This window comes from Xyrauchen texanus, chromosome 45 (genome assembly GCF_025860055.1).
Source record: "Xyrauchen texanus isolate HMW12.3.18 chromosome 45, RBS_HiC_50CHRs, whole genome shotgun sequence".
NCBI classification, from domain to species: Eukaryota; Metazoa; Chordata; class Actinopteri; order Cypriniformes; family Catostomidae; genus Xyrauchen; species Xyrauchen texanus.
In genome coordinates, this window is record NC_068320.1 from 19607970 (window position 1) to 19673201 (window position 65232).

Consider the following 65232-nt stretch of genomic DNA (forward strand, 5'->3'; position numbering starts at 1 on the left):
AAATTCCTTTTATACGTGAATGCGGCAAATTCTTGTTAATGCGACTAAAGTAAAATAAAAGAATTCTCAGAGGCTAACATAGGCTACTATACAAACGTTTACACTGAACAACATTCAAATGTCTTGAAAATCTCAAAAGTCTTACGTGGTTGTCAGAGGCATCGAGCAACCGGGTCTTGTTTTCTTTGAAGTTTTGCTTCATATCGTCATAGCTCCTGTTCCGCTTAATGTTGTGTAATGATGATGACGACGGTACTGAAATAACAGCGCAACTTCTGAAAGTGCTTATACGCACTTTAGAGCTCCAACGATCCCTATCAGGTTTCTGAAAGCTTTGACACATTACAATATTCCGTTCATTGGAAATATTAAAGTCTGAGCTGCATGTACGCAGTCCCATTTAGGTTATACGGTTGCTGTGACATCCTACAGCAACTGCGCACTTATAGGGGGCGTGATGTTCTTCTTTAACAGAAGTGCACTGTTATTGCCAGGGGTTTTATAATAAGACATCCGCATGTCACATTTAATGCAGGACTATGGGTTTATATTTCCCCACCTTTCACCCCACAATTTTGGATTTTAATCTGCGCAACATACCCCGAATGCGGACGTTGGCAAGGGTTGGCAGAGTGAAAGAACCTTACATGTGGCACATCACCAAATACCTCCTCTTAGCAACAGAAATCTTTTGCTTTATTCCAAAACACACACAAACATTACAATAGCCTAAAGCATTATTCTACACACTTACTTCGGAGTTGTTGTTCATAACGAGCCTCGGGAGCAGCACATATCATCCGTTCTCATCTGCGCGCGAGGAGTTTGCGGTAACTGTGATATTTTTCGCAAATAACTTCATTTTCGATGCGCACGCCAAGACTGAGATGCGTCCTCATGCAATCTTCGCGTGCATTTATATAGAGTGCACATTATGCGTGGCAGCAGGTGCAATCCGCTCCGCGCAGCGACACCCATCACTGGATGATGTTGGAAATACTGCTGCTCCAATAGCTCCAACTCAGATGGGCGGAAATGGGACGTTTACTGGACGATTGCGTTGCTTACAGTCTTATTTTGTAGTCATGGACACACACGCACGCACACTTACTTTTCTGATCGCTGCTGATTCATTATATCATGTCCATCATGTGACAGCGCGGCCTCCCTCATTGGAAACTTAAAGGGACCTCCTATTATGGCTGCTGGATCCTATTCACAGTCCGTCCCGAGTGGGACATTCTTAGGTGTTTAACAGTTTGTTATGGGCCAGGCTGTTGATATTTGTTAACAGGATGCCTAACGTTTTAGATTTCTATACATTATATAAATATATATTTTATTTAATAAATATATTATAATTATGTATATATTATATAATGTGTATATAGCCTATTTATTACACATTTTCTATAAAATATTGTTTTTGTAATTTATCATATATCTTGTATTCACCTAATTCATCCACAACTTTTAAGTTATCATATAATAAACCAAATACTTTTTAAGATTTTATGTGTGTTTTTTATTTGTATTTTTTTTTATATATATATAATTTCAAGATTTTACTCAAGGAAGATATTAATCTATAATATAATTTCAATTCTAAAGAAAATTATTATTAAAAGATTAAAGTTTCTCTACTCAGGGATGTTAAAAGAATATTCCAGGTCCCATACAATTTAAGCTCAAACAACAGTATTGGAGGCATGATGTTATTAGGCCTACCATAAAAAAATTATTTGACTCGTCCCTCCTTTTCTTAAAAATAAATAAATAAAAAAGCAAATCGAGGTTACAGTGAGGCACTTATAATAGAAGTGAATGGGGCCAATAATTGGAGGGTTTAAATACAGAAATGTGAAAGGGATAGTTCACACAAAAATGAAAACTCTCTGAAAATTTTCTCTCCCTCATGCCATCTTAGATGTGTATGACTGTCTTTCTTCTGCAAAACACTTTTAAAGATTTGTAAAAAAAATCCAGGCTCAGCAGGTCCTTAGAATGAGAGGGGATGGTGATTAGATTAGTCAGCATAAAAGTAATCCATCCTGTCTCCAGCAGTGACATTAATGTCTTCTAAAGCAAATCGATCACTTTGTATGTGAAAAATAATTTTATTTCACACACAATGGCACTTTTTAACTTTAAAAGATCGTTTCCAGTCAGGCGTTGAAGAATGGCCAAATTTACCAGTCAGTAGTCCTGTGACGCAAGCTTGAAGCTTATAATTTTATAAAAGCTCTTCATTAATTCTTCTTTTAAAATGTGTGTATTATTTGAGCTTTAAAGTTGTAAAATTGGCTAGAACTTTACACAGAAAGGGTTAGTAAGTGATTTTAGCACACTAATATCATGTTAATATGCATATTTTTTAACAGTAAAACAGTGAGTATTTTAACATTTCTGGATTGGCCCCCATTCACTTCCATTGTAGTCTTACAGTAACTCAGATTTGTGAAAAGGTGAGTAGAGTCAAAAATATATTTTTTTGGTTTTCAACATTATACCACAAATGCTGCCGATTGACTTAACTTGTATTAAACCAAGAATATTCCTTTAAAATATGCAATAAAGATGTAGCTGTATATTTCCCCCCACTATCCTCATACAAAATGTCCTTTACCTCATAGCACACAGGTTTAAACCAATTACGACACAAACTGTCCCCATACATTTACGGTAAATTAAAAGAGCTCTTGCCAAGATCTGGCCATGCACTTAGCAGAAATGACATTATCTCTCATTCCTTACATCAGCTTGTTTCCGGCAAAAGACAGCATGATTAACCGAAGGCAGAATACATTTGATCTGGAAGGTCATTGTGTTCTTCAGTGCTCTTGAATAATTAGCCTCACTAATAACACATTTTGACTTATAGGCACGTCCACAGTATTCCTTTAAATTATGTTCAGGACAGTCATAGAGTAATTTTATATTGAGGTCTTATTATCTGTCTATCTGTCTGACTGTCTGTCTGACTGTCTGTCTGTCTGTCTGTCTATCTGTCTGTCTGTCTATCTATCTATCTCTTTTTCTTATCTATCTGTCTATCTGTCTGCTCTCTCTCTCTCTCTCTCTCTCTCTCTCTCTGTCTGTCTGTCTGATAGAGAGGGCAATGAACGTAGGCATTGAATTAATGTTTTATTTATGTCCAAAACTTTACAACTTCTTTAAGGATCAACCCTGTCTAATCTTCTCTTTTGTATTTCCAGTATCGAAGAGCCCAGGAGATCGTGTGAAAGCAGAAGTCCACAGTTCTACAGCCAATAAAAGACCCCTGATGCATGGAATTAGAGAGGATTACTATTCACTCAAACAAAAAAGCACCACCGCCTCCTCATCCCTCGCTTTGCTCTCTGGCTATGAGCATGGGATCGCCCCTTGGGCTGTTCGTTTGGCTACATAGCCTGTTCTCATGCTTGGAGAGTAGCCACTAGTTCATTTGCTTATGTCAAGAATAGCCTACTTTTGGGCTTATCTGCAGTAAATTTGCTCAGAGCAATGTTGAAATGATTAATGATTCTTCCATAGCTGGATGATTCATTTATAGTACCAGTGTAATATAGGTCTAATGAAAATATTAGGTGATGGAGGAGTGGGAAAAGTTTTACTTTACAGCAGCCTAATGAGATGTATAGTTGAATGAATATTAAGTCTCTTAGGAATTCCTTCAAAGTTGTACTAGCATTATCTAGTTTACAAGTAAAAGACATGTCATTGTCTAATAATTAGTGTTTAATTGAAAACTTTTAAAAAAATATTCGCACAGTAACTCTGACCTTGACCCTCATTTCATATGGTAATCCACCATTTTGCATCAGTTGAGTTACCAGATGTATTACACATTATACTTTCAAAACAAAAATAACAAAACCAAGGTTTTAAGGAAAATACAATAATAAAAAACAAGTTTTTATAATACCAAAAACAAGATGGAAGCATTACATTCAGGAAGTTTCAGGAATAGTTCATCCAAAAATGAAAATGCTCTCATCATTTACTCACCCTCATGCCATCCCAGATGCTTTCATTCTTCTGCTGAACACGAATATGTTTAGAAGAGTATTTCAGCTCTGTTGGTCAATACAATGCAAGTGAATGGTGACCAAAATTTTGAAGCTCCAAAAGCACATAAAGGCAGCATAAAAGTAATCCAAACGACTCCAGTGGTTAAATCCATAGAAATACATACGTATATGCCTTATTTGGCTGGTTTGGATACGTCAACCACCGCGCCATCTTGGAATGGTCAATAAGGAGAGCTGTTTGAATGTAGGTGAATGAGAGATGCCTCAGACTGCTGCATAAACTGCTTTTCTGTGGAAACAGTTCAAGTAATGAACTGACAGGATGTTGATTTTCAGTATATTTGCCATGATATATTAATTTGAACAGCTGCTAATAAGGTATCATATAGGTTATGGTTAAATCCATATCTTCAGAAGCGATATGATAGGTGTGGATGATACTTTCACTCTCCACTTTCAATTTCACATTCCTATTTTTGGCGATTCACATTCTTCAAGCATAGCACCACCTTCTGGATAGAATTTGTAGTAAAAAAGGACTTAAACATTGATCTGTTTCTCATCCAAATGTATCACATTGCTTTTAAAAATTTAGATTTAAATGCATGAGTCTTATGGATTATTTTATGCTGCCTTTTTGTGCTTTTTGGAGCTTCACAATTTTGGTACCCATTCACTTGCACTGTGAGGACCTACAGAGCTGAAATATGTTTCTAAAAATCTGCTTTTATGCTTAGCAGATCTCATCTATGATGGCATGAGGGTGTTAAATGACAAGATCATTTTATTTTTGGGTGAACTATCCCTTTAAATAATCAACAATGAATAAATTACATAAATACAATTTGCTCCATTATAAATCTATTAGCAAGTAAAAAAAAAATGTATTATGATGATTTTTTTTATTATCATTATTTATAGTTATTATTAGTACCAAAGGGCAGCATAGTTTTTTTTTTTAAGGCTAGTACCACTTTTAAACTTTAGGTGCCAGCGCTGTGTGTGTGTGTGTGTGTGTGAATATGTATGATATACTGTATACTGTATACTGTGATTTTGTATGTGTGTGTTTTTTGCACATCAAGATGGCGGTGGCTCCTGACAGCAGAGTGCTCTCCTACAGTGTTTATAAATGGAGCTCGTACTCCTCTACATATTTACCCGAGTGAGTAACACACACTAAACATACATATTGTGTCATTATATGTTCAGTTTAACACAGACACAGTTCTAACTCTAATTCAAATCAAATATATAGCTTTATTTATCAAACGGGCCGGACTACAACAGGAGGGTATAGATGCATACATACATCAGCCGCAAATGTATAAAGAGGAAACTGTACAACAAGCTAATTCTCTAAATGTACACATATAGATGCACATGGATTCGGAAATGGCGCTAAATGAGGCAATATATGCGTGTAAACATGCTGATTTGACAGTGATGTTAGCATCATTCTCAGTTAGCTTATGCTAAGCTAGTATGGAAGCAGCTCATGTGATTTTATATAAATGAAAAGCCCGAAACACACCTAGTGTTTTATGTTACCTGTCCTTATAAAGTTTATGATACATCTTTAATAACAAGACAGTTGTCTTTCTGTACTAACATTTTCATTATTTGTTTTTAAACAAATATAAGGACCGGAGTGTTTTGCCAGTTAGCTTCATTGCTAGTTAGCTAATAAGCTGTAATATGAAGTAAATTAAACCGAAAATAGTTATGGAAAATTGTAAACATTTATATAGTCTCTACTTCTTTCTTTAAAGGCTTCTGGGCAAAAAGCAACTAATTTAGACTCAACTGTATGTATAAATGTACGAAGATGCTGTGGTGGCTAATGCTAAACTGTGGGAACCTAACACCCTCAGTCACACACTATTTTTATCCTTTATTTTTAATCTCCTGTTAGTGATACTACAGAGTTAGTCCACAAAATTATGTAACCATACTTCCACGGCGAAAGTTTTTTTTTTTTTTTTTTAACAAAGGGGCTTGCATAGTGAGTATATGCTGTAATTTATTGCTGGCTTGCAAGACAGAATGTGTTTCAAAACCTAGTGAGCTGCTTACCTAGACAGCATTTTTGGACATAATAGGCGGGGGGCCCAAAAATGATGTCTGGATAGGCAACTTACTTGGTTTTGAAACATATTAAATGTGCTTTGGATGTCTATTTTGATATAACATGTAAAATGTCTATAATGTGTGTTCTGTTTACCTTTGTGAAATAGCCTAAATCATCTGCTACAAGCTTTCTTTATTTCTAGTCTCTATTTTATGTCACAGCATATGCCAACATATGTTTCATAATTTCATTAATTACTCAAGGAGCGACATCTTGTAGCCAATTGCATTGTTGCAACACCTATGAATCCCTTGTCACTTCGTTGTTCTTGCAGATTTCCTCAAGCCTATAGTAATGTTTTTTTATGTATCTTTTATGTTCCTCTTTGTCTAGAAACCAGCAGTGTTAGATGGGTTTCAGACATGAAATAGCCATATAATCCAGTTACAAGAGAAACTGTGTAAAGTTGATTAAGTTAGAGTCACATTTGTGCATGCAATCATAATTTTTAAGTGGACATCATCATTGCATAGGCAGCAAAGTAGATCATGTTTTTTATGAGTTAAAGGTGCACTCAACGATTCCTGAGAAACACTGTTGATATTCGAACTCAACTGCCAAAACAAACACACCCCTCCCTTTCAGTGCTCCTTTGGAAGCTCCGCCCTCGATTTATCACAATCCTTTTTTTTTTTTTAGTTTATATTCATCTGACCTTTTACTCTTTGTCTGTTTCTCAGCCATTTGTCCTCCTTGGAGTTTATCAAGTTCACATCAGCCAGATTTGCTGTCGTTTTTCTAATGAATTTCCCTCTTGCTCTGCCCCCACCCCCATCCTGTGCACGCGCAATAAGATTAAGATTCAACTTTATTGTCATTGTGCAGAGTGCAGAGTACAGAGCCAATGAAATGCAGTTGTTTTCGCATATCCCAACTAAGCTGGGGTCAGAGCGCAGGGTCAGCCATGAAACAGCGCCCCTGGAGCAGATAGGGTCAAGGGCCTTGCTCAAGGGCCCAACAGTGGTATCTTGGTGGTGCTGGGGCTTGAACCACCGACCTTTCGGTCAGTAACCCAGAGCCTTAACCGCTGAGCCACCACTGGCCCAATAACCACCCCCTGTTGCTGATTGGCTGGAGTAGTTTTGTGTTGAACACTTGGAAGTCTGTTCCACTTTGTTTTTGTACCATTTACAGAGCCAGGGCTGTGTACAAATACTAGATGTTTTCCAGCACCCCCAGAATGGACAGCTAGCAGACAATGAGGAGATCAAAATACAATCATATATTTTTTGGACATAAAGTGTATTGGATTAGAATTTTATAATCTTGAAATGGATAGTACACACAGAAATGAAAATTCTCTCATAATTTACTCACTTTCATGCCATTCCAGATGTGTATGACTTTCTTCTGCTGAACACAAACAATGACTTATAGAAGAATATTTAGACTCTGTAGGTCCATGCAATGCAAGTGAATGGTGACCAGACATTTCAGGCTCCAAAGATCATATAAAAGCAGTCGGGGTGTAATGATCCATCAATCTGGATCGATGCATCAATCCATTAACCAACAATCCAATGTTATCCATAGTGTGCGCAGGGTCTGTGAAGCCAAATTGCACTCTGCTATCCGTGTGCTCGCGAGCTCCAGACCAGTGACCAGATCAGTGCATGCGCGTCAACAGGGCACTCCTTAAAATGTGAACACACAGAGCGGCTCACATGCTTGATTAATTCAGGCTCCCATCGATATTGTTGTGTATGCGACCCTTTTGAAATGTACATGAGATTTTGCTATTGAAAAGTACATGGAGCAGTTCAGCCATCATGTGAAAAGTCTTACATAAGTCTGAACAGCACTAACAAGGGAAAGAGATACACCTGCTCCGCTCCAGCATCAGTCATAAGACTCTACACATCGACTCCCTTACTAACATTTATCCCAGTTAACTGTAACAATTTTTTTTATTGTGGTAGTAGCAGCCAAGAAAACTGCGGATAGCACAGATAGTTGGAAACAAGTCATGGGTATGTAACTACTTTGAATTGGATTAAACAATCAAACGATTGATGATCACTTGTGTGTGACATTATTTTTTATATTATTATCTGTATAAACTTTTTCAACATCTGAAGTACCTTATTTTGTTGTAGATGTCCCAATGAGTATACTAAATTTGAACTTTTCAGAGAGCTCAATAGAATATTCAAACGTATTGTGATGAAATGCCCGATTTACACCCCTTAAAAGCAGCGTAAAATTAATCCATATGACTCCAGTGGTTTAATAAATGTCGTCTGAAGTGATGCAATCAGTTTGGGTGAGAAAAAGATCAATATTTAAGTCATTTTTTTACCATACATTTATGGTAAAATTGTATACTTTAATATTGATCTTTTTCTCACCCAATCCTATTATATCGCTTCTAAAGACTAATTTAACCACTGGAGTTATAAGGATTACTTTTATGCTGCCTTTATGTGATTTTTGGACCTTCAAAGGTCTGGTCACCATCTACTTGCATTGTATGGACCTACAGAGCTAAAATATTTTTCATTTTTGGTGAACTATCACTTTCAGTCAACACAAACATTGCAGGCTCATATTCTCACATTTTGACAACATAATAGAAGCACAGCTTTACTACCATGCATGCATGCAAGAAAGAAAGAATAAGAAAAACTCTAACCTGCTGTCTGATCTTTTCTTGCAGGAATATTTTAGTGGACAAACCTAATGATCAGTCTTCCAGGTGGTCATCTGAGAGCAACTACCCTCCACAGGTAAATTCACCACTTCAATACACATGTACTGGTTTGCTTTAGTTCATTTCCTGCCTCATTGCACAGTAAATGTCCACAAATGGTCTGATTAGTGGACTAGTTCTTGATTTTTAAAAAGGTCACTGTGTCAGTTTGGCTTCAAAGGTGTGTGTGATGCTCTGCACAGGCTATTTCAAGTCATTTTTATTTGAATAGTGCTTTTCACAACACACATCATTTCAAAGCATCTTTACAGAAAATTATGCTTTCACAGAAAAAGCTGAAATATAGTAATGACTTCCTAGTCATAATAGTGTGGTTTAATAAAAAACATGATTGTAAATTGCGCATTGAAATAAATAATAAAAAATACATAAATAATATTTATGTTTAGACCCCAGTTTTTGCTAATACATAAATTATATTTATAGTTTTAGACCCCAAGCAAAAGCTGACTGTGGCAAGGAACACAAAACTCCATAAGATGTTGGTTAATTGAGAAAAAGTACCTTGGGGGAAACCAGGCTCACTGTGGGGGCCAGATTCACTCTGGCTAAACAACATGAATTTAATGCAAATATTAGTTATTTATGTGCAGTGCAGGTCATTGTTTAAATGAGTAAACTAAGTGTTGGGGGCCTGTAAGATGAATTATTAAAATCTTAGAATTAACATGCTTAATTAACTGCGGAAGTGCACACAGATGCATTGTCCTTTGTTATTTGGCTGAAGAAGGCTGCAATTAATTTATTATCTATGTATTCCATTTTAAGAGTGTAGTCCATCCTTTGACCAAGGTGATGCAGACAGAGGTCTGTAAGGTGCACTGCTGTTTGTTTGTAAGCTTGTGGACTATTTATTACAATAGATTGATGAATCAATTACAGTGCTTGTATATTTTGGAATTTTTTGGTTTGAAATTTTCATTCATTGACTGTATGATGTGCTTTCATCTTTTTTTAAAGAGGAAGCCTCCACTCTCTGGCTGGCTCTGTGGCACAGACCATGTAGCGCAGGCAGACATGTGGTTTTGCAATAAAAGGAAATCGAAAGTGCGTGTTGGCGGTACATTAGCATGCATCCTCAACTTTTAACCTCCAGCCTAAACTCAAAGGCTTGTGTTTTCTCACTTGTGTCCTTCCACTCTTGTCCTTTCACTTAAAAAAGCAAAAGTACAGTCACCAACCCTACAGAGACCAGAATTTCCTGTCATTAGCTTGCAGTTTGTTCCCAGAATCCTTCCATATGACCTATTTACATGCTGTAAATCATAACAGAAAATTCAATCAATATATGAGCGATCGGATAGATGCTCTAAATGTTGTAAAACCAATTCTTTACCAAGCTGTTAGTGGACCCAGCCATCAGTGACGATGGATGGCGTATTGCAGTCACCTCCCTGTCTTCGATGACAGAAACACAGATTTTTTTTTGGCTGGTTTGTCATTGATGTCTAGTCAATTGAAATGTTTTAAAGAGGGTGCCATGAGTAATGGATTACCCTCCTCAACCCCTCCTGTTCACCTGAATTTGAAGAGGGTGTTGTCACTGAGTCCCCAGCCATTTTAAGTGTCTTCTTTCAGATCAGATTATTTCAATACGTTCAAGATCCATTCTGTGTAGTGTGGTCTGTGGACATTTTGCCAAACCAAGTAGCTTGTCCAAACATTCATTTGAAAGTGAAAGTCTCAGCTAAACTTTTTTCGGACTAAAAACAACTCGGAACACCTTACAAATAGACATCATGGCTGAAAATCTCTATACTGATGGCTATAACATAACTGATCTTAGGTCTTTTTCTGCTACCTCTAGTACTTAATCTTAAAACTTGAGAGACCAGCTATCGTTCTGAGCATCACCTATGGCAAATATGAAAAAACCCACGTGTGCAACCTGAAGAAGTTCAAGGTGTTTGGAGGCATGAGCGAAGAAAACATGACAGAACTCTTGTCCAGGTAAGTGGGGTCAGCGAATGATGATATGTGATTACAATCTTACAGAGCACTCTAGGCTAATCTTTATTATAAATCTGTTTAACAGAATCATTCCTTGTAGACTTTAGTCTTCAGAGAACAAAGCCAGGTGCTTCATTTATAATGACTTTCATAAAATTATCTTAAATGTGAACGTATTACAATTTCCTAAATGTTCCCACAAACTATTTATAAAATGTCTGTACACATGAAGAAATGTTCCTAAATGCATCCCACTTTATAAATCACAATTCATCTTAAAATCATGTAGATTAAAAGGGCATGCACAAGCTATTGTTTCTTTCATTTACAGTACATGTGGGGCTTCTTGTGCAGCTGGCATGGTTTTCTAAATAAGTGAGTGCAGCTACCGGTTTCTGCACATATGATGTAGCCTATTCAACAACAATGCATTAGTTATTCATTTTCATAATAAATAAGAAATGCATTTATTGACAGTGGTTACTGTAAATACACACCATTGTACAACTAATGTCTATATTCTTGCTAAACTTTAATGGGGTCATGAAATGGAGAATAAAATGATCCTTGATATTTAGATATATAGGAGGTAACTGTCCTATAAAAACATTTTAGAACTAAAAACTTCCTCAGTCAAAAAAAAAAAGCATTTATTGTTGCCACCATGCTGAAACATCTCGTTTTGAAATCTGTGCTGTCATGACACATTGCTCATTTGTATTTAAACATCCCACAACATGCGTCATTGCACGCTTGGCCCCTTCCACTGGTGTGCAGTTCAAGTCAAGATAGCAGGCCTTTTGTGGCTAACCATTTCTAACATAACACCAAAGGGGACCCATCTGGACTATTTTGAATTATTTTGTGTATGAACATAAACTACACAAACTACACGACTCTTTTACCGCTATCATGTTTCTCGCCACTTTTAAAAGATGCGGTGCCAAGTTTCAACTCTGAAAAGGAGAAGCAATTCTCTTTCATTCAGCTGCTGTCTGTGTTGCTTTGAGCCCAAACGAATTTTGAACACGTTCTTTTGCCCATCTGTACTATTTTAAATTGTTGGTGTATGTAAAATTAGGATGTCTTTGACGATGGACATCTTTGACTGATTCATAGTTTTTCTGGCGAATGCGCTGTGTGTGTGTGTGTGTGTGTGTGCGCGTGTGCGTGTGCGCACGCGTTTTCACAGTGCTTTGGACAATGATGTGTTCGCTTTTTTTTGGCTCATGTCTGTGTTGATTGTTTGTGAACCGTCATAATACGATTCCAGCTTTGCAAATGACTACTATTGAAGGATGGGGCAGTTCAAAACACTTACAAAATGTAAGTAAACTATTTCATTCATGAATATTTCAAATGTCATAACAGTTTGATAGTTTATGGTTAACAGTTGTGCTTGATATTGAAATATTCGGATGCAATGTGTTAGATGTACGTTGTATGTAAACTAGGGCTGCACGATTTGGACAAACTAATATTGCGATTATTTAGAAAAATATTGCGATTATGATGGTAATGTTTTACACATGTTCAACTGCAAAAAGTATACTGGGGTTTTCACATTTGAACCCTCTTAAAAAGAACCAAACTGAGACTTTTTTCAGTTCACCCACAAACATATAAATATATAAACAGTGAATCAAAGTCTTTTTCATATTCAAATGTTACCATCCTCCGTGTACCTGTTTTTGTCCATTTTGTGACAGGATCTCAGCCCACTAATCATCATCATCATTAGTTTTTGAAACAGAGTCAACTTGAATATTAGGGATGCTCAAATCAGGATTTTAACATCCGATACCGATCTCTGATGTTCTTTTCAGCTCATCAATCGATGCTGATCATTTAACGTTTTATCACCAGCTCTGTCAAAACTGGTTATATGTAAGCTTTCTGCTCAATGTCACTGTTAACTACATTTCCCTGTCAGTAAAACCATAGTCGTTACCTGGTTTTTGCTGTCAGTCAATAATTCAGTATACACAAAATATAATTTTAAAATATAATTTTATAATATAAATGTTACTCTTTATTCTAGGCCTTAAAAACTAGTAGCCTTATACAAACTATTCTTTACTGTATATAAGATAGTCCTAAAGAACGAGGCTTAATGTCAAACTGAAGTTGAACTGATAACGCATTGTTGTAATTCAATTTAAAGTGAAAATTTGTATTAGTTTGTCACCATTTAATTTATTATTTATTTATTTTTTTTATTCATTATTTTATATTTAATTTAGAAATGCATTATATTATAGTAACTACATTTTTGATATAGATATTATATGTAAGTTCCTTTTCATTTTGTTGGATGTTGGTAATATTAGTTCCGCTTTCACTTGTTTCCACGGGGAGTGTAATAAGGACGACATGATCTCTCGTGAGGTCAACAAATGACTGGAGAATGAAGAGATGTTTCTGGACTCTACAGGTGTTTCTGTTAATGCTGTTTGCCCTGCAATCATTTAATAAAGATGTTTGAAATATACACCATCTTGTATTCTGCGTTATTATTATAATACCTGTGCCTTGCGGAGACTGAGATGCTGCTAAAGCAGATAATAATAAAAAACGCTTCACGCAGGACGCGCCAGTTTAGTGTAAATGAAGCGTTTAGCGTACGTAAGCAAACTGAACCGAACTCAGAGCATTTCTTTAAGCATGAGAGGGAGTTGTGGAGCACAGAACCGCTCTGAAAACACTGTAACAATGCTCTGACTTAATATAGACTGGACGGAGCAGCGCAAATACACTTTGAAGGGAGCAGACTATTTATTTATTTAATTAAATCACAGCCCTTTGCAATTTAATAATCGCAGGTGGTCATATCGCGGTTTCGATTTTATTTCGATTAATTGTGCAGCCATAGTGTAAACACTGCAATTTTGTTTTGTTTTTTGTTTTGTTGAGGGCTTGTACATTCTGTTCCGATTGAGTTTGCTGAATTGGAGGGGCTGCATGATGTTAGCCAATCATAACAGTGGGCATTTATGTTGAAGTTTTAAGGAGGTGCTTAGGCCAAAACCGAGTGTTTCAGACAGAAGGCCAAAAACAGGGTGGAAAATGATCATATATTACTAAATTGTGACTGTTTTGGTGCAAAAATATCTTATTATCGTTGGACCTCAGGAAAGATAATCATTTTATAAAAAAATAGCACTTCATGACCCCTTTAATTCCAAAAAGATGTTTGCATGCACTTTTACCTTTTTAATAGAATACAGTACATGCATACATGGCAATAACGTTATGTATAAAATTCACTTTCTTTTCCTGCCATTCTCTTTTGCTTGCTCTTGGCCGAAGGATGAATTGATGAGGCAAATTTGAAATATGAGTAGTGCTTTCCAATCCAAAATAAAACATTTACATTAAACATAATATTCTAAATAAGACCACATTCTGACTCCTAATAGAATATTCTTGTTCACATAAAAGTGCTCACTCATTTGTTAATATATATATATATATATATATATATATATATATGTCATTCAATGACTCATATTGTAGCATGCACTGGCACACTTTGCACGTAAAATGTTCGTACGCATGCTTTTCAGTTGACGTATGCATAATAAAAATGTTACGTCAGTTTCTGCTTTTTATAAATCCCCATGTGTTCCTCACTTTTGATCTAAGATCAAATCCATAAAACTTAAGATCAAATCTAATCGTACATACATTTTTTAAATGAGGCCCCAGGTATCCTGCACATAGTGTTGAGTAGGGATGGGTCTTTCTTTCACCAATGGACTAGTTGATAGGTAGATTTAGTTATTCTCATTTTTGTTTTAGCTTCAATATTTTTAGTGGTGGTGCTTTTATAGGGGTTGAGTTTAGAGACACAACTTCTCAGAAAGGTTTTTAGCATGCTGACAGCTTGCTATGCCTAAGAGGGCTGTCCGAGAAGTTGCGTCTATAAATCCATCACCTTTAAATCACCACTGCAACAGCCATTAAAGCACTGCTTATGTAACAAATCCACCGTCTTCAACAATGCTTTTCAATGGTTACTTTTGGACTTAAGCCTATTAAACCTTTTATACATGAGGTCCTTAAAGGAATAGCTCACAGAAAAATGATTTATGACTTTCTTGCTTCTATGAAATGCACAAAGAGATGTAAATGTTAGTCAGCATTCACTTTCATTTAAATCTTTTTTTTTTTTATACAATGGAAGTGAATGGTGACTGAGGCTGTCAATTCTGCTCAATATCTCCCTTTGTGTTATATGGAAGAAAGTCTGTTTTTATGGGTTTGAAATGACGTAAAAGTGAGTAAGTGGTGACTATTTTCATCTCTTTAAAACAGACTAGTCATTTAGACCCCAACCCCCCCCCATTTCTGGGGAAATGGCTTTTTTGGAATGTAATGATGTCATTCACAATGTTCATCATCTAATCCTAGTGGCCTTAAGAATGACTTCAACAAGGAGACATTTACGCTAAAGCACAAGATCGATGAGCAGATGTTCCCCTGCAGGTTCATTAAAATAGGTGAGTGTTTACAAGCCAGTTAAAGACTGAGTGAACTCATGTGCTGACACATTTAGGTGAAAGATCAGTCATCACATGAGTTTAGAGGAAGACATTGAATTTGGTGAATGCATTTGAATGACACTTTGAAGTCTCGGAAGAAACAAACAAGTGCTTCTGTGAATGCTGAATGGGAAGAAACATTTATTTTTGGAAAATTCAGAGCAGATGCAGAGTTGTACTGATGACAATTAATCATACAGTCTGTTTTAAACATTGTAATCACTGATATTAGTTTGAGAAGGTGCAATCTGAGATCACAGTAATATAGATCAGGGGGTTTAATGGACCCCAAATTTGATGATCAACTTGTAAGGGATACCCTACCTTATAATTGAACGCAGCTATACATTTTCATTTCATTTGTATTTAAACCCATTTATACTGTGTGAGAAAAAATAGTAAGTGTGATTTTTATAAAGACAAAATTAAATAATTGGCTTTTATATTGTTATTGTATTAAAGCCAAAAGAAATTATTAAAATATTAAATGAAAGATATTTATATATATCTTTTTTTTCTACCCTCTATTAGAATAATGTTACATGTGTAAACCTGAAGAAAAATATTTGAAAGCAATTTAAAAATTTCTAAAGGTTTCCTTTTTATTTAACTTTTTCTGTGAAATTTTCCAGACCCCAATTTAAAAAACCTGATCTAGATCACTGAAATCTAGATTATGTTTTTTATTTTTTTTTTAACTGGTTAACTGCTGTGAACATACTGTTTGTCACCACATGTTTGAATGTCCCATCTTGATGTATTCTGTATGTGTTTGGTTGTATGCAGTGCCGCTGATGTCGTGGGGGCCCAGTTTTAACTTTAGCATCTGGTATATTGAGTTACATGGGATAGAGGATCCAGACATTGTCCAGCCCTGCCTTAACTGGTACAGTAAGGTAAGGTTTGTTGTAACAGTCCTTCATTAGAACTGTGGTTTGAGGGTGAATCACAAATAAATGATGTGGGTCATATTTCAACATTGTTCACCCTAAAAGCTAAATTATTATTATTATTATTTGCATGAAGAAAAAAAGCATATTTTTAAGACCAGCTGCATTGCGAAATTTTTTGCATTGTGATTATATGTAATTATCAGAATTAAACACATTTTCTCCCCAAATTCTCATTCATGTGAAAAGCGATTTACTGTTCATCCTCTGTTTATTTTATTAAATAAAATATTATATATATACATTGGCAGGTTTTGTAAGATTAACATCTCAATTTATTTAAAGGTTCACATTCTGCGTCACTAACCACTTTGAATTAAAATATGTGAAATGTGTCCAAGCAAGTTACATTGTGCTGGTTATAAAAGAGGAAGTGAAACATTGCTGTATTGTCAGGCAACTCAGATCAATCACGTTGTCATCATATTATATTTCCCTAACATCCAAGAAGAATATCTGCATGTTCATTAACAAAAAAAGAATCCCTGTAAATTTACTTAATAAAATATATGGCTTGCTTTCTTGTAAACGGTGTCATTTTCTGTGAACAACATAATTATTAACGGTTATTTCACATTGTTTTTAGTTTGCCAAACTGTTGCAGCATTGATAAATACAATCATGTTTTATAGCATCTGCAGACCATTTGCAAAATCAGTTTCATGCAGTATTAAACATGGATTGCAAATGACTTTCATTTTTGTCCGGACAGTACCGTGAACAGGAGGCTATCCGCCTGTGCCTGAAACACTTCCGGCAGCACAACTACACTGAAGCCTTCGAGTCCCTGCAGAAGAAAACGCGTATCGCCCTGGAGCACCCCATGCTGACACACCTCCATGAACGACTGGTCCTCAGAGGAGACTTTGATGCCTGTGAAGAGCTCATTGACAAAGCCGTGAGAGGTACCTCACTAAGTGTTTCATCACATGAATCTGTGCCAGGTTCTTTAAGTTGGGAATGTGGGCATGTTGATTCATTTTAAGGAGGAGGCTTTGTGATCTGGATTAAAAAAAAATGTTCACTGAAAAGTGTTTTTTGGACCAATTTTCAGTAGTTTTGATATCTAATTAACTTTAACAGATATATGCATCTAGCAGATGGGAAAATGGACCAAAAATATTAGATTTTTCTTGCACTCAGGTGCAAATAAACATTTTTGTCCTATGAAATGCTTTCTTGTGCCACCTGCCAGGTTAAGTGTGGGTCTAGCTGTTACCTGTATCCTAAAAGTTGTTTGTGAAAGCAGTTGTTACCTAACTATCATGTGTTTCTTTTAGTAGTTACAATGTAAATGCACTTTGTGCTGTTGGATTTTTTTCCCTCTCAGGGAGCATGCGTTGTTAAATTAAAACGCACCCATCACTCAATATCTTTTCTCTTCCAGATGGTTTGTTTAATCAGTATATCAGCCAGCAGGATTATAAGCCACGTTGGAGTCAGGTCATCCCTAAATGTAACAAAGGTACGATTGCAGCCTGCAGAATACACGAAGCATGCTGACAATAGACGATTGCTCTGAATCTAATACTATGTCCTTGCCACATGCAATGCGATAGTCCTCCAGGACGTTTTGCATATTGCTTGTTAGCCCTGCCCACTGTGAGATTGTTTTGGTTCAAAATCCAGCTCCTCATAACAGAACATTAAATGTAAAATATCTTGTGTCATGTCCCGCAGCAGTTTCGCATTCAGTGTGGAGAGACACATTTTTTGGTGCTGAAACTTTTCACATCGCACCTCTCTCCATTAACTTCCTGCGTTCTCTGTTTGATGTAGGTGATGGTGATGATAACAGGCCTGGCATGAGAGGAGGTCATCAAATGGTCATTGATGTTCAGACAGGTAAGTCTTGCATCAGACTGCTGATTCGTGAAGTTTCAGAGTGGGTGGTTTTCAACTCAACGCAGCATCATTTAGCCTGTTCTGGCATGCATGTAGTGGAATGCAAGCTAATAGTTGTGTTTTAACCAATGGTCGTGAGTTAAGGGCTGTTTAAAAATGTATGTGAATCTGTGAGCTTGTTGTTTTAGTGGGTTAGAGTAACAATCGATCTCACATATCCCCCTGTGCTCAAAATGACCTAGAGTAACCCCTTCTACAGCTGAGCGCCTCTCAAATGCTCAAACAACTGTCTCTGCTTATCACCATGGCGACATCGGCTTCTCAACCTTACGACAGAGTCTGTGGCTTTGTTGACCTGCTTTTGAAGAGTGATATGTTTTATAATTTGAAAATGCCATAATACTCTTTCTTTTTCCTTCGGTTTCGCATTCGGTGTCTCACCCACTCACCCTTTCTCTCTCTTTGTGTTTGCCTTTTTGTTTGGCAGAAACCGTGTATCTTTTTGGAGGCTGGGATGGAACGCAGGACTTGGCCGACTTCTGGGCCTACAGTGTGAAGGAGAACCAATGGGCCTGTATCTCCAGGGACACAGAGAAAGAGGTACAAGAGAAAGTGAAAGAAAAGAGTGGGGTTTTTTCTATTATGGCTTGCACAAAAAAATCCCCTAAACCTTTCCATCATGTCACTGAGTTTCACATTCTCCATCGCTCTTTGTGTGCAAGTGTATTGACAAAGTCTTTCATCTAGATTACTGAGATGGGGATTGTTGACTCATTGTTGCTATAGTTTACGGATGAGAACGAGAATGCGATGATTGTAATGACAAATATGTGCAGTGGTGGCCATAATGCTGACAGAGGATATGATGGAGGTCTTGCAGAGCTACACTTTTGACTATCGGCATACATAGTTGTACACTTTGCAGTTTATTCTGACCTAGAGCTGCTCACTTAGACATGAAGGGGCTTTCTGACTGACAAGTAAAGTGAATAACCACAGTTTGATTTATTTATGTGACATTTAAAGCTACGCTATGTAAGATGTTTTTTAGAAATGAACAAAATGTCATTAATGAGCAAGTACACCAACAGTACTTCTTCCTAACCATGTTTTTGCCTTACCCCGATTAACTACTGTAATCCTATAATAATAATTTATATTTTAGAGCTATTTGGATGGATTTGGTGAGAAATTGCATAATTCCGTCATTTGTCTGTGTGTAAAAGCTTGTAGCCACAACAAATGAGTGACACTGACCATGGATAATTCAAAAAGGTAACCCTATGGGGAATCACACAGTTTCAAAATAAAGAAACCGAGAAGAGTTTGGAAGCAAAAAAGAAAAGAGACAGAACCCGTAATCATTTTCAGACGTGGCGACAACTCGGAGATCAAAAAGGATTTAAAATCGTCCATGAAATAGTTTTTCTCACTAGGCAGGTAAGATATTTTTTTGGAACGATAGTGAGCCAGATAGCTCTCTTAGCACGGTAATGCGTTAGATAGTGTTAGCCACTCAAATGGGGCATTTTATTAGGTATTGTGATACTGCAGTTTTGAAGGAGAATGGAAAAATGAAACTTATTCTGGTAACAATGCCAATCTATAAACATGTTACTACCTTGGTCTTTTTGCCTGCTTGTTAATTTATAATAGTTTTCACCAGTTAATTTGATCTGATATGACTAGCATTTCTTATGTCTGATGTCATCGTTGCCTAACTTTTGTAACTCTTATTTATTTTAAAACTGTCAAAACTACAGCAGAATATATTCTACTTACCTGCTCATAAGGCATATTTTCGGATATTTGTCTCTCTCTCTCTTTTGTTATTTATTTATTCTTTGAGGGGAGTGGTGCGAGTTTTGTTGTCCTTAGTGGCATTCACTCTGATAAGATGATCACCTGTAGCACATGGTTACTTCTCTAACCATCAGATTCATCTGCGCAGAAGAGCGGAGGCAATGCTCAACTCACGTAATTTCCAAAGTAATGTTCCTCAGTAAGTAACCTGCAGATTTATGCTTCAGCCGCTAGAGAGACAACAGTTACATAGTGTAGCTTTAAGGGGTGGGTACATTTTAATTCAATGACCCCACAATAATAGACGCGCATCAAAGAAATACAATTTGTGTAGACTTTGTCATGAAGTATAGTTCTCTGCAGAACAATAATGGGTATTTCCTAATCTGTGGGCGTTTTCAAACCAGGATCCAGTAAAAGTAGGGAATCTCAATGTAGTCTAATTGGGGAAACACCCATTTTTTTCTTCCTCAGACACACAATTCTCTTATGTCTGTCCTAAAGTTATAAGTATAGATTTTTTTTCCCACAATAACACTCATGAAAAACTCAAAGTATATGCTTTTGTGGTTGTGAATTTTTTGTTAAGTTGCTACTAATTGCCTCTGACAAAATTTTTAGCTTCTTTCAATGAGTTAATGCCATGAATCTTGCAAATCCAGTGACCAAGTTCTTCCTCTGAAGCATTTATTATAGCAGCTTGGTACCTTGTAAACACAACATTATTTCCTGGAAGACTAATTAAAAAACACATGCAGCCTGACTCCAGTAAATCCAGCCAGCCAGAGAGAAACGTGTAATTTTAGCGATTTTGAGAGCCTTAATTGCAATATAAATTAGTCTGTATATGTGTATGTATGCCATCAGAAGATTAAACTATAATGATGGTGAAGTTGTTGAGCATTGTGTTTCTTTTAGAATGGACCCAGTGCTCGCTCATGCCACAAGATGTGCATCGACTCTCAACGTAGGCAGATCTACACTCTGGGCCGTTATCTGGACTCCTCTGTCAGAAACAGCAAGTCCCTGAAGAGTGACTTCTATTGCTATGACATTGACGCCAACACGTGGACTCTGCTCAGTGAGGACACGTCTGCCGATGGGGGGCCCAAACTTGTGTTTGACCACCAGGTATGTACTTGATGCTTCTTATAGGTGTACACAGGATTTGCACAGACAAACCAGCAGGAGTCTCCCTTTTGTAAACTGGTGGTTCGTAACAGCTCTCCTGGGCGAATTTTTAGGAAAAATTCTTACCGGCTGCTAAACACCTTCTTACTGCCACTGGTCCACATCATCAGTAGATGTGACCTAGAGCTCCACCTACCTTTGAGGCAGTACGATCGTTCGCTTGGAGACATTTTCCAAGAACATGTAATGTGTTTTTTGTTTAATTAGTCTGCAAAAGGAGTCAAATGTGCTCAAATACTCTTGTGGTAGCACGTTAGTGTCATGAATTCATTAGACAAATTAAAAATGTTCTACTGCAGGTTTACTACTTTATATCATTGAGTGGTTAAAACAACTTTTAATGACCTCATGTGAATTCTATTCATAGAATGAGGCATAAAGTCATTGATATAAATGTTTTATGTCACATTGTTGAAGGTTTTACTGAGCGTCTTCATATTTAAATATACTTCTAAACGCCTCCACAGTGGTGTGGAGCAATCAATGTTTGCAATCAATATACCCTTGCTCGGCTGTTTAGAACTTCTATTTACACCTGAATGAAGAAAGAAGAACTTCACCAGAAGTATATCAGGGCCTTTGTACATAATTTTTTCTGTAGAACACTAAAGATGATGTTTGGCAGTATGTTAGCCTCTGTCACCGTTCAATTGGTGACTTGAGCATTCTGCCTAATCTCTCCTTTTGTGTTCTACACATGTCAGAATTTTCATTTTTGGGTGAAAAATCCGTTCAGAGTTCAGTATCAGGCTGGGTAAAAGTTTTTCTGTCTTTCCCTCTCTTTCAGATGTGCATGGACTCCGAGAAGCACATGATATACACTTTTGGCGGACGGATTCTGACTTGTAACGGCAGTGTGGATGACAGCAGGACGTCAGAACCTCAGTTCAGTGGGCTCTACGCATATCGCTGTCAAGTTGGCAGCTGGAGTCTGCTCAGAGAGGACTCGTGTAATGCCGGGCCGGAGGACATCCAGTCACGAATTGGACACTGCATGCTCTTCCACATGGTCTGTCCCCATAGTAATGACCCAAAAAGAACATGGTTCCATTTGCAGCTCAGATATTTTGCACATCTCATGTGCCAATTTATTTGTGTTTACCATTTCAAAATAACTGGGCCCAACAAAGTAGTGTCACACATATGTGTTTCTGCAACATCCAGTTATCCTGCAAGCTACCAGATTCAAATCGTCTTTTGCACCGACACAGGCTGCACTGGTTAAGTGCCTGTAATTTATATTGGCTCAAACAGTTAATCATACATGTCTTTTAAATCACAAAATAAGTTAATTTTATATATATATATATATATATATATATTATTAGGGCTGTAAATTTAACACGTTAATTCAGTGTGATTTAATTTTACAAAAAATAACGCGTTAAAAAAATTAACACAATTAATCGCTTATTGGCCACGGACCATAATAAGGAAGATTCCTGAGAAATGCAAGCTTGTAGTACGACCTGTTTACTCCAGAGGGAAAGTTACATTTCAGCTGTATGAGTAACGCGCAGTTTATACAGTGAAGAAAACACTACAGCACAAACATGCGTTACGTTCTTGCGTTCAAAACACTGAGCGCAAATGCAATCTAAGGGATCTCAAGATGTGTTTAAAGATTGAGTATTAAACTATATTTAACTTGACACAGTGACCTAAACATTTTATGTTTATGACTCAACACACCCGAGACGTCTGACGTAGGTGTAAATTGACGGGCCCTTAAATTAGCCCTCATAATAAATCTCCAACAGATTGACAAATTCACTTTTGAAACGGATTGCTGTGAACTGTATGCCAATGATTGGCTTAAGTTCAATAATATGGTAGTAAACAATACATTGTATTCTAAAGCAGCTTTTTGTATTCTTATTAATGATTAACTCTTTTGCCACAGGAATGTAAAGCATTTTAATTATCTGAATATTTATATATATATATATATATATATATATATATATATATATATATATATATATATATATATATATATAATTTCCAACTCGTCACCAAAGTACCATGATAAAGTTTACAGCTCTTATACGTGATCTTCCGATGTGTGCAGAAATGTTTGTTTACATTAGTAGTGGTTGTCATTCATCAAACAAAAAGTGACTCAAGAGTCTTTTCTAGCACATAATGTTTATTTTATGTAACAAACAGCCAAATTTAGACCCTACTCAAAAAAAGTTTAATGCTGTATATTCATTCTTGTCGTTTTGAGTGTGAATGTGCATAACATACCATGGGGCCAAAAGTCTGGTACTATGTTAAAATGGTGAAAGTTTTACTAATTTCATTAAATAAAAAAAAATATATATATATATATATATATATATATATAATTACAAATCATGTGGCATGGACCCCACAAGTTTGTGCAAACCCTGATGATCCATGCTCTGCATGATTTGAGAATGTTCCAAAGAGCATCTTATGTGCTCAATGGAATCAAGGAAATTTGTCCTTTCTTACTAGCGGCCTAGAAATAGAGGTCAAACAAAATTTTTAATCATACCTGTTCTTGTTTATTTCCTGAAACTTTGATATTCCATGTTTAAATAGTCAAATTGTTTTCAATTAGGTTTTTTAATGCAACTGTATTTCCTAATAAGAAAGAGGTTAATTAGAAGAGAGATATTGGTACCGCTTTTTATTTTTTCAGATCATTTCAATAACATTGCCTTAGTTAGACGACAGTTGACTGTAAATTTGATTGGATTATTTTTCTTCTCTCCGGCTCATGCAGAGAAATCGCTGCCTGTATGTTTTTGGAGGTCAGAGGTCCAAAACATACTTGAATGATTTCTTCAGTTACGATGTTGATGGCAACCATGTGGAGATCATCTCTGATGGCACCAAGAAGGACTCCGGCATGGGTATGATGAAATCAGCAAGCTGTAAATGTGTAAATATAATTTTATAAACTATGTGGAAGTCACCAATCTGGTATTTCTGAATTTATTTTTGTATTTAAAGAAGCAAAAATAGTTTTTACTACTTTATTACATAATGGTGATATTTTTTTGATGGTCATCATGTGACTGACATTTTCAAAGCCATGCCCTGAGAAAACACTCCTTAAAAGGACAGCAGAGGTATGTTGGGCATGAAGGTGACATCATAGTCAGAAATAGTGGAATCAGGTGGGGGTTACGTCACTGCTGTGGCTTGTTGCACACAGCTTTGGCGAGCATGTGATCTACCGCAGCCTACCATTCAAACAGCTCTGTCAGTTTGACATAATTTGTCTTCCCATCACTGGTGTTTACAGATGTATAAGTTTGTAGTGGTGATCAATGTTGCTCATGAAAATTGTCATAATGATGGTTAAAAAAAATAGCAGCAAATTTATGATGTTCTCATGTGGAGACTCTGCATAAAACACATTTTAAAAGCCTTTGCAGGTGTACTAGCAATTTGCAGCATTAGTACTTAGAGTAGAGTAGTATTAATCTACTGTAATGATTAAAAAAACTCTTTACATTTATGCATTTGGCAGATGCTTTTATCCAAAGCGAATTACAGAGCCCTTATTACAGGGACAATCTCCACGGAGCAACCTGGAGTTATGTGCCTTGCTCAAGGACACAATGGTGGTGGCTGTGGGGATCGAACCGACAACCTTCTGCTTACCAGTTTAGTGCTTTAGCCCACTACGCCACCACCACTTCTTTACATTTTCTTCCTGTGCAAAACTCGCCATGCCATATGGTGATGTAGGATTTTGCCAGGGTGTTGATATGCTGTTGTTAATGTGTTCTAAGTGTTTTTTAGCTGGTTGCTAAGGCATTGCTAGGTTGTTTCTAACCCCAAGTGTTAACAGTATTAATCCTTGTGACTATTAAACTTAATGTAAGATATTTTACAGATGCTAGCACAAGTCCTCTACACAGTTTCTGGCCTCTGTTGGCATGAAATCGACAGAAAACAATACCAATTTGGTTAAGATCTCTGAACACTTTTATTGAATTAGAAAATACTCCACACCCACACACTTGTGGTGATTTGCTCACCTAAAACCCTGGTGCACATTGTACGATTTTTGCCATGATTCTGCCATCTGAGACACATTTTGGGACTCCTAAAGGATTTCTGTCGTCGTATGGCAAAATCTGAAATCTTACATTTTAGTGTGACATTCTCACCGATGGTTGATTTAATAGACTTTGTGATGACTTTTGCTTTGCCAGAAATGTAGCATCACATTTGTCCATGGTCCACTCCTCTCTCACACCCCAATTCACTGTTTTCAGAGAAACCCAGCTGAGTTTGCTCCTAGGAAAAAAACCTGATCCGCGTCTGCACCATAGCAACATTTATGCCCAGTTATCACGTTACAGTACTCAAGCTCTTTTTAATGTTTTTTTTTTTCTTCTTTTCATTTTATATAAAAAGTTTTAATAAATAAATAAGCAGAAAATACTTGGAGAAAAGTTTAATATTTCCCTGAATGTTACAAAATGAAAAATAAAAAAAAAATTATTGTATTTTCTTAACGTTTTTCTCTACAACTTTGTTTTAATTACTACTTTTAATACATTTACTTAAAGTGTCTGTAAACTTCTTTAGTTAATATTCACACCACTCCAATTTCATAAAAAAAAAAGAAAAAAAAAAAGGAACTTGGTAAGTATTTATGGGAAGTTTCAATCCAAATCAGCAGATACAATTTGATACAGTTATAGAAATCTGTTGTGTTTCCAAGCGTGATATATTAGTAGCCCAGGATACATGAATTTTAGAAATGTTGCGTGGTCTATAGGTTACTAATCTAAAAGAGAAGATGTACTATAACCTATCTTTTTTGTTTTCCCTATGGGAGTGTAGAACTTTTGTCAAGTATTTTTATTTCCACAAGAAATCTTAACTTGTGGTAGCTGATTATTACTGTAGGCTGCCTCCCCCACTCACGTTAATTCTCTACAGCTGTAATTTTCTGTATTTATGATCAGGATGTCTTCTTATTAGGCAGATAAAATCCATCTTTCTATTTGTTTTGCTCGCGATGTAGTGGCATTGGGGCAATGCTTATGCCCTGCCTTTTAGGGGGAAAAATGCTCCTCTGGGCAAATCTTGCTGTTTCACTTCTATTCCGCAATGCTCACATTCACTGATCAGGACAGTTGGGACCACAGTCGGCTACAATGTGTATCGCACAGTGTGCCTTGGCAATCTTAATGCATTCATATCGTACAGTCTGACAAGCAACGATATTAAAGGACTGTAAAACTCCTACAGTGTATAGCAGGCTTAACACTCACTCAATTGCTCACTCTAGCTATGCATGTAAACAAATGCAACCTCAAGAAATCTTGCATTAAGACAAAGCAGCCTTTGTAAAACATCCTCTGATGGTAATGGAGAAGAATGCGGCAAGTATATAGGTCTTCATTTCACACCCACATAAAGCCCCATGTTAAACATTTTAAAATTATACCAGTTAATGCATTCATGCAAGCCATAGAATACTAAAAATAAACTATAATTAAGAGTATAAAGTGAAAACAAAAAAACTAACATTTTAAATGTAAAAAAATTTAAAAACTGCAACAACTCAAAGCTCTAGTACCAAATTCATATAATGATCCAATATCGAACAGCTATTTGATAGCGAAGAACAGAGGGAGTGAAAAGGTTTAAAAGTTTGTGAGTGCATTGAAGCATGAGAGAGATTGTGCAGACACAGGCCAGTGACACACTTCCTGTCCCCATAAACAGATTGTGTAAAATCTCAATGGGTGTCATGACGCAATGAGAGAGTATAAAAAGACCTCTGTGTTCTCTGTTGTCGCGTAAGAGTGTGTGTGCGCTAAGGACTGGGATGACAGAAAGAGAACAAGAGCTTGAAGAGACAAAAATAAGACTGAACTGAACAAAATTTACCAGAAAGGAAACCGTGAGCTTAAACAGAATGCTCACATCCAGACCTTAATATTTAAAATTGCTTTTACTAAATTATAAAAAGTGTGTGTATTATGCTTCTCCATTGGGACTCTTACTGGTGGGAACCAGAACTGGAGCAATTTATGTTCTCTGTATCATAAAGGAAAGATGTCTAAATTTACATGTATGCATTTGGTAGTTGCTTTTATCCAAATGGACTTCTAGAGAATTCAAGGTATTTTATCAGTCTGGGAATCTAACACAACTTTGGCATTACTAGGTCCTGTAGCACAACTGCCAGAACACGGAACACTTAATCTGTGATCCAATCCTTAATTCTGGAGGTTTTATAGTTATGCAAATAAATGCTTGGTGGTTTAGAACTCTTTGGTTTAACTGGATTGCATTCCAATGTCACAATGCTAAGTTAAGATTTTATTACAAAAATATAAAAAAATAATGATGTGGACAAAAACATAAACACAGTGGACGGGTACAGTGTGAAATATTAAGTGTTTTTCCCCCTCTTTGTTTCACTGTTTTATTTGTTTGTTTGTGGCTGAAGTAAAAAAGATTTGTTCTTTTTAAGAGGACTCAAATGTGAACCCTCAAAGAGTGGCCTATGTCTAAGAACATGGGTAAAACATTATCACATTTTGTTACTAAAATAAATCACTTACTAGTTTTTTGTTATTGCAGTTCAAATCGCAATAGCACTGTGTCTTATGCATGCTTTTATCCGTATGAATAGTAAGACCGTTGATTTATTGCATTAGTTCAGTGTGATTAATTACCTATAAAATAACACATTTAGGGCATATTAAATACTTTTGAAATTCTGCTTACATTTTTCCCCAAATACGTGTTTTCCATTTTATTATTCCTGAATTCCGTGTTTGTTTGTTTTTATGTCATCAAAAAACTGTCAAATGAATTTTTAGAACTTAAATCAAATGAATACTCTGAGAGCTCTTTAATCTGCCACACACAGAGACACGTGATGCTAATGATCAGAGACTAATTGGCCTTGAAAGGGACCAATGCAGTGTCAGTGTATGAGCGGCCAGCTTCACACATTAATTTTGAAGAGCGCAGCACATGCAGACTGTATATTTATTTCATTAAATCACAGACTTTTGTGGTTTAATCATCACGCCATGGCATTACTATTTATTTTTTTATTTTTAGCATACATCAATTTGATCCCAAATGTCTAATTCTTTGACATTCTGCATTTTATATTTAATTCTGTGTTTATGACTGGATTGCACAATTTTTATTGCAGATATCATCGTTACAAAATTAACTCTTATAGTCATGCACCCTGACCATATGTAAATTCCATAATGAGGAATGTTTCTACAAAATGAGTAATTCAAGCTTGTAGTACCACCTTCATGTTTGTGTGAGTGGCACTCAGCGAGGGGTAGAAAGCACAAATCCAGCTGTACAGGTAACGCAGCTGGTTACAACATGGTGATGAAACTGCCGATTTACACCCCTATTGATTCATTGGTTGTCAGCCCTCATAATTATTGTCAATCGAAACCAAAATCTAATATCAAAATTAGATTTCTCATGATATGTTTTCTTTTAAGGTTAACTGTGTGTCTGTGTGTTACAGTGCCAATGACTGGTTTCACGCAGCGTGCCACCATTGACCCGGAGCTGAATGAGATTCATGTCCTGTCAGGACTCAGCAAAGATAAAGACAAACGTGAGGAGAACGTACGCAACTCCTTCTGGATCTACGACATTGCACGCAACAACTGGTGCGTGGACTTCTCGCACACACGCTTTATCTGTATGGCATTGCACACTGAATACTAATAAGTACGTTAGAGTTGCCTTTATGCACTGTGGCCCAGAGGACAGTCTGCATCAGTAATCCACAACATGCCTTCAAGCGCTTAATTCCTGAGGTTTTAGATTGCCCTACCCTGCTGGGGAAAGAAAATCTCTCAATTTATGATGAGAAAATCTGTTCGCTCCTTGCTGAACGAGGCATGTTTGTGGGGTTTGTTCACTATTCAATCCATTTAAGAGTATATGATGGCCGCAAATGTACATCATACAAGGACCCTTATACGTAAATGCTGTTTTCCACTCACACATATTCACATACATTGAATAAAGTCAGAACAAAACAAGTATTTCAAAGGCCCGTTTGACCTTCAGAAAGGGAGTTGGTGACCATCAAACAGGAACAGAATGTTCTCTACTTGCATGTGGGTGTAGCTGCTTATGTGTGTGTATTAAATGTGCTGTACACTTAGACAGGGAAAAAAAAATGTTTCTGAAAGATCAGACTCTTTTGTTTGGCGTAGTTTGGGTGGTATGTGCACTATGCTAGGTTGGTATTCATTATATACTATGAAAAAGTAACTGTGTGTTTGTCTGCAGGTCGTGTGTTTATAAGAATGACCAGGCTGTGAAAGAGAACTCCACTAAGGCCCTGCAGGAAGAAGAGCCTTGCCCTCGTTTTGCACACCAGCTAGTCTATGATGAATTGCACAAGGTATTAAAGATCAATACACTTTCAGGGATGGGCACAAGTACTCGGAAGTGAAAGCAATGATAGATCATGAAAACGTTTATCGATAATGATCAGGCATGACGCGACTTTTAACTTGATTCTAAATTTGGTGAAAACGTGTCAAAGAGGGGCTTTATTTTTAATTTTGAGATTGATTGCATTGTGATTTTAGTGATACCTTGATTGCCAACAAAGATGTCTCCGCAAACAAACGAATTGTTCTACAGTTTTACGATAATCTAAAAAGTATAATTTACAACATTTTTAAACAAATTTTATTATCATGTAACGTAGGAATGTTGATCCATTAATAGAGGATATTTAATAAAAGTGAATGTTTGTCATTAACTCTGTAAATCTCCCTGGGTGCCAACATGTTTGTGTGACATCACACACCTGCATCTTAAGATTTCCGTATGAGTTTACAAGTTGAAAGTCCTACATAAAGTGGCGTTCCATTGCACTTCTTCCAGTAGGAATTAGCAAATTCCTACTCTCTGAGTTGAATTGAGTGCAGCATGAATCACCACAGCAACCAGCTCCAATACAACGTACCATGATTTTCTGTCCTGGACAGAGACATCACTCTGAGAAGCGCACACACACCAGGCGAGTTCTTCCTTTCAAACTGCTAGATGGAGCGCAGCTGAATGGAACAGACTGCAGGGTCTTCAAAACTATTTTCCACTTAATACTGCATTTTAAAAATGCAATAGTTATGTCTTATGCATTCAAGCCAACCATGGTTTGTGAATACATGGTTCAGCCGGTCACAATGAAAACAGTGATATGTGCTTATTAAGATAATTATGATAACCTGAAAGAAGATTCTTTCAATGAGTTGGTCAGCGAGTCTTCATATAATTTAAATATGATGCATTATAATTTGATTGCCTTTTTTTTTTTATCTGACTTTATCTCCACACCCTATTATAATGGATAGGCGAGTCACTGGAACAACATGTAATTACTCTGAATACTCGAGTAGACAAAATGACCATCCCTACTCACTATATTTGACCATTTTCCCTTTTAAAACCAAATTTGGACAAAAATGCATAGAAATTGATAAATGTTAATAACATCATACTTTTATGCATGTTGCACAACTTATGAACGTTGAGGTAGTATATTTAGTGGTTCAAGATCTGGCCTGGAACCCAAAGTTTGTAGGTTCAAACCCAAAATTAGCAGTTTATAAACTACTACCATTGTTCCCTTGGCCAAGACACAAAAGATCAGCACAAAATCTAAATGTAATTTATGCACATTTCTGGTCTTATTGTGCATAATTCATCGTTGTACGTTATTCCACAGAATTATTATTCTATTTTTTTCAAATGTTAACATTTATTAGTCAAAATGTTGAGCCATCTCAAAATAAATTCTTACCTAAAGCACTTCGACAGCTTCAACTTAAAACTCTCATTTCCTTCATGACTGTACTGAAAACCAAATTAATTAGCAGAGGTTTGATATGATGATATGGTGTACACAGGTGCATTACCTGTTCGGTGGAAACCCTGGGAAGTCCAGCTCCCCTAAAATGCGGCTGGACGATTTCTGGTCTCTAAAGCTGTGCCGCCCTTCTAAAGAATACCTGCTTCGACACTGCAAATACCTCATTCGCAAATACAGGTACGAACACATTAATATACTTTCATATTGTTTTGCCTGTTAAAATCTTCTTGAGTTTAAAATTGAGCTACAACTGCTTATCGATAGGTGGTGTTCATTTTTCTGCCATAGTGGACAGAGTGGTTGATGACAATGTTTACTGATTTGAAAAGTCTGGTCTGTCTATGTTTGAAGCCAAAGAAAACTACCAGATAGCTTCTTTCCCTAAACATCATTAGGAAAACTGTTTTGATGTCTGTCTAATGTTAAAATGTTTGGGTTAATGTGGAATACATAAACTTTCTTTGATGCGGCTGTGGTCTGTCTAGTCCAGGGTTGTCCAAAGTCCAGCCCACGGGCCATCTGCGGCACTTCGACTGCTTTGATGCGGCCTGCGAGAGATTTTAGAAATAGAACAGAATTAGGCCCGCTATGAAGAATGATATGAAATTCATATTCTGGACACTGGATGTCGCTATTACAGACAGCCACTATTCACAGCGCATTGTCTCCACTAGTGCGTTCTGGGCTGCCTGTTGCCATAAGCTTCATCCACTGGCAGAGTTCAACAGGAGTTTGGAATACCCCTTATTTCCAATTATGAAGCGCCACACCGTAAGAATGATGTATTTATCAAATAATTGGCATCAGGAGATACTTTACTCATATACTTGTTCTGGTTACAATGTCACGATACCTTTGATTATACAACTGAGTAGAGCTGCTGTTGTGAGAGCAGCTGTACAGAGTTGATTGAGCATGCACAGAGACACGTGAACTGAGCATACTCTTCCAGAATATCCTCTGTAGTACTGGGAAGTATACTTTAACTTTCGTTCGTTGTAATATTTTGTTGAAACAAGAAAAATTATTCTTGGGCTTCCCTTGCCATTTGAGTGAGAACACACTGTAGGAGAGAGCGCTTAAAACCCTTTCACATCTGTGCCCGTTGTGCGCACTCAGCTTGCACATGCATGTCTTCAAAATAAAATGATGCGCCATAAATTTGATCACATGACAATCGTGTTTGTAACGCAAGTAACAACAGAACAGAAGCTATAATTGGATAGCTGTAAAGTTGGATATCACTTCATAAATGTCAAATGTAATCTGATTCTGATTATTGTGATGGGTCACACCCAACATATATAGCAGCTCTATATTTGCTTTGCAGTGCCACTGAATGAACGTCATATAAATATAAAAATGTGAATAAGTGAGTATAATATTTTGTATAACTGTTCATCACTGTTTCATTATACAGCAAGTGTTCTTTGTGGGTAAAATACCCTATCCTTTATTTACATGTAGCGCCTACACATGCATTCCATAGAGCACAAATTATGATAAAACTTGCATAATATTAAGCGCACAATATAAAGATTATATATACGTAGTGGCAATCTAGTAGCTTCTAGCCTGCTTTTTAATTACTACAGCAATGCAATATTCTCCATTTGGCCCCCGAACGAAAGAGTTTGGACATCCCTGGTCTAGTCTGAGTGTAAACTACTTGGACTCAGCTGTAATGTTTTGCAATTGCAGTATCATGCATCACTGCAGCTAGTGATAAAATTACTGTAGTAGTTTTCCATTGGTGCATTTGATTTTTTCTCTTTTACTGCCCTCTGGTGGCACATATAGTTACTGCGTTTCATATCTAAATGAATTCTCCATATTTATAAGTTTCTCTCATAAAGAAGTAATTTACATTTATAAGTCATGAAACTACATGAAATGATTTGCAGGTTTGAGGAGAAAGCTCAGACAGAGCCCCTGAATGCACTGAAGTATCTACAGAATGACCTGTCTCTTACTGTGGACCACACAGATCCTGATGAGACAAAAGAGGTCAGGAGTCCTTTGCAGTAAAATACTCCAAGCTCATGTTGTTAAATCTCATATTAGATTGTGCTATAAACTATAATGCATATAAATATACAAGCATCTTATGATGTTGTTTTCAGGTTTGTTATTCGCTGTAATTTTAATTTCTTTTCATCTGTATTTATTGAGAGTGAGTGAAATGAACTTTTAATGGCTAGTGAATGGCTGATTTTTTCCAGCCACTTATATTTTTCCAATTCTAACACAAAACATTACTTGCTATACAAATGAAATTAAACAAAAAAGCAAAGACCTTTTTTTTTAAGTAAACCAGAAATAAAAAAAATTATCTTTGCATTCACACTGTCCCCAGATTGGAAAAGTAAACTTTATGATCCACTCCATAAATAATGCTTGCTTGTTGTGCCCATTTCCTGTAGTTCCAGCTCTTGCCCTCTGCTCTGTTCAAATCAAGCTCAGACTTCATTCCTTTAGGTAAGCTATCTGTCTGCTTAGATTAAGTTCATGGGCATGAATGTAGGAAATTAATTAATTAATTAATTCTTGAAACGAGTCATCTATCCATTTCCTACTTTTGTGTAATTCTGATCACAGAGTTCTGAACACCGTTTCTAATCAAACATTAGTGCTTTAATACTATATGATGGTTGTTTTTCCCTTTTTCTTCTCTCAATCACAGGATTTTCAGATGTGGATCAGACGTACGCCCAGCGCACACAGCTCTTCGACACACTTGTTAACTTCTTCCCTGACAATATGACCCCGCCCAAGGGTAACCTTGTTGACCTCATCACCCTGTAGCCACGCCCACACATAATAAACCACACCCTCTGAAGCCTCTCAAACTTCTATCACTCAAAAATCTGAATTATTTTTCTACATTTCCCAACAGAGGTGTGTCATGCCCACCTGTTTTTCCTCTTCTACAGACCTAATGCAACTTATACATCACTGAGACATATTTGCAAAAATGCAAAAATACACTTTTCTACTCTGAAGTGCTGGATTTTGGTGTAAAAGTTGTTTCAGAGTGAATAGATGTTGAAATCTTCATATCTGTCAAAAATTCAGATTTTTCAAGTCTATTACAGTTTTATATTTTTTTTTCTGTGACAGTTTAAAATATAGCGCAGTCATAAATCTGACCAGTCTGCATTGTAAAAAAGAGGTGGATTTGATTTATGAACAATTTTTGATTAACAGGTTTTCTGTTCCACCTTCCTTTCTTAATTATTGTCAAACAAGTATGCATAAAGTGGTGGGAGTAGAGGCAAAGATCAGGTGCCTCTAGAGTCAGTTTTCTGATTCCAGAGGCTGTTAATGGTGATTTACATTTTTGATTTTTGTATCAAATGGGAACCGTTCTGACACATTTGTCCATTCTCTTCCATCTAAACCTGAGTGCTGCTATTGGATGCTGTCATTACATCATTGTCACTTTAAAAGTGATTAGATATCGAATTCCATAAGTACAGGTTGTCATTCACAAATCTTACAAGGAATATAGAAACATGTTTAAAGTAAATGTGGATTGTACACATTTAGATGCACAAGAAATGTTTTCCACTTAGTGCATGCGAGGCAAATATTGGTAGCACTTGGTCAGTTGCAGTTCTTTTCATATAAAATCTAGAGTACTTCAAGATCATATGCACTCATTTAAGACATTTTATAAAAGTTTATTACACTTGTATAAGGAAGTATTGAGATATTATGTCCAACATAGCACAATCGGAAAAACCGAAAAAGCTGATCAAATTATTCCATTGAGTTATTGAAGTTCCCTTGCCGCATAGATTGCTGATTTTGTTTGAGTTTGTGTCCATGTGTGGCTGCTTTTATCTGAAATATAATATAGACCAGTTCATACTGCTATGTTAAATAGACTGTTCAGCTTTCAATGTGTAACTTTGTGTAGCCCCATAGCTATTTATTATTAATAATATTACTATTTATTATTAATAATATTATTATAATTTCTTTGTGAACTTGAGTGTGTGTGGCCCTCATGTCTTGTATTTTCATCTATGATGCCATAGAGACGTTTGTGTGCCCTTCATTCCTTATGAGCTTTAGAATGTTTACAATCCTAGATAGACAAAATCATGTTGGCGGGTAGTCTTCCACATGGTTAAATGTGTAAGTGAGCTTGTGCATATATATATGTCGACTGGTTTGAAGTTCCGATAAAGCCCATAAAACCTGCGCTCCATTTGTTTGTCACATTAGTTTGACAATAGTTTTGTATTGTCTCCCTTTGCACATGAGGATGAAGTGTTTGCCTCCACTCTTAAGGAAAATCTTCTAGTAGTTTGTTTTAAATTTGCTGTGGTCTTGGCCTAACTCATGCAACACCAAAGGCTTAAGAAACCATGAGACAGTACACTATGCCTCACTCTGCTTATAGTGTTTCCCAACCTCCCTAAGTGTCATATTTCAGTCCCATGAACTCCATATTAACTTTTGTTTTGGTTCTGTGCATTATGATGTATATCTATATAGATATACTTAAAGGGGTAATTCACCAAAAATACAAATCCTGTCATGATTTACTCAATCTTGAGTTCTAAACCCATATTGCATGCTTTCATCTGAGGAACACAAAAGGGAATTTAAAAAAAATAAAAAATAATTCTGTGCAATGAAAGTGAATGGTGGCTGAGGCTGTCATTCAACCTAAAATCTCTTTTTGTGTTCCATGGAAGAAACAAAGTCATACGGGTTTGGAACAACATGATGGTTTGTAAATAATGACAGAATTTTCATTTTTGGGTGAACTATCATTTGGACTCACCAGAGAGAAAAAAAATGGACATCTCCATGATTAGCCCATTTGTGATTTGTAAGATTTATCGCTATTGATTTCTTTCCTGGAATGGAAATGATTTGCGTGTTCATGATTTGGGTTTCTGGGCTATTTTTGCCTTTTGTAGTTAGAATTGTCTTTGTGCCAGGAAGGAAGTAAAAAAAAAAAGAAATGAAATTGAGGATACCAAGAGGATCAACACTTATAACCGGAGAATTATCTCGCACTCAATGCCAAATACATTTTCTTGCTATTAGTGTACATTTCAGAGATGAAATTACAGGTTCTCTTTTCGTCTCTCCTGGAAATTGGCATGTCCCCTCAGCTCTTGAGCAAGGACAGCGAGATTTAAACACTACACTGTGGCTCATGAATGTGTAGAACCTATTAAAGAAATGCATTGTATGTAATGTATATAAAGAATAAAGATTGTATTTTGTTCAGGTTTTCTTAAATCCTTGTCTCGATCTTTTACATAGATCAATCAATATTATGTTATAATGGGGGATTTACATAACATGAGCAACTATTTTTTTTTCAACAACAAGATTAAAGGAATATTCTGTGTTCAATACAAGTTCAGCTAAATTGACAGCATCTGAAAAGTTTTTACAATGATTTTTATTTTTTACATTACATTGTCATGGCAACGAAGTTGTAAAATTGGCTATAACTTTATACAGGATAAGGTTAAGCAATTTTATCATGCTAAAATAATGTTAACATGCATATTGTTTATGTCTTGTGGCTATAATTTTGAAACGCTGAGTATTTTAACATTTACAGATTGGCCCCCATTCACTCCCATTCAGTGCCTCACAGCAACACAGATTTAAAAAAAAAAAAAAAATAATAATTATAATTCCACAAATGCTGTTGATTGAGCTTAACTTGTATTGAACCCAATATTCCTTTTAAGTTTAATAAGTGTATAAAGTGTCACCACTATTAAAATCAGCTTTTAGCTTTTTGGCATTTGCCATGTGAATGTCTTGTGGTTTGACAAATTAGTTTTTTATAGCATGTATAGTATAGCATGTCACACTGCTTGATGCGTCATGTCAACTTAAGTGCAGTTTTCATCAAAACACTTTATTATAAAAAACTTTATTTGTATAAGAAATCATGGCCGTTCCCGTCTGATCTGACAGAGATGCGGCTTCCAGTGTATCAGACCCCTGTCGTTTGCACTCGCAGCAAACTGACTTCACATACAGGATACAGCTATAAATTCAACCTAAATACTGGTGGAAATAGATCAACTAAAAGAAGGCAGCAGTGAATTCCTTAACAATTGGTGTTTTGCATGCAAATACAAAAGTCACTTAATGTTTTGGTGAAATCAACATTAAAAGTGTTAAATAAACAATAAGGTGATCAAAGTACTAAAAAAAAAAAAAACAGATTAAAGACCGACAATTACACATGCAGATTTAATACCTGTAAATACACGTAATGAACTTGAATTGGGATTACCCCGGACCGTTTCAGGTTAAAAATATGCAACTCTTCATACTAGAATAATACCAACACAAAGATACAAACGGAGCAGAGGGAAAATAATGAATCGATCAAATTCAGTCTTGCCTCAGGACTTCTACTTTAAAGGGATAGTTCATCCAAAATCTTAAATTCTCTCATCATTTACTCACCCTCTTGCCAGCCCTTTCTTCTGCAGATCTTTTTAGAAGAATATCTCCACTCTGTTGAACCATACAATGCAAGTGAATTGGGTCCAGACCTTTGAAGCTCCAAAAATCACATAAAAGCAATCCATACCACACCTGTGGTTAAATATTTCAAATATTGAAAGTGATAGATATGGCTTATCTTTCCACTTTAACCACTGGAGTCTTATAGATTACTTTTGCGTGGTCTTTGTTATTTTTGGCATTAAATGAGAGAATTTTCATTTTGGGGTAAACTATCTCTTTAAGGTGCCAATGAATATGCTCATCGGATTAAAGTGTTTAGAATGTCAGAAGGGCTTGTATGGATTTGTTGGATGTATTCATGAGGCCATTTTTATTATACGCGCGATTAAATATGGCGCGTAGTCTTATTTTCCAGGATGATTTATCCATTGGTCAATTAGTATAATTTGTTTACTATGAGTGTTAATCTTCCCTAAGCAGAAAGCAAACAAATTGAGTAAGATGCATGAAAATAAACATTATATACAGCCACAATAATGTACATTCATCTTAAGATGTACGTCACAAATAATCCTCAAGTTATCCCTTTATAAAGAGCAAAAAAATATATGTTTTTGTCTTTGTGTGTGAAACCAAAACAAAATAGCTCTGTACTCAAACCCAGTGAGCAGCCTACCAATAAAATAGTGCTTCCTTCGAGGAGATCTCATTTTGGACAAATTCTAAGACTACATCATGTATTCAAATACATTTTAAATATATGTTGATTGTATTCAATACTAAAAAAGTATCAGTAAAAGAAATGTATTTAATTAGTAATTGAGTATTTTCCCAATATTTGTTCTTGATATCTATGTTTTAGTTTTGTTAGACTATTGCATCGCCAGCTTAGTAACATGCTAACACCCAATTCTATTGAAATCAACAGTCGCTTGTGAGGTTCACTGCAGTGAGGATGTTTCCTTAAAAGGTAGCTGCCTAAATAGGCAGTAAACAGCAAGGTAGTTCACTGGGTGTTGGATATGATCTGAGTGTGTTGAAGAAATAAAAACACATAGACCGGTTAAGGCACAAGGAAAGGCCACAGTGCTTTGATCCCTTGATTTGAACTCTAGATTTTCCCTTTTCCACAGACAAATTGGAAGCATTTTGCATACCATTTAGCGTTTCACCATCGCTAGCAATTATTTGACATTTAACTACTTAATTACAGCATGTACATCTGGACATCAAATGAAAGTAATTTTGATAGTCTTTACAGCAATCTGTGCTCTTTTACATTCTGGCTGGTCACAATCTTTCGTTGTGAGAACAGCACGTATCATACTCATAACAGCTTATCCAGTGCCATTACAAGTGTGTGTCTTCTTCATCAGGTATGTCCTCTTTCAGCAGGTTATCTATGGGGACGATCCAGCTGTCGTTGAATTCTCCATTCAATACCAGTTTCTTCTCTTGCATCTCCGGCTGTACCTCCATCACCTCCAGTGTGGGATTGTCATGGTAACCGTTCTCCACCGTCTGCATCTCTTCCGTCAGATGTTGCTACCAAGGTGGATGAATGTGTTGAGATGTTAGGCAGTACGAAACTTTGGATTCAATGCTTACCTTTACACTTACAAAGTATCCAAATGAATTTGTCTAGGGGGGTTAAATCTGACATGTGAATAATGTGTCATAAACATTTAAAATAAATACATTTTCTTTGGTCACATCCAAAATGTGCAGTGCTGGGAGAGTACACATCTCTTAAGAATCATTTATCTATCCTTATTTTGACTAATCGTTATGAGCTATGCATCTTATACCGTTCTTGAGGTTTTGAATGCCTAAAGCATTGCAAATATGTGATACTGTGTTTTGATTCATGTGTATGGAAGTGAGTGAGGGAGCTGTTATGGGTGTTACCTGATTTTTCCTGTAGGATCTCCGGTGATAGGTGCAGTATGCAGCAAAACAGCACAGAATGAGCACCAATGCACCACATGAAGCCAAGATGGCAATCATCGTATCTGGTACTGTCTGCATGCTTGTATTCTCTTCATTTATATTCTTCTTCTGCAAAGAAAACGAGAGGTGCCTTTGAGCATGAATGGTCATTCTGAGAGATTTGAGACTGTAAAACTGTAAAACCCTTTACCTGTTCTGGGGGATTGTAGATTTCTTTTTTTATCAGTTGGTCAGCTATAAATAGAGAAAGATATGAATTACTATAGTATGGTTTACTATATTTTTGTGTTATTAAAGGTGATGTGTCTAACTTCTGAGCTGCTAGCAGCACCTAACTGAATTGCAAAAATAATGATGTTTTCAAATAGTTTCCCGAACAATAATTAATGTTGGGTTTCAATTCTAGGTAACATCACAAAAAATTACATCACAGTTTACACATTTTGTTTAGAATTACCTTAGAGCAAGTCTATTATGATTGTTCTCCCTTCTAAAGGCCCTCTGAAGGCATAATGTTTGCCTTTTCGCATGTAGGCCAAAATGTGTAGTGTTGGGGGCCTCCAAAACATGGTTTGGAAACCTTCCAGAAATGTTTGCAAGATATCAAATTTCTCTTACCGTCTATTGTAAAAGTTGCAGTTATTTTTTTGTCTTCTATCTTATAGCTCACAGAGCACTGTCCTTTCATGTTTGGACCCAAGGCTTTACAGGCTTCAAACAGGATGTCCCCCTGTCCAATTATCAGAACAAATATTAACACGGTAGCAGTTCATGTTTGGATGCATATTCTGATCGTTTTAAAGAGAATCTCTTTATAAATTCTAACTAAAATAATCATATACTGTTGCCTCTGAAAGAATTTGGAACATTTTGGGTCAACTTGTACATCAATAATGTCATATTCGAGAACAAAGTGTATATATATATATATATATATATATATATATATATATATATATATATATATATATATATATATATTAGTATGTTTGAATTTAATATTGGCTTTTTGTAGAAGGAATGTTGTTAAAAACAGTGTGTTTAAAATGTATTGAAATTTCAAGAATTCTCACCTCAGTTGCATTACTCATATCAAATTTGCGCTGCTGAGGACAAAACAGAAATATTGATTTCAATATCAGCATGAAGAATGAAAAACAAGTATGTAAAGAATAAATACTAGTGTATTACAGGATCAGGTATTCTTTGAGTCATATCCTCTGTTTTGGTAATAGAGATGCTAGTCGTGGAGACATCGTCAGGTCCGAGCTGACCTGAAGTCGATCCTAATGTGATTGGATGAGCGGTTGTTGGTATTTCCGATGTCTGATGTCTCAGAGAGATGGCAGATGTGGAATCTGGTGTTGTTGTGTTCAGTTTTTCTGCATCTGAGAAGGAACATTTAAAAGGACAATCTTTTTAAAGGAGTACGTCACACAAAAAATAATCATTGTCATAATTCATTTTACATTAAGTTGTTCCAAATGTGTATGTTTTTCTTTCGTCAATGGAATATTAAAGGAGATACTGTTCACGCTGCTCTTTCTGATATGCTTTAGTTGTTTGACAATAGCAACATGAACATTCTTGAAAATGCCTCGTGTTCCATGGAAGAATAAATATGGGTTTGTAACAACGTGAGTGAATGATAACTGAGTAAGGACCGTTTCATGCAATTTCATTTTTTAGACACTGTCACATGAAAAAGTGCATACAATTTTAAATGCGTTCTGTTATATTTGTTGTGCTACATCTAGCTTTTTGCCGCAAGAATGCATTAGTCTGAGCAGCCCCTTATTCTGTTGAACACTTTGTCTAATTCTGTTGAAATTGCTTTTCCATAAAGAATGTAATAAAGAAATTGAAATCTTACTTGATGTCACACTATTGGGTTGTGTGCTGGTTGTAGTCTGTGTAGAGGATTCTGTTGGAGGCAATGATTTGTTATGGGTTATGAGGCTCTGAGTTGTGGTTGGAACAGTTGTCGTTGATGAGTCTCTTATTGTTGTTTTCTGGCCAGACTGTGTTGGGACAGCTGAGGTTACACCTGAGCTGGACAATCCTTGGGGAATAGGAGTAGTTAATGAATTCACAGGATTGTGAGTTGAGACTGTTGAGACTGCATTTGTCAAAGATATGTCAGTCGAGCTAGGTTGAGCTTGGGTTGTACTTGAGTCAGCAGCTTGAGAGGATGGTCCAGTGGTATTTGAACTTGCTGATGGTGCGACGGAATGTGTTTGGATTGGAGTTTGGACTGGAGTTTGGACTGGAGTTTGGGCTGGAGATTGGACTGGAGTTTGGACTGGAGGTTGGGTTGAAGCAGCAGGACTGGATTGCGAGGGTGTGCTGTTACTGGAAGGTTGCATGGATTGTGTGGTAGAAGCTGGTTGCTGGGATGGTATATTTGTATTGATTTGTGGTTGTGTGATGGTTGAAGTGGTTTGCGTGGTTAGGGTATTGGAATTCACTGTTGTGTTGTGTGAAGCATCAGAGTGCATGCCATGCAGGAGGGCACCTGTGAGGAAAACAGAGAGTGACTAGTTAGGAAAGGAGCATAAGCAGGATATACTGATCTATAAATTTAACATCTGATAATTTCTGTCTGATTGTGTTGACAGACTCTCCATGCAGCATGTGATGCACTAAAGGCACACCAACATGATCACAACACAAAATGTTGCTACTGGATGTTCCAATACACTGACATTGACCCTATTCTGCTGAGATACTGACAAGTGTGTTCACCTTTTCTTGTAGCGATACTGATAACATTTTGTGAAAGCAGCCTTACAGACATGGGAGAAACCTGCGTTAGGATCCCATGGAAACCAGGAAGTAATCACGTTCACATAATTGATGAGTGCGATTCGGAGGTTGTGTTTTCCCTCTAAAAATAAATTTTAACTCAACTGGTGGTTAGGTTTTGGGTGCATAGGGTTCATAAAAGATGCATTCCTGTTGATTTGAAAAAGTCCTTGATTTTGGTGCCATTCTGTGAACATCTTGCCCGAAAACTGGAGCTCACACTGCCTATATGTTCAACATTACTTCTTGCTTTGGCCACTGGGGGCAGTGGTTCCAATTTCAGTAAACACAGACCTATTTAATTTGAGATACCTACTGAATTCACCTTGCCGAGCAAGATCAGTCTGGGTACAGTGGGAGTGTACTTTTTCAAGACGATATAAAAAAAATAAGAAAATAAAAAAAGAGTACAAACCAGTTTATATTTAAAGCTTCTGTGCAGATAAGTTGGAAATGAGTACAACCAGCCAGTGCAATGCTGCAGCAATCAATTGAACTGAAATATTTCTAGTTTGTTCCACCAATTTATTCTCAATTGCCAAACATCTTGAGGCAAATCTGAATTCTTAAATACTCTCTTCAGTCCTAACTCCTGTATTACTGCATCATCATTATCACAATGAAGTCCATCCATCCATCCATCCATCGTCAACCGCTTATCCTGTGTACAGGGTCGCGGGGGGCTGGAGCCTATCCCAGCTAACATTGGGCGAAAGGCGGGGGACACCCTGGACAGGTCGCCAGTCCATCGCAGGGCCACACATAGACAGACATACACTCACACTCACCTCCACATCCACATCCACACCTAGGGCAATTTTGTTTGGAGACACCAGTTAACCTAGCCTGCATGTCTTTTGGATGGTGGGAGGAAGCCGGAGTCACAATGAAGTCACATATTATTATTATTGTTTACATTGTTGACTGGCCTGAATGGCTCTATTTAATTATATACAGTATATTGGCAGTACTATGTTTACAAATTTGCTTTGGATAAATGTGGGTTCATGTACTTTAATCCACTTTTTGTCCCTTTGTGTGTTTTATTACCAATCAATTTACTGTATGTGGAGCAATTTCCCTCTATCTCAGTGTATTATCGTAATTAAGTTTGTTCCTGATTGCCTTGCAAATAGTCAAATAATTTGATTAGTCTATAAGAACAGTAACGATGAACAGTACATTATTATTAACAACCAGCTTGGCAAATTTTGTAAGTGTATGATTTTATTTTTATTTATTTGTGCTCTTCTTATTGCTATTAATATGTCTTGATGTCACATTTCAGTGGGAGTACATCTCTGTTTTTAGTGAACTTGAACAGGACACTCTATACAATAACTTAGGAAGTAACACACCTACTCTTATGGGTGGAACCGTAGATGCCTAAAACAATGGTGTCCAAATCTGCTTCATGGTCTCTGGAGGCTTAAAACAATAGCCTTTCCTTGGCATATGGCTCTCAAGTTCATAATTATAAGTTTGCTCATTGAATGAATGTTAGCTTACAGGTTTTGTGTTTGCTCCGAGTCATGCTCTTTCACCATTTTACAAATATCTCATCCGCAAACATTAATTGGCAAACTAGGAGTTGTTACATAATAATTGAATATCCACAGCAGCACTGTGTCAAAGCTAATAACGTCAAGCGCAAGAAAGAAAACAATCCAGTATTCATTTGAAGCTACTGTTACCAATGGCTTTTTATTTTAGACAGAAATTGTTGAGGTTATTTAACTTAAAAAATGATAGCTTTGTAATAGCATCATTATTTATGACAGTAAGTAGAATTCTTAAAAAAAACACTCATATACAGATAAAACATCATTGGTTGACTTCAGATACCATTATGACTGTTAAGATTGATCAGTCCAAGACTTTATGTAATAAGTGACCTAAACTCCTACATTTTTGTGCAATTAATTTCCATTGCCAATCGCTGGTCTTTTATCGTAACTCTTCAGTGGCCACCCAGGATGAAGATCTTGTAAAAGTTGACCCAATGGGTTTTCACAGCAATCAGTTGTGGTTGTTGTAGCAACAGGGCATTGTTGCCATCAGGATGGGATGTAGTGACAAAAGAGGCTGTTTATTTTGGTTGGTGGGCCAGTGGTGTCTTTTATTTAGCCCTCTGTCTAATCACCATCTTATCATGCAGCTTTGCGTCTCCGAAAATATGTCCATTGCTAATCAGCAACTCTAGTTCCTAGCTATTTAACTTAGCTTAGACCTTTTGGTCCTGGATTTTAAGAACTACTTGGAAAAATATTGTACTTAGAACCAAACGTCAATAAAAATGGATCAGTGACAGGATAGCGTTCAGAAAGACTTGTTGTGAGATGGTGTGTTGTGTTACTCGTGTCATTCTTCCTATCATCCATCTCCCTGTGGTTTCCAATGGTTTCATCATTAGGATTGACCCTCATTGACCCTGCTGCCAACTGTGGTCTGGTTATTACCCACTGACAAGGCTGCTGGTCCTAATACTATCACCTATCAGTATAGGGACTGTTTGGATAAGATACAGATATTTCACATCCCCATACATCTTCCTGCTGCAAAAGTCCTCCTGCTTGGATAAGATACTCAGTATGCATGGTTACCCCCACACAGAGGCACATAATATACCCTTATATCTGTGCTACCATGCTCCCACTGGGACTCTGGAGGTACCATTTCAAGAATCCCAGATAACAGGAGCTCACCTCTCTTGAGTACATGGTGGTACGGCTTATCTGAACGGCTGAGACATTTGTACTGTACATTGGGTTTGCTACATCTGTAGACTAAAATACTTTATTTCTCTCTTTTGTTCTCACACCAAATCTCTTTGAAGTGTTAAAATGAGTGTTTTCTTGTAGTCCTTGAAAATATGTCACATTTAGTTGTTTCTGCATTAGGATAATTTATTAAAAAAAAAATTAAAAAAAGTCCTCTTGTCTTTGCACAAATGTTGTCTCTTATGTAAAAATATTGATTCTTAAAATACCAAGATCTAAATTTTAAATTTTGCTTCAATTGTGATTGTGTGAAATTTCACAGTAAATTGCCCCTTTGGGATTAATAATGTTGTAATATATTGTATACATTTATTTTAATACGAAGGCACACTCTCAGTCTAGCCCCCCAGCCGTGTCCAGGACCTCTTTTGTTCCCAACCTCACCCTTTCCCTCCTGCCCCTCTTCTAGTGATGGTGTCCTATTCAGGGGTAATTGAACAGACCATCGGCCAATGGGAAGGGGGCAAGTAAGATGGGGGAGCTCCTTTATGAAGCTGAGTAAAAACTAACCCCCTCTATTGAGGTGTGGAGAAGGACTGTGAATATAAAATGCTCACAATGAATTAAAGAATGACAGGAGAAAGGGAGGAGTTGTGAGAGCTGGAAAGAGTCCGGAAAAGGTCAGCAGGCATTTGTGTGCCTGACTCAAATGCATTCCTCAAGACACACTAATAAACATTATTATGCTGTACTTATAGATTTGTTTTAGAACTTATAGAGACTGCGTATTAGTCAGGCTACATTCACATGACACAGGTCAGCACAAAATGTTTGGGTGCATAATTTCTTTGATACTAATGGTCACTAATGTTTTTTTTTTTTTGTTGCTTTTTTACCTTCTCACCATCATATTTTAATTGATGTGCCATTTTTACTCATAGCTGGACTTAAGCTTTGCTAGCACTGCTGATGAACATACCAGGTTAGGATGTTTCTTGCATGCTGAGCAGTTTTGGAACATTACTTGTTTTGACCAGTGTCTAATATGGGCCACATTTAACATTAAAATTGAAATTGGGCTCTTTGGCATGTAAATGGTGTAGTCTCAAAGTGTGAGGTATATCTGATATCTGACACAAAGTGAAGCGCTTATGTTTTGGATGGGTTTTTTTTTTCTTCTTCTTTGAAAACAAACTGTTAAAAGGTGCGAAGTACGCTTGTGATGAAATGAAGGATTTGTGTGTAGAAAGGGGAGGCCCGGGTTAAGGTTGTCTTAGAGAAGGGAGTAGAGGACCATGGTGGTGCCAGTTGCAGACATTATACATAATAAGCAGAGCAAAGGAAGAGGGGAGGGAATGACAGGGGTCATCTTTGGAATCTTTTGCTTTCTTTCCCATCTCTTTTTCTCTCACAACACTCCCACGATACTCCCACGATGAGCAGGGAATTACATTTCTGCTTGGTGCCATACTAAGATTTTAAAAGTATTAAAACACACCCTAAAACCCTTCCTCCCCCACCCCTTCCCTTACTCTTATTTCAATTCAAAGCAATCCCTGTTTCTTTGATTTACATTACAAGTTAAAAGTTTGGACACGCTTATTCTTTATTAATGCTATTTTCCACATTTTAGAATAATAGTGAAGGCATAAAACTATGAAATGACAAAAATGGAAGTATGTGAATTATGTAGTACTTATATTTTACTATGCGGTGTTCTCTTAAACCACTTTATGAAGTGCTACCTGAGATGCTTATTAAACCTATAATGCATGGGAATTTCACCAAATCACTTATATCTATCAGAAATGGATCTACAAAATGCCCATATAGTAAAAAAAAATATTTTCTAGAAAATAATAAAATAGATTTTGATGTTTTATTTGTCATATATCAAAGAGCTAATGCAACAAATCTAGTACAGGATTAATTTCACACTGAAATTTCGGAAGACGCAGTTAACTGTCTGCTCAAACATATTGAGCTACACATAACACATATCATACACATAAGCTAAACTAGTATTTTCTGAGGCACTTATTGACTCTAAATCATTTACATACTTTCAGTAGTACACCCAAATGACAACAGTCATTTCATAATGTTTATGTGTTTTTCTTGCTATAGTTTACTTCTATGTTGCTTCTTCATCAAAGCGCAACGTCAAACGTAAATCAAGTTAATCTCTGTAACAACAGCACTACTTTGAGAAAGAAATAGCACGTATATTATGTATGTGTTCATGCATATGGGATACTGCTGATTCACCATTGTTGCACAGATAAACAATGTGATATAGTATTTACAAGTAGAAATATAGTACTCATTTATCTTGTAATAAAAAAAGAAATAGATGTCCTGTGATAGTAAACTAATATGAAATAATAAAAAAATATATAATTAATGGAAGTGCAAAAAAACTAAAAAGAAAAGAAAAAAAAAAGACCCTCTTACATACCTAGGTACTCTAATGACTCACTTTTGGTACTTAAACGAATACCTCAGGTTTTTAGAGACTTGGGACCTTATACTATGGGCTCCAGGTTATCCATTTAAAGAAATATGTTTTTAATTATGATTTTATAATGAAATTACAAAATGTGAAGAAATTCATATGTAGGCATGATTTAGTGCACAAGTTATTTTAGCATAAACATTAGATCTGGAATTCAGTCAAGTGTATTCAAACATTTAATTGGCTGTTTATGGCAGATCTATGAGAAAGAGTTGAATTTCTTGGGCGAGAGATGTAGAAAAAGTGAGCGAGAGGAGCAGACAAGAGGAGAGAGGAAGTTAGTGCCACACCTTCCATGGGAACAGGGATGTTGACAGAACACTTTCCTACCCATTGTTCTGCATGTTCCCAAGACTTGAGTGAGACAGCCCTGTCAGGCCGCATCCAGACTACCAGGATACTTTGTTGAAATCAATTTGGCTTAGCTGTTTTAAAAGTGAAGGCTCTTGAGGATGGGGAAACCTTCCGTAACACAAGGAAGCCGTCAAAAGTTGCATTTGTCAACACTGGATGAACTTACTCTGGACTTCACCAATTTCCCTTTCATCAGATTCATTGTTCACCCAAAATAAACAATTCATCTTTTTCCATACAAGTGAACTGTGATTGGGGCTGTCATTCTGCATTGTATCGCCTTATGACTTGACTTTTCTGTTTCATAACAGAAAGTCATACAGGTTTTGAAACAACATTTAGGGTGAATAAATATTGACAGAACTTTTTGGGGGTGAACTAGCCCTCTAAATTCAGAAAGCCTGTGATTAAGAACATCCCGTAAACAATAAAAGCACTGAACACACTTAAAAATAACTAATGAGATTGCTTAGAAAAGGCTGACAAGGACAAAGTATAGTCAGCAATGCTTATGAAATGGTTTTTACAAGGTTGGATAAACAAAACAGGGCAGCTGTTCTAATGATGTCAGTTCGGACAGGCAGGTGCACCATGCTGATAATTTAAGAATAACAGTCCTCCCTCTCATCCCTCTTAGCTAGTCTGAGATGCACTTTGTGTAATTGTGTCATTGTTTTTATTACAGCAAAGCAGCTGACAAAAATGTTGAGTGGCACAGATGCTGCACTTCCCAGAGCTGTTTGGAGAATTTTCTGCCACTTTAACTAAATATCTCCCCCTACACATGAGGTCAGTCAGTCCCTTTGAGATTATTTGCTATTGCTGAAAGCAACATTTAAGAGGGTAACACTTGATAACAACATTAAAATCAATAGCAAACACAATATGCACATTATCAGCAGATGTCATATGTATATGTAAATACTTTGGCAACATTTTACAATAAGATTCAATGCATTAGGTATCAATGAACAATATATTTTTTACAGCATTTATTAATCTTTGTTAATGTTAGGTAATAAAAATACTATTGTTCAGTGTTATTGTTATTGTTAGTTCAAAGTGCACTAATTTTAGCATATACATCTTTTGATTTTAAAAAATATATTAAAATTAGCATTAACAAAGATAAAATTGTTCTTCATTGTTAGTAACTAATGATAACAAATGAAACCTTATTGTAAAGTGTTACCAATGCTTGTAATTAACCTACATAATGCTTAACTCAACATTAATGTTTGTTAGTGATTTATTAAGTAAGTTATTAAAATGTGTCTCTAAGTTTATAAATGTAAATACAATTTTAAAGTCTTTTTTTTCCCTTCTGGAAAATATTTTAAATAATGTTAACCAAATATAAAAAAAATATTTTGGAAAATATTTTAAATATATTTTTATGTTACTTTTAACAAAATATATAAAAAAATATTTTAAATATCTTTATATGTTAATGTAACAAATGGAACCTTATTATAAAGTGTTACCAATGCATTTAATTAACCTACGTAATGCTATTAATGCATTAATGTTTGTTGGTGATTTATTAAAGTTATTAAAAAGTGTCTCTAAGTGAATACATGTAAATACAATTTTAAGGTATTTTTTATTTTTTTCCTTTGGAACATATTTGAAATATATTTATAGGTGCTAAAGGAAAACGTTCCATTAAACGTTTTAAATTATGACGGTGGACTGAGAGAACAAATTTAAATATTTGAACACGTTCTAAAATCACGAACTGTTTTTTTCAAACGATCCGCTTCATCTGTATCGGTTAAACGTTAATGCTATTTCCAGTATTGACAAATATGACTATTAGGTTTACGATCATTAATGTAGGTCTATATTCAAACAAACTCACCTAATACAATGATTGTCCATGTGATTGCCATTTCAGTCTTTTAAGTTGATTCTCCGCGTTCAATCGCCGTAGATTAATGTGGAGATGCCGATCGGTTCCGCTTATCTTCTTGAGTTTGTATCAGAACTAAATGATTTTGAGGCTGATATTTCTTTTATTTTAAATCTTAAAGCCAAAAAAGAGTGCTTTTGTTAGCTGTTCTTCTTCTTCTCTGCGTGTTTACCCCACCCTCGAGGTCCGGGGATTTGGGGGGCAAAGTTTTGGTGTGTTTCCTTGGCTGCGCGGATTGTGCTCTATTGAAAACACGGAGTCCTCTAGAGTGAGCCGGAGACGTGCTGTGCTCTCTTTGCTCACACTGCTGCTGGTGTTGCGCGTGTAGAGATGCTCTCAAATTTTGAGACTCAAGGGCAAGTTTGAGATTTTCGAGTTTATCTTAAAGAGCGGAGAGGGACCCAATAGAGAGGGCTGGGCAGGCACAAGACTAGCCCATGAATAATTTTGTCCACTATAATGGACGTATCCTTTTTGTCCATGTGTCTGAGATCATACAGAAAGTTTTAAGTCCTACATCCTGAGCTTTTTTTGTGCGTGCACATTATCAGGACCAACCTGAAAACAGTGTTTTTAGCGTGATCTTAGTAAAGGAAGCACATTTTATGATATAATTGTTGCCAGATATTTACTGCATTTACTCCATGTACATTATACATGGATCTATTTCTTTAAAATGTCATACTTTACACTGTTACAATGTTGTAATTTATACGTTATTTTGAGAAGTCTGCATTGCATGCATGTCAACAGGTATATGAAGTTTGGCAGATACATTGGGAGAAAACCAATGGGTAAATTTGTCTGGGAAAGCCAAGTGTAAACGCAGCTGGTGCGCAGTTTGCTTTGCCGATTTTGGACTGCGAAGGCCAACTCTGACACTGTCATTGCAGACCACATTCACCAAGCCATTAACCATGACAACCAGACATCAAAGCTCTTGTTTTAGCCTTGGAAAATCATGTTTACTTTCCAGTGCCATAAAATACAAAACCTTTCAATTGTAGTTTCATGAACTGTGACCTTCTGTGACCTCCACTCATGGGCATCTACTAATGCTCCATTAATTTACTCAGTGTGGGCCCAGAGAGGCCCTGTTATAACCAGTCAATAGGAAACGTTAGATCAGAGCAGTGACAAAGCTCCTGTCATGTCATGTGCAATTGTTATGAATGGTGGAGGGGAAATGTTTTGGGTTCTGTACAGAGGGAGATAAACACATGGGTGTTGGTCTTACTTCCTGGGCGTCTCTGTCTGACCTGAAATAGTAACTGTTATGGCCTGATTGCCCTTTTAACACACTGAGCATGACCCATAGAATAGAGTGGGGTTGCAAATTACTGTACATGGCTAAGCAAATTGGTTTAAAGGAATACCTAAAAAAAGATAATTGTGTCATTGTTTGCTCACCCTCATATTGTTCAAAATCTGTAGACTTTGCTTTCTTCGTACAACACAGAAGGCACATTTTTGCACAATATCTTGAAAGCTTGTGGTCCAAGCGATATGTGCGCTGTATCCATGTGGGACTATGGTAATTAGTACACACAGTAGATTCAGAATTTATAATGTATCATTTTATTTTAACATGGTTGGCAGTGATTGGATGATGCTGGCCATTACTGTGAATCAGAATGAATTAAACACATTTTTGATGAAATGTCTGTAACATTAAAAACAAGAATAGCCAACACTCCTGGAAACATAATAAACAAGTTAATAAAAAAAATATAAGACTTTCTATAACTTAGTCCCACTGTCCACATACGTGGACAAACATTTTTAGGAAAACTATTTGCTCTTGAATTATTATTTTTTGTGTGCATGTTCATTAGGTGCTACTAGTAAGCTACACTATTCTTTTGTAACCCTATGCTAGCAATTGTGTTATTAACATACTAAAATATTATTCATATGGACCATTTTTATGATTTTCTGGTTCTTGTTTTAATTTTGGTGCTTAACACTCCCGTTTTGGGGTAGACTATTCCTTTACATTTTCTTTTTATGTCTACTGTTTTTTATCTCACAGATTAGCCCAATATGTGAGGTCTATTCTGCTGTGTGTCTCTTGTAAATAGACCAAAATTGTGGCTGGAGGTCCACACTTTCCTGATTTTACCCACTATTAGTCTCCAAAAGCAAAGCAATGTACCACCTTATCATGCCAATATTCCTTTAACATTACTTAATACAGGTCGCTCACACAATCACTCATATCAAGTTCTAAACAGTATTGTAACGTAGATTACTTTGTTGAGACTGATTTTCAAGGGTGCCCTTCTGACACCCTTCACAGTGCGAAGAGTGACGCAGTGCATTTTAAACAGCTTGCGGGTCGCAAGGCTGCCGTTCTTACGTCTGGCTCTTTGCCTCACATCCATCGTTAGCTCATTGGCGCAAGGGTTTTGTCACTGGTAGAGCGCACGCTCGCCATGCCTCATTAAAGTGTGACAATGGGAGGGGTATTCCAAGAATGTGGGTGCTCATTCACTCTCTTCCTCTTTAAATGCACTGAGATGCTGTGCCAAGCACTGACAAGGCAGGGTGAAGCCTCCCCCGTGATGAATGCGATTTCTAAAACTTCTTTATTGGAATGATCTCTATGTGATTTATGTCATGCATTCTTCAAATATGCAGAGAGTATGCACTGTGCATGTTAGATGGGCGTTTTTACGTTCAATGTTCCATTTAACATCACATGTTTTGTGGCTCACAAGATGAAAATGTTTGAATTATTTTACTTTTTCTTTTCTCTGTGAAACTCAAAAGGTGAAGTTTTGATAAATATCCTGGCCCTAGAGGAATAGTGAAGAAAGGTGTCAAAATCCTAAAATGACACACAAAAAAGCTTTTTAAAAGTACCACAAAATAGTCCAAATTACTCCCATTTGATGGCTTTAAGTGAAGAACTGACTGAAATTTTAATTGTTATTTGCTGAAAATCTTCCCCTCTAAATTTGACCCCTCAAGACATGCTTCAACCTATGGTGTTTGACATAACTGATGTCAAACTACACATATGCAAATGAGATTTGTGACCTACCGCAGAGAATAACGACTTCAGTTTAGTCGACTTCTTTGAGCGAGAACAGTTTAGTTCTCGCTCAAAGCTATCAGACACATCCCTATATAAAAATTTGGAATTTGTTAATATTTATTTTCTGAGAAAAGTCAACATAAATGATTATGAAACCTAAATATATAATGCATTGAATCAATATTTATGAGAAAATTACAATTTAGCCTGTTTTGGTAGCACTTTACAATAAGTTTCCATTCGTTAACTTTAGTCATTGCATTAGGTATCATGAACTAACAATGAACAATATATATTTTTTACAGCAATTATTAATCTTTGTTCATGTTAGTTAAAGAAAACACAATTGTTAGCTCATGTTAGTTTATAGTGCATTAACTAATGTTAACAAATATATCTTTTTTATTTTAAAATTGTATTACTATATATTGAAATTAATTAGTGTTGTCAATCGGTTAATCGCATACTTTTTCATAATTGTGATTAATCGCTAATATTGAAAATGCTGAAATATATACTTATTTTCTTATCAAAATGCATTTATTTCCTTTTTTTTAGGAAAGAAAATAAAACAACATCAATGTAATGCTTTATTAACATTTTCCAAACAAAGCCTTCCACAGTATAAAGATAGAAATGCACTAAAATAGGACCAATTAAAGTAACAGTAAACTTTCCGAAAGTCTAAGTGGAAGTTTGACTAATTGAGATAACTAATCCCCCCATAGTTTGCATATTCATTACAATGGGCATTAAATCGCTTAATCTCTTATCCTCCACAAAATTAATCAGCCGGCAGACTGTGGCTCTCCGCTTTGTTACAGCAATCATGAAGCTGCGTTCATGATTCGCATCAGGATGTCGACACAAGCGTCAAGTCCCAAGTGGAGTGATCTCCACATGAAAAGCGCTTGCAGATAACGTCTCGTTCTGCATTCTCGTGATAGTTAAGACATGACCTGCCTCTATGGTAATTAAATTGCACCTTACAGAGGCTGCAAAGTACATGTTTTCTGTCACAAGTCTTGCTTTGTACATGCAAATATCGATAAGAGGTCCTTTCCCATCGCTGTTGGATCTGTGTTAGGGTGGAACCCTTCTGCTCTAGTCCCACCAGTGTTTTTGCTGGTTTATGCTTTATTAACTTTAACTAATGTTTTTAACTAATGTTACCAAATGGAATGTTATTGTAAATTGTTTCCAAAAAAAATAACCTTAGAAAGGTGACAGCATCATTACTCTATTTTTTCACAGGGATATATAGGTCTATTATTAAAGTCAGTTGACTTCAGCAGCCCTTATTGCATTATGTGCCAATGGTGTGTCCAAAAATTGTCCTTTTTTGTGTTGTTTTTCCAAAGTTGGAGTGCTTATAACTCCAGAAGTATTCCATATATCTTAATATTCTTTTAGATTCTTGTTCAGAAAAAACATTCCTTTTGATAACTTCATATTGAAGGCCCTCCATGGTGAAATCCCAAAGATATGTGGCTCTCAGTGTGGTTCCATCTTTAAATTGTTACATTTGACCCATTTTCAATTGTTGAAAACCATTGGTATGAAGCTACATTTTCAAAACAAATGTCTAAAATATCAAGTAGCAAACTTATTAGCTGGGGAGCACTGGTTGAGTTGATACAGAATGACCCTTTGTTTTTCTCAGATGAAAGTATTACAGGTTTTGAATTATATAAAGCTGAATAAACAATGACAGCATTTTCATTTATCTTATGTTCCTTTAAAACAGAGACCTGGGAGAATATTTAGTTGAGTTGAGAAAGTTGAGTTTGTCAGTATAGATAGTGGTACTGGACTGATAAATGGACTGAGTGGATGAACAGAGACTTTCAGAGGCACAGGTGGTCAATGTATCTACACGCACAAACACTCAAAGTTTATAAGGCCAGAGGATTACAGGCAACATAACACTCTCAAGAATGTAACAAATTCAAAACAGCACAGACATTGCAGAATCTACCAAACATGTTGCATGATCTCTCAGAACGACCAAACCGAAAGTTTTTGCATACGTCTTTCCTAATGAAAAATGAATGTGTGCCTGACTGTGTATGTGTAAGTATCCTTGGAAGAGTATGATTTAGGAGTTGACATTACACAGAACTCTGTGCACTTTCTTTATCAGATGCCTGGTACCAACCGGAGTCGATCCCTGAGAGAAAAAACAGCGCCTTGTCTGTGTATGAGAAAGTGTTTGAACGAGTAACTCCTCCAATATTTATGAGCCAGAGGTCTCTAGTTTTTTTCTCATCTCCCGCTGACAGTAACACTCCACAAATCCTTTTCATTCCAAAACACTCATTCATGTTTCATGTGTTTAAAACCTCCTAATTTCAAACAGACAGGTGCTCTCAATCACGCTACTGAGGAGTATGTGTTTTCACAGTCTTTAACAGTTTTGCCTACATCTACGTTTGGAGACGTTGACCGCATTGTCAATCAAGGGTTAAATCTAAATGCATCAAATGTTACAAGTTGTTTTTCGGGGGTTATCTGCACAAATACGAAGGTAAGTCGATAAAAAAAAAAATATTATTGTGAGGTTGTGCTTTAAATCAGCAGACACATGGTTATGTATTAAAGAAATGATCTACAAATCTGTTGCCGAAAATTGCAAAATTATCAAAATGAGGGCACAGTTAACAAATCTGTTGTACTGGCACTGGTTATAACTGTTCTTCCCGATCACCACCATAGTTTACCAAACTATGACGACTTTCGCTTCATGAATGTGGAAGTGAAAAAAGGATGCAGTGATACGGAATCGCAGATGTGTGTGTTGTGTAGATCAGTGAAATGACTGTGGGCAGACACATTACAAAGGTTCCACACTCCCAACAAGTGTTTATGCTGGTTTTTGCTTTATTAACGGTAAATGGGTTAAATGCGATTAAGAAAAATTCACGTGTTAAAAGTTTTTAATCAATTGCATGTGTTAGCATGTTAATTTAAACAGCTCTAGTCAGAAGTAATCCGAAAGTAATTCAATTAGATTATCCATAACATGTCATCTAAAAGATCATTTTACAGATTACAATTTAAATCTGTAATCAATGCCAAATTACAATACAGGACTAATCTACCCTGCACTGTTGTTAGGGTGTTCTTGGTAACAGCAAATGTGGTGCTAGGACAAAAGAACCATCCCCCAAATGTCTGGTCCCTATATATGTCTCGGGTCATTCTTCAAAGTAAGTCTAAAGGGTCTTTTTGCCTGTTTTATTGTCCACCAGGCTGGGTCAGAAATTAATAGGGGCTAAGGGCAAATAATGCCACCAAATATGCCCCAGAAATGATAAATGTGGGGGTCCTTGTAATGAATTTGTGTTTTTATATGCAACATCTGATATAGCTCTTATTATTCTATTGTAGTCCTAGCTATACATATTATTGGATAAAACATCAGTTGATGCTGATTGAATGTTTAGGGTCAAAGGGTGAAGGTTATAAGGTTAGAAATGTAAAAATACCTTCTGACACTGTCACCGGGTGAAAATCATACATCTGTTAGCTTAGAAGAGTAATTGCACATCTATCCTCAATAAGCCCCAAACTACTGTTTACTACAGAGAATGGCACCTCCATGCCTTTGACACTAAATTGAAAAGCGCTCACATCTCAATGTTCTGGCATTACTTTCTTGATGGAACGTTGTAATTTCATGACATATAAATTGTGAGATTTGGTGATGATACCAAGAACTGAGCAGGGAGCAAAGAACAGTGGACCAAGATCTTAACTTCTAGGTGCTTAGATAAAACCTTTGACCTGTAGAAGGGGCAACTATCTGTCTCTTGTCTGATACCCTGAAGCCTGTTGATTATCTCAGAATGCTACTATAAAGCCTCATACTGATGCTGATGGAGCCAGGACAGCAGATCTACACCAGCCCTCCTCATGACAAGAGCCCTGACAATGCGGTCACCTTTGATGTTTCCCCGTCCTTGGTGTGTCTGAAATAGAGGATGCAGTTGGTTTGGGTTATTTTCAGCCTGTCGCTGTGTTTAAGGGATGAATGTGACCCATAGGAAGTGTTGAGTATACATTAAAGGGATGTATGAATGGATGACTAAAACTATGCTCCTTAAAGGGATAGTTCACCCAAAAATGAAAATTCTGTCTGTGTACTCACCCTCATGTCATTCCAGACCAGTATGACTTGGTGACTGAGATACTAACATCTCCTTTTGTGTTCCATGGGAAAAAGAAAGTTATATGGTTTTGGAATGACATGATGGTGAGTACATTTTTGGGGAACCATTCCTTTAAGGCAAAGAATTCAAGCATACACCGACAGAAGAAGGTCATAGGAGGAAGGAAAGACCAGGATGAAGCGGAAAAGCGGAAGACGTTTTCTTCTGGGGTGGGGGGTCTTCAGACTTCAATTAATCAGACCCGGACAAGTTTTGTTTATTCACAGAGTGGGCATGGCACAGGAAACTGCCAAGGGGATCTTCCTCAGAAACAGTTGCTGGGTGATCCCTGCGTTTCTATAGGAGGAAATGGGGAGTATGGGTGTGGGTCTGCTACAGGCCACTTCCAGTCTGCTGCTTTGAGGTAACGCATACAGTACAAGAGGAACTCATGTAACACACATACATCATAAGAATGGCCACAGTCTACACTACTTAGAGAAAATGAGCACTCACATTGTACACAATGAGAGCAAGTCAAGTCATTTTTATTTGTATAGCCCTTTCACAGACATTTAACAGAAGATAAAACTGTAATATCTATAATATTTAATATAATATTTAAAAGCAAGGTGTGCTCTCATGTACAAATAAATAGCAATCTCTGATGTCTGTATTGATGATATTGAATCTCACCAAGATGATGTCTGGGTCGTATTTCACCCTAAAAATCAATGGAAATTATTGAAATAGAAATTCTTTCTAATGTATTAAAGGAATAGTTCACCCCAAAATTATAATTCTCTCCTCATTTAATCACTCTTATTCCTTTCACAAACTCGTATGACTTTCTTCCTTCTGTGGAATACAAACAAAGGTATATGATGAAGATATGAGGTGTTATTGTCCATACAATGGAAGGGGTCCAAAACGTTCAAGCTCCTAAAAAGACATAAAGGCAGCATAAAACATAACTGGTTTAATAATTCATGTCCTCTGAAGTGATAAGATTGGTTTTAGATGAGAAACGGACCAAATTATAACTCCTTTTTCGCAATATATATTGCCTTCTGTATTTTCCATGGCAATCCTGATTTAAAGCTCAATTTCACTTCTCTTTACTGTAGTAAAACTTTTTAAATTATCATTAGTAATAATTTTTTTTTTTTTATTATATTCATGTATTTACTCAGCTTCATGCCATCCCAGATGTGTATGACTTTCTTTTGCAAACAAAGATTTTTAGAAGAATATCTCAGCTCTGTTGGTCCTCACAAAGCAAGTGAATGTTGACCAGAACTTTGAAGCTCCAAATATCATAATAAAGGCCACATAAAAGTAATGCATATATTCAGAAACAATATGATAGGTGTCAGTGAGAAAAAGATTGATATTTAAGTCCTTTTATTTTATTTTTTTTACTATAAATCTCCACTTTAACTTTCAGTTTCTTCTTGGTGATTCATATTCTTTGTGCATATCGCCACTATTTAACCACTGGAGTCTTATGGATTACTTTTACCTTTATGTAATATTTGGAGCTTCAAAGGTCTGGTCACTATTCAATTTCATTGTAAGGACCAACAGAGCTGAGATATTTTTCTAAAAATCCTTGTTTGTGTTCTGCAGTAGAAAGAAAGTCATAGACATCAGGGATGGCATGAGGGTGAGTAAACAATGCGAGAATAATAAAAAAAAAATTGGGTGAACTATCCCTTTAAAGAGATACACCCATAAACTATAATGAATAATTGAATAATAATAGTTCATAATATCATAATACATTAGACAATGTTATAATGCATAAAAGGTACAGTAGATAGGTGTGGCTTGCTGGTTCCCCTTGGGATGAAATTATGAAGAGGAAGGGAGGATACGGACAACAGAGGGATGACAGAGGAATTGTTGGAACGATTGAGGTAAGTAGCTATTTATGATACCATTTGCTTTTCCATTGCTGGAACCTCTGACCTGCTGTTAGGAAATTCTTCTTAGCAGGTGTGAAAGGGATTTCAAATCTTTAAACACACAAGCCAGTCTGCTGACAATTTTTAAGCCACATATAGCCCATCATGGAAATACTTTCCTAACTGTCAATTCCATACACCAATCAGTTTGACAGCATTTTTATTCATTTCACCTCTGGGGGAAATCTCTTTCTCAATGTCTCTGGCTATCTTTAGAATGGAATACTAGTGTGATACTTTCTGAATACTGTGCAGTAGGCATAACAGTATGCACGCTATTTAAAAGAAATGCAAGTCAAACAGTGGGCATTATTCCACCAAAAACATTCAAAAAATTATCACGTGTGTGACTGTGTGCGAAAGCTAATGCAGTTGCCTTGATTTAATGATCTAAATCTATTTCTAGTGATTTATATAGCAAATATTAAAAAAAAAAACTATAGTGTCGTTAGTTGAAAAAATGTATTTGGGATATTTTAGTAAAGGGTAAGCCCTTTTGTCCCAGAGTTACAGTGAGGAAAATAAGTATTTGAACACCCTGCTATTTTGCAAGTTCTCCCACTTAGAAATCATGGAGGGGTCTGAAATTGTCATCGTAGGTGCATGTCCACTGTGAGAGACATAATCTAAAAAAAAAAAAAAATCCAGAAATCACAATGTATGATTTTTTAACTATTTATTTGTATGATACAGCTGCAAATAAGTATTTGAACACCTGAGAAGATCAATGTTAATATTTGGTACAGTAGCCTTTGTTTGCAATTACAGAGGTCAAACATTTCCTGTAGTTTTTCACCAGGTTTGCACACACTGCAGGAGGGATTTTGGCCCATTCCTCCACACAGATCTTCTCTAGATCAGTCAGGTTTCTGGGCTGTTGCTGAGAAACACGGAGTTTGAGCTCCCTCCAAAGATTCTCTATTGGGTTTAGGTCTGGAGACTGGCTAGGCCATGCCAGAACCTTGATATGCTTCTTACAGAGCCACTCCTTGGTTATCCTGGCTGTGTGCTTCGGGTCATTGTCATGTTGGAAGACCCAGCCTCGACCCATCTTCAATGCTCTAACTGAGGGAAGGAGGTTGTTCCCCAAAATCTCGCAATACATGGCCCCGGTCATCCTCTCCTTAATACAGTGCAGTCGCCCTGTCCCATGTGCAGAAAAACACCCCCAAAGCATGATGCTACCACCCCCATGCTTCACAGTAGGGATGGTGTTCTTGGGATGGTACTCATCATTCTTCTTCCTCCAAACACGGTTAGTGGAATTATGACCAAAAAGACCAAAATTTTGGTCTCATCTGACTACATGACTTTCTCCCATGACTCCTCTGGATCATCCAAATGGTCATTGGCAAACTTAAGACGGGCCTTGACATGTGCTGGTTTAAGCAGGGGTACCTTCCGTGCCATGCATGATTTCAAACCATGACGTCTTAGTGTATTACCAACAGTAACCTTGGAAACGGTGGTCCCAGCTCTTTTCAGGTCATTGACCAGCTCCTCCCGTGTAGTTCTGGGCTGATTTCTCACCTTTCTTAGGATCATTGAGACCCCACGAGGTGAGATCTTGCATGGAGCCCCAGTCCGATGGAGATTGACAGTCATGTTTAGCTTCTTCCATTTTCTAATGATTGCTCCAACAGTGGACCTTTTTTCACCAAGCTGCTTGGCAATTTCCCCGTAGCCCTTTCCAGCCTTCTGGAGGTGTACAATTTTGTCTCTAGTGTCTTTGGACAGCTATTTAGTTTTGGCCATGTTAGTAGTTGGATTCTTACTGATTGTATGGGGTGGACAGGAGTCTTTATGCAGCTAACGACCTCAAACAGGTGCATCTAATTTAGGATAATAAATGGAGTGGAGGTGGACATTTTAAAGGCAGACTAACAGGTCTTTGAGGGTCAGAATTCTAACTGATAGACAGGTGTTCAAATACTTATTTGCAGCTGTATCATACAAATAAATAGTTAAAAAATCCTATATTGTGATTTCTGGATTTTTTTTTTTAGATTATGTCTCTCACAGTGGACATGCACCTACGATGACAATTTCAGACCCCTCCATGATTTCCAAGTGGGAGAACTTGCAAAATAGCAGGGTGTTCAAATACTTATTTTCCTCACTGTATATAATAATACACTTATCTGCCAGATACAGTCAACAAAGCATGCTTGTTTATTGACTGCAGTCTCTTCAGTAAAATATTAATTCATCTAAAATGCACACTGGCAGTTTAAAGATCAGGGATGAACATTATGTTGTCTAATTTTGGATATCTGTCAAATTATATACAATGTACTAAATTATGTATAATCCAAATTAATGCATGAGTGTAATGTTGAATGCTTATTCACGAGCAACTTCAATCCTTCGCTGTTATAGGTCATGAAGAGCCAACAAAACTTATCAAAAGCCACAACATGTACGTTAGATCTAATACCAACTAAGCTCTTAAAAGATGTATTCTCTGAAATCTCAGAACCTCTTCTTAATATTAACACCTTGTTTTCCTTAGGACATGTCCCAAGAAACTTTAAAATGGCAGTTATCAAACTGCTTTTTAAGAAGCTACAGCACTTATCAGAGTTACAAATGACTTGCTCTTAACATCTGTTTGTGGCTGCATTTCTCTACAAGTGCTTTTAGATCTTAGTGCTGCCTTAAACGTGATAGATTATGACATTCTCTTGAATAGGCTGGAGAATTATGTTGGCATTAGTGGACTTGAATTAGCATGGTTTAAGTCCTATTTATCAGACCGCTACTGCTTTGTATGTGTAAACTAGGAATTGCCAAATCAAACAAAAGTTAAGTATGGAGTGCCACAGGGATCAGTTTTAGGGCCTCAGTTTTTCTCCTTGTATATGCTTCCCCTGGGAGATATTATCAGGAATCATGGAATAAGTTTCCACTGTTATGCCGATGATACCCAACTTCATTCTAATCCCTCCCTTTATCCCTATTCTAAACTCAGTGTGTATGAATTCAATCAAAGATTGGATGGCCAGAATTGTACTTCTAATCATTTCCGACAAAACAGAGGTACTAATTATTGGACCCAAACCTCTAAAAATAAGCCGATGGATGTACTTTTACGTCGTCTTCTACAGCGAAGAATATAGGTTTTATTTGATACCAATCTGTCCTTTGAAAATCAACAAAGTCTAGTTTGTAGAACAGCATTCTTACACCTCAGAAATATTGCTAAATTATGACACATGCTCACTGTTGCTGATCCTGAAAAACTAATTAATTTGTTCATGACCTTAAAACTGGAAAATTGTAATGCATTACTGGGAGGATGTCCTGCAAATTCAAAATGCAGCTGCCAGAGTGCTGAGTAGAACCAAGAAATATGATCATATTAGCCCCATTTTATCGTTGTTACAGTGGCTACCTGTTAAATTTCATATTAATTTTAAAATTCTGTTAACTACATACAAAGCTTTCAATGGTCTAGCTCCACAGTACTTAAACGTTCATTAAGATCACAAAATTCTGGCTTGTTAACAGTTCCTAGAACCACAAAAATCCACAATAGGAGGTAGATCCTTTCCCTATTTAGCTCCTAAACTATGGAATAGTCTCCCTAACACTTTTCGTGATGAAGACACACACTCTCAATTTAAGTAGACAAAAGACTCATCTATTTATCCAGGCATACACCTAATTTATCCATCAACTCACAATTAGGTTGCTTTAGTTAGGTCTGCCAGAACCAGAAACATCTATCATGATCTATAACTCTGCATAAAATTGAATGGCATCAACGCTAATTTTATTCTATTTGTTTCCATGTCTCTGAGCTAGGGTTAGGCTAGGGTCTCTGAGCTGGATCTAGCTGGCTCTGGCAATTCTCTGTAAAGCTGCTTTGAAATGATGTATGTTGTGAAAAGCGCTATACAAATAAAAATGGTGACTTGATGGAGATTAAACGTAAAGTGTTCTGTGAGTGTGTACATGTAATGCCAGGGTTGATCCCTGGACCTCCTGCTCCAGTTGCTCATACCAGTATGCCACTAGTGCCTACATATGAAAGGAGGTTCTCCCTGGACCTTTATCCCACAAACTGATGCAGAGAAGTAAAACAAGAAAAGTGCTGTGAATGCTCTTCATCCAATCCACCACTAGGTGGTGAATGAAAACTTCATGCAGGGATGAAAGTAGCAACCAGTAACTCTCAATAATATTTTTTTTTTTAACTATGCTAACAGATGAAGCCATGATAGATGCACAGCTCTCTGTACAAACTCCAAAATAAACATTATTTTCTTGTTCAGTCACCTTTCGTCCCTGAAAGTGTGGGTTCAAATTCTACTGTCATATGTAACAAAACATGTCCCACACAGCAAAACAATCCAAACAAAGTGCTTCTGTGGATAAACTTTTGTCTTTCATTCCCGAAAGTCCCGAAACGAATTTGTACGTTTCTTTTATCAAATGAAATAAATCATCCCCTGCAAAAAACTCCTAGCTCATAGATAAACTTTTGGCTTTTGCTACCCCCTGAAGGTCTGGGTTCAAAGCGGAGACATTTTATGTTTTTTGTTTTTTTTCATCAAATGTAACAAAACCCATAAAAACACACTTTGAAACACTCAAATTCCAAACTCAGTAGCTCAGTGGATAAACTTTTGTCTTTCATCCCTGAAAGTCTGAGTTCAAATATGTTTTTGTCATTTGTAACAATGTGACATGCTCCAAAATCTGTGACATGCTTCAAAAGCGCCTTTCAACTTTTGACTCTTTCGGCATATGTAACAAAACATGTCACTCCAAAAAACACCATGCAACATTAGAAATTCAGTAGCTCAGTGGATAAACATTCATCTTGTGCTCCTGAAGTCTGGGTTCACATCTGGCAATTTTTTTGTGTCATTTGTCAGTGGATAAACTTTTGCCTTTCATGCCCCAAAAGTCTTGGTTCGAATCGAACAATTTTTAAGTTTCTTTCATCATATGTAACAAAACATTCCCCTAAAAAGCACACAATAAAACCCTACAAGCTCAGTGGACAAACTTTTGTCTTGTCTTGCGCTCCTGAAAGTCTAGGTTCAAATCCTGTAATTTTTATGTTTCTTTCACTATTTATAACAAAACATGGCCCCCAAAAAGCAATCTCAACAACACTACAACCACTGTGGCTCAGTGGATAAACATACAATTTGTGCTTCCACAAGTCTGGGTTCAAATCTGGTACATTTTACGTTTCTTTCGTCATATGTAACAAAACACCCCCCTCAAAAACACATTACAAAACACTACTGGCTCAGTGGGTAAAATGTACCCTCTCTTCCATAAAACCCTTGGTTTGAATCCCACTATTACTTAAAGGAAACCTTTGTCATCATATCAAACAAAGCCGGCAAAAACACCACAATCCCTGGCAAAAGACATGATGGTGCGGTGATTGAACGCAAGCTCTCTGGAAACAGAGCTGTGAAGAAGCAAGTCCCTCCTCAGCAAGATGGTTGAACACTGCAGCACAAACAGAACACCTGTGGCAGTAAAACAAGTGAAGTGTGAACAAAGAAGCGTAACAGTGGTAAACAGGTCTGTAAAAAACCAACTGAACCAATAAACTTTTACTCCTTGCTTGAAATATGTTCTTTTATAATAATCTTCTTTATTATAAAAATAATCGTCTTTCCCCATGCAAGTAAATAGGAGCTGCACTGTCATGACGCTTGTTTACATATAAGAAATAGCTGCCTAAACTGTCCAACAGCATTCCAAAAATGGCAGCCGAGTGGACTGACTGATATTGTTGAAAGGATTCGGAAATACATTTGGACCGTTCTAATTCGTTTGTTTACATTCTTGAAATGGTCTATAATGATGGTTTCCAAACAAGTTTCAGAAATACTGCCACTTCTTCCATTGGTCGGCAAGCAGATAGTCCCGCCCCTAACTCACGTAATTGGTAGAGCCAATGTTACTGTGTCAGGACTGGACGGGATGCTCAAACAAACAGTGCAATGTTGAAAGTGTCACAATGTTTACTCTATTTGGGTAATCCATCTAAAATTACACAAAATTTCCCTTTATGTTTAGTTCCAAGTGTCATAAAGGGATAGTTCACCGCAAAATGAAAATTCTCTCATCATGTAGACACCATCCAAGATGTGTATGACTTCTTCTGCTGAACACAAACAAAGATTTTTAAGAAGAATATCTCAGCTCTGTGAGAGATTTATAGTTTAAAAAAAGGATTTACATATAGGTCTGTTTCTTACCAACGCCTATTATATAACTTCTTAAAACATGGATTTTAACAATGGAGTCATATGGATTATGTTTATGTTTCCTTTA

General features: G+C 36.6%; 2 protein-coding genes across 4 annotated transcripts; one reads left to right on the top strand and one right to left on the bottom strand.

Moving 5' to 3' along the window:
- Nucleotides 1-5111: 5111 nt before the first annotated feature.
- mkln1 (muskelin 1, intracellular mediator containing kelch motifs) lies at nucleotides 5112-36309 on the top strand. Of its 2 annotated transcripts, XM_052118861.1 has the most exons (19): nucleotides 5112-5196; nucleotides 8819-8888; nucleotides 10680-10822; nucleotides 15236-15324; nucleotides 16153-16262; nucleotides 17029-17221; nucleotides 17704-17781; nucleotides 18096-18161; nucleotides 18649-18761; nucleotides 20883-21095; nucleotides 21943-22164; nucleotides 23911-24040; nucleotides 28672-28819; nucleotides 29451-29565; nucleotides 31082-31221; nucleotides 32949-33051; nucleotides 33468-33522; nucleotides 33728-33820; nucleotides 33941-36309. In XM_052118861.1, the coding sequence occupies exons 1-19, from the start codon at nucleotides 5117-5119 to the stop codon at nucleotides 34063-34065; spliced, it is 2286 nt and encodes a 761-aa protein (XP_051974821.1). In that variant the 5' UTR covers nucleotides 5112-5116; the 3' UTR covers nucleotides 34066-36309. The 2 variants fall into 2 exon arrangements, with proteins under 2 accessions (XP_051974821.1, XP_051974822.1); XM_052118862.1 differs by having other exon boundaries at nucleotides 33728-36309.
- Nucleotides 36310-36507: 198 nt separating this feature from the next.
- podxl (podocalyxin-like) lies at nucleotides 36508-50139 on the bottom strand. Of its 2 annotated transcripts, none has more exons than XM_052118968.1 (8): nucleotides 49715-50139; nucleotides 41333-41974; nucleotides 40651-40847; nucleotides 40533-40562; nucleotides 40078-40189; nucleotides 39650-39693; nucleotides 39418-39567; nucleotides 36508-39054 (listed from the first exon to the last, which is right to left on the bottom strand). In XM_052118968.1, the coding sequence occupies exons 1-8, from the start codon at nucleotides 49743-49745 to the stop codon at nucleotides 38860-38862; spliced, it is 1401 nt and encodes a 466-aa protein (XP_051974928.1). In that variant the 5' UTR covers nucleotides 49746-50139; the 3' UTR covers nucleotides 36508-38859. The 2 variants fall into 2 exon arrangements, with proteins under 2 accessions (XP_051974928.1, XP_051974927.1); XM_052118967.1 differs by having other exon boundaries at nucleotides 36509-39054; nucleotides 40533-40565; nucleotides 49715-50135.
- Between the last annotated feature and the right edge of the window lie 15093 nt (nucleotides 50140-65232).

Bases quoted from the DNA above. Each gene is read 5' to 3' on its own strand.
- mkln1 (XM_052118861.1), top strand. From the start codon at position 5,117: ATGGCGGTGGCTCCTGACAGCAGAGTGCTCTCCTACAGTGTTTATAAA. The intron at 8,889-10,679 runs GTAAATTCACCA...TGCTACCTCTAG, and splicing joins AGAGCAACTACCCTCCACAG to TACTTAATCTTAAAACTTGA. The intron at 28,820-29,450 runs GTGCGTGGACTT...GTTTGTCTGCAG, and splicing joins GACATTGCACGCAACAACTG to GTCGTGTGTTTATAAGAATG.
- podxl (XM_052118967.1), bottom strand. From the start codon at position 49,745: ATGGCAATCACATGGACAATCATTGTATTAG. The intron at 40,566-40,650 runs GTAATACACTAG...TTTTGTCCTCAG, and splicing joins CTCAAAGAATACCTGATCCT to CAGCGCAAATTTGATATGAG. The intron at 39,055-39,417 runs GTAACACCCATA...CCACCTTGGTAG, and splicing joins GATCCTACAGGAAAAATCAG to CAACATCTGACGGAAGAGAT.